Source organism: Momordica charantia (assembly GCF_013281855.1).
Source record: "Momordica charantia cultivar OHB3-1 chromosome 6 unlocalized genomic scaffold, Mcharantia_2.0 BLBB01000006.1, whole genome shotgun sequence".
NCBI lineage: Eukaryota > Viridiplantae > Streptophyta > Magnoliopsida > Cucurbitales > Cucurbitaceae > Momordica > Momordica charantia.
Window position 1 is genome coordinate 13,498,294 of NW_028275164.1, and position 72,089 is coordinate 13,570,382.

A 72,089-nucleotide genomic window follows, 5' to 3' on the forward strand; every position below is an offset into this window, starting at 1 on the left:
ATGCAAGAGAAGAATATTGTTCTCTTTTCTTTCTTGATTGAAATGCTTCAATTTGCTTCTTTCTTGCTTGATTACAAATGAGGGAAATGAACCCTTTATATAACATTCAAGAGACACATCTAAAAGACACAAAATAAATGGATACATGTATACATGTATACATACTATTCAAATATCTTAATACATTATCTTACATGAACCTAATAATTCATGTATCTAGGAATTCATGCATGTGTACAGAAATGAATTTATCTTAAATTCTAACATCCTCCCTTAAGCTAGATTTCCGTAACTCCAAGCTTCTCCTTCATTTTTAAGAACAAGTCTGTCTTCAATGCTTTTGTAAATATATCTACAACTTGATCTTGTGTTTTGCAATGCTTGATGCATACTTCCCCATCTTTGATCAATTCTCTGATGAAATGATATTTGATCTTTACATGTTTACTCCTTCCATGAAAAACTGGATTCTTCGAAAGAGCAATTGATGAGGTATTAGCACAAAACGTGATGGTCCCTTTTTCTTGAGGACACTTCAATTCATGTAGCACCTTTCTCAACCAAAGTGCTTGACAACTAGCTGTGGATAAAGAGATGTATTCAGCTTCAGTTATTGAGAACGCTACAACATCCTGCTTCTTTGATTCCCATGAAACTGCTCCAGAACCAATACTAAACACATATCCAGAAGTACTTTTATAATCATCAATATTTCCTCCCCAATCACTATCACTATATCCAACAAGAACATTATCAATGTTCTTCTTATAGTGAATTTCATGATTAATAGTTCCATGAACATATCGAAGAACTCTTTTTCCAGCTTCCCAATGACTTTTCTTTGGTGATGCCATAAATCTACTCAATAAACTGACTGAGAACATAAGATCAGGTCTAGTTGTAGTTAAATACATTAAACTTCCAACGAGACTTCTATAGATGGTGGCATCAAAATCTTCACTTTCATCATGCTTGCTCAATTTCAAACCTACTTCCACAGGAGTATTGGTAGGATAAGCATTCTCCATTTTGAACTTGAACAACAAATCCTTCGCATACTTCTTTTGGGAAATATTAATCCCAGTATCACTTTGCTTTACTTCGATACAAATAAAGTAATGAAGCAAGCCCATATCAGTCATCTCAAATTCTTTCTTCATGCTCTCTTTGAACTCTTCAAGCATCATTGTTGAAGTTCCTAAAAATATCAAATCAGCAACGTATAAACAAATGATCAAGAAATTACCATCGTTGTCCTCTTTGGTGTAGAGAGCATGTTCATATGGACATCTTTTGAAATTATTCTTCAGGAAGAAACTATCAATACGACTATACCAAGCTCTTGGTGCTTGCTTTAACCCATACAATGCTTTCTTCAATCGAGATACCTTGTCCTCGTCTCAATTCTTTACAAATCCAGGAGGTTGCTCAACATATATCTCTTCCTCTAAGTACCCATTTAGAAAAGCTGACTTGACATCCATTTGATGTACTTTCCAGTCATTTTGTGCTGCAAGAGCTAGAATCAATCGAACAGTCTCCAAGCGGGTCACACGTGCAAAAATTTCTTCATAATCCACACCATACTTTTGCTTGTACCCTTTAACGACAAGTCTTGCCTTGTATTTCTCAACTTCGCCATTTTGCTTTAGCTTCGTCTGGTAGACCCATTTGACTCCAGGAGCTTTTCTATTTTCCGGTAGATTGACTAACTCTCATGTCTCATTTCTTCTTATTGCATCGATCTCTTGATCCATTGCAACCTTCCATTTTTCATCTTGAATTGCCTCCTCAAAGTATATAGGATCAACATCTGCAAATAAAGCAAAATCAACATGTTCATCTTCAGGTATTCTTCTTGAAGCATTATAGATCTCTTGAATATTCCTTATCTTCCTTGGTGGAGTTGATTCATCACTTGTGGAAGGTAGAGATGAAGATGAAGCTGCTGGTTGAGTCTCTTCAAGCTCCATGTCTTGAACATCTCCTTTGTCATTCATGTCAACAAGTAATGGATTATGGTTTCCATTTGTTGCATCCCATCTCCAAAATTCTGCTTCACTGAATTTTACATCTCGGCTGATAATGATTTTCTTGCTTATAGGATTGAATAATCTATAAGCCTTGGAGTTCTCACTGTACCTGACAAAAATGCATTTTTCTGATTTATCATCGAGCTTGCCTCTTTTCTCATTTGAAACATGAGAATAATCAATGCAGCCAAATACTCTTAGGTGACTAACAGTTGGCTTTAATCCGCTCCATGCTTCATCAGGAGTAAGGTCTTGAACACTTTTGGTTGAAGCACGATTCAAGAGATAAACAACACGTGTCACCGCATCTCCCCAAAATTCATTTGGAAGATTATTGGCCTTCAACATACTTCTTACAAGCTCCATTATTGTTCTGTTCTTTCTCTCTGCAACACCGTTTTGTTGAGGAGTTCTTCGAACAGTCTTTTGATGCTTAATTCCATTTTTCTTCAAAAAATCTTCAAAAGCAATATATTCTCCTCCACGATTAGAACGCAACATCTTCAATTTTAAGTTGCTTTCATTTTCCACCATTGCCTTGAATGTTTTGAAATACTCGAAAGTAGAACTTTTTTCTTTTAACAAGTAAAGTCATGTCTTCCGACTATAGTCATCAATAAATGTGAGAAAATAACGATTACCTCCAAGCATAGTAGTTCGCATGGGTCCACATAAATCTGTATGGACTAGCTCGAGAGGTTTTGATGCTCTCCAAGAACCTCCTGTCGGAAATGGATTTCGATGATGCTTTCTCAAAATACATGCTTCACAAAGTTGATCTTCCCTTTTAATATTTGGCATTCCTCTTACCATATGTTGTTGACACATGTTAGACAAAGTGTCAAAACTCAGGTGCCCATACCGATAATGCCAAAGCCATGAAGAGTCTTTTACTAAAGTCTCAAAACAAAGAAGCTTCTCATAGTACATTTCGATTGGAAACATTTTGTTGTGAGTCATGTGTACCTTTATTATGAGACTTCCACTTTTGGCTCTGATCTCGCATATGCTATCTTTGAAGACAACATCATGTCCCTTCAATAGAAACTGTTCAACACTTAAAAGATTGTGTTTGAGTCTTGGAACGTAATACACATCAGTGATTCTTTTTGCTCCATTCCTTGTCTTCACGATAATATCACCTTTTCCATCGACTGTGAGCTTTTTGTTGTCACCTGTCTTCACTTTATTTTGAAGAGATTCATCCAAAGTTACGAAAATATCCTTTCTTCCTGTCATGTGGTTACTGCAACCACTATCAAGATACCATATATCTTCAGTACTTGTTTCTTGGACATTAAATGTGAGGAAAAGAAGGCTTTGATCATCATTTTGTTGTTCATGCATCAGAATGGTCTCTGCCTGATTAGAATTGGTTTTTTAGACCAACAGTCTGCTTGAAAGTGCCCGTAGCGTCCACAATTAAAGCATTGTATGTGAGAAAAATCTCCACGACCTCCACCTCTACTTATTCCTCTGCTGGAACTTCTTCCTGTTGGCTTTTTGGCCTTAATCTTAAATTAATTCATTTTAATTAATTAATTAATTAATGTTTTGATGATAACAAACTTAATTTTATTTATTGACATTTTTTGTATTTTAAAGTGTCCATAGTGTAGATCTCATTACAACGATTCCAACGACTGTTAGATCATCAAAATCGGAGCTCAAACGGAGAAGTTACGATCGAAACAAATTGGAAGAAAAAATACCAGAGAAGATGACGTGGACAGTTCGTAAGCTTACAAGTGACAAGCTTCTTTTTAAAATATATATATATTGAAAAAAAGAAAAGAAAAAGATTGAAAAATAAAAGTTACCAATGGTAACTTTGTTAGAAAAAATGTCACTTCACATTAAATGCTGTGTCACTATTTAAAAAAAATAAAATTGAAAACTTTACTGTTTTCTCACGTATATATATATATTTAAAAAAACTTGTCACATCTCTTTTTATATATATATATTTTATTTTATTTTATCATTATTATTATTATTATTATTATATATATATATATATATATTATTCTTAATTTTTTTTAAATTATCTCAACCCTTCATTTTTAATGATTAAAATCTAATGGTTCAAAATTAAACTTGATTTTTTTTACCATTTTCTTCCCTCAATTTAAACTAAACTTCTCGTTCAAAATTACACAACAATTCTCTTATTCTCAATCCTCCATAACTTCAAAATTCTCATTTTGCTAATCTCTCCAAGTTCTCAATTTTTCTTTCCATCTTATTTGTGAGAGAAATTTTATTGTTGTGAGGATTGAAATTTTTTGTGAGCTCAAATTTGTATATTTACTCTATTTGAGAGTTTTTAAGTGTGTGTTTCAAAATCTTCAACTCATTGTAACGGTGTGATCCTCACCGTGGAGAGGATCGTCTTTGCTCTTGTGAAGAGCAGTGTACCGGTTTGACTCCTACCGTGGAAAGAGTCAGAATTTCAATTTACAACCCAAGAGGTGCTTGGGAAGTGGAATAGGATAGTTGTGCCGAACCACTATAAAAATTCCCGGTGTCAAATTTCTCTAACCCTCTCTCTTATTTATTTTTGCAATTAATCTTAGAATTTGATTGTTTGCTTTAAATTTCTCTTGTTTGCCTTAGAATTTATTTTATCTTACTTTGTTAAAATTGCATATCTCAAAAAAGTGTATTATTTTTGTTTAAATTGGAGTCATTTATTAAAAAGTTTATATTTTGTTAATTAAACCGTATTCACCCCCCCCCCTCTAGGGTTGCCATACCGATCCAACACTTCCTCTTCCTTTATTTGAAGAATTTTGATTATCTCTTCTCTCTGACTCAAAACTTTTGAAGTCATTAGACCTTCCATTTCCTCGACCACTACGTCCACTTCTTCTTCCATTAAATCTCCCTCTAGAAGAAGTTTGCATATGAAAAGCTTCTTCTGAAGGAGTAGAATCAAATCGCTTCAATCTAAGCTCATGAGATTGGAGAGATCCCATCAAGCTATTTATGGAGACTGTTGACAAATCTTTGGACTCTTCAATTGCTACTACAATGTGCTCATATCTTCTGGTAATGCTTCTAAGGATCTTTTCTACCCTTTGATCTTCAATTGCATCTCCATTTGATCTCAATTGATTAACAATAGAGAGAACACGATTGAAAAATTCTTCAACAGTTTCAGCTTCTTTCATTCTAATGGTATCAAATTCAACTCGAAATGCTTGCAATCTTACCATTTTTACATTTTCCTCTCCTTCATACAAACTCTACAATTCATTCCATGCTACTTTAGCAGTTGAGACTCCTGAAATTCTTTCAAAGATATTTTCATCTACACCTTGGTAGATAAATTAAAACAACGCCTTTTTGTCTTTCTTTCTAGCGTCTCTCAACTCGTTGAGTTGTTGTTGTGAAAGATCATCTTTACTTTCAGGCTCCAAATATCCTCTATCAATAATATCTCAAAGCTCTTGAGATCCATAAAAAACCTTCATTTGTTGACTCCACCATCTATAGTTCTTTCCTTCAAAACGAGGAAGTTGAGGCTGCAACATGTTGTTGGATGACATCTTTTGAACTTTGCTCTGATACCACTTTGTTGGAAACGTTGATAAGCCCTCACTAGAATTGACTCTAAAACTCACCAACTTTAAAGAGAAGAAATTTGTTCTCTTATTAAACTCAAGAACATACAAAAGAAGAATATTGTTCTCTTTTCTTTCTTGATTGAAATGCTTCAATTTGCTTTTTTCTTTCTTGATTACAAATGAGGGAAACGATCCCTTCATATAACATCCAAGAGACACATCTAAAAGACACAAAATAAATGGATACATGTATACATACTATTCATGTATCTTAATACATTATCTTACATGAACCTAACAATTCATGTATCTAGGAATTCATGAATGTGTATAGAAATGAATCTAGCTTAAATTCTAACACTTAAAACTGTTGGTTGTTTGTGTTATCCCTCTTTGCCCCCCTTACAATCATCATAAAATTGAGACTCGATCTATTGCCTGTCTCTTTCTTGGCTATAGTTCATCACATCAGAGTTATAAATATCTTACTCCTTCGGGTCGTCTTTACATTTCTCGCCACTTTAATGAACTTTGCCTTCCTGTCTACTTCATCTTAATCTTCCTCTTAACCTCTTTCTTTCTCATTTTCCTTATCCTGTATCCCTACTATTTCACAATTTTCCTATGCTTTGTTACCTCCTGCTTCTTCTTGTCTTAATTATTTTTCTCCAACTCCGAGTTTGGACCAGTTTGATAATTTCTCTCCTGCATCAGTGTCTGAACTTTTTCAACGCCTCCTTCGATGATTTCAATGACAACTTCGACATTCTTTACAACATTTGTGGTTCTAACTTTGGTTCCTATACCATTACTTAATTCTCATACTATGGTCACACGTTCGAAGAATGGAATTTCTAAGCCTCGTTTATTTTTTGCTGAACATATTGATATTGAGCCACCTTCTATGAAGAGGCCTTAAAATGTGCACATTGGAAGTCTGCTTTGAAATTGATCAGGTTCTTCTTACCGATCATACTTGGTTCCTTGTTCCACCACCTAAGGATAAAAAAATTATTGGATGTATGTACGTTTTAAAATTAAGCGCAATTCTGACATGGATCCATTACTCGGTACAAGGTGCGTCTTGTTGCTAAAAAATTTCATTAAATGACAGATATTGACTATACTAATTCATTTAGTCCTGTTGTGAAAGATCTCACTATCTGCATCTTGTTTACTCTTGCATTGGCTAACAATTGGTATTTGAGGCAAGTGGATATTAACAATGCATTACTTCATGTTTTTCTTACCGAGGATGTTTTTGTGGCCCAGCCTCCTTGTTTTGCAAGTGTTAGTTCGTAGGCTCAAAGATACAGTCTTAAGCAAGTACCTCACGTTTGATTTAATCCTCTCAGGTGTTTTCTTCATACCTTTGGCTTTGTCAATTATAAAGTCGATTCTTCTCTTTAATGTGACATGGTTCTAATGGTTCTCTGCTTAATATTGATCTATGTGGATGATATCATCATTATAGAGAGTTCGTCTTTTTGGAAATTAATCAACTGGTTCGCACTTTAGATTGTACTTTTTCCCTTAAAGATCTTGGCAAACTCATTTACTTTTCACACTTGAGGTGTCTTATCCTTCTTCTGGGGGTTTATTTTTGTCTCAATCCAAATATATTTCAGACTTACGGTATAAGACTAAAATGCATAAGACTCATTCCATCTCTACTCCAATGGTGAGTGGTTCTATCATTTCTATGTATTGGGATGATCCTTTTTGAGACCTTCATTTATATCGGAGTATAGTAGGTGCTATTTCGTATGTGAATGTCACACGTGCTATTTCGGAGTATAGTAGGTGCTACTCTGTTAACAATGTCTTCAAATTTATGCATGCTTCTACTATGTTTCATCGGCAAGCTGTAAAGCGCATTTTGAGATACTTGGCTGATTCAGTTGATCATGGTTTATTTTTGCACAAACCGCCACACTAAACTTCTGAGATGACCATCGCTCGACTTTGTTTTATTGTGTTTTTTTTTTGTGGCAAAAAAAACATAGAGAGTTATTTTTCACTTAAGTATAGAGGTTGAGTGTCAGAAGTTTATCCCATGTTGCTGCTGAATTGGTTTGGATTCGTTCTCCTTTTATGGATTTATATCTTTATATTTTACCTGTTCTAACGTTATGGTGTGACAACATTAGTGCTGTTCATCTTGGTGCGAATCTAGTCTTTTATTCTAGGGCCAAGTATGTTTAAATAGATATATAATTTTTTCGTGATCTAGTTCTTCATCGGCTTGTTGATGTTCGACATCTTCGTGCAACTTGCTGATATATTGGCTAAACCTTGTTCTACTGGCAATTTCTTCGTTTAGAACCCAAACCCAATATGTGTTCTCTCCTATACACATTGGTTTGCCTGGGGTGTTCCAAGCTCATTGATATGTATTTTACTGTATTAATTTGGGAATTACCGTGTTTGCTGGGGTTTTAAATATTACTGAGTTGGCTAGTTAAGTAGTCGTGATTTGATGGTAATAATGTGATTATTTGATTAGGTATACTATTAAACAAATCTTATGTATTTAAGCAGTAGATTATAAAAGACCCCTGCCCCTTTTGACTGAAAATTAACAAGGAGAAAATCCTTCTTATGAGCATATATACTGTGATCATTTTCACAGAGCTCTGTGAGCACTAGAATAACCTCAAGAGTAGCCTCATGATCAAATACTCTTGTTCCCTAATTTCGCTGGTGTCGGCCCCGGTGCATTTTTTCCTCGAAATGTTGAGATTCTCTTGCCGAGCCTCCTTGATTTGCCCTCTCTTGCACTCAGCATTGTCACTCGGTTTTAAAACTATTTTCTAAAGGTCGGGACTAAAACTATCCGTTTTTAAATACTTATGGACCAAAAATATATTTAAAAGAAAAAAAACTACATTAGGAAGGTTACCCATTAAAATTTATACAATCCAATAAATGTTGATCTTGCAATTTTATTGTTTTTGTAATCTACAAATAATCAATATATTAGCTAAAATAATTCAATACAAAAAGGAAACATCGCGACCACCAACAAACTTGACAACTTTTTACACAAAATAAGCCATCAATTATGGAAAAAAACTAAATTAGAAACATATATTAGGAAATGAAATACTATCCTACCAAATTATATGATAATAGGAATTCATAAGTTAATGCACGAAAATTAGAGGGAAAAAAAAGAAACAAATAATATATTTTCCTGCCTTTATAAATACACTAAAAAGAAAACAAATGATTAATCTCACATATTCTCTCAGATTAAGAATTTGCAAAAGAAACTTTAATTATCAGAAGATGAAGTTGATGTCCATTTCAACCATTACCTTATGCATTTTTCTCATCTTCATTGGTAACTCTCTCTTCCCCCTACAGTGCATCTTCAAACTTAAGGGATTTTTTTTTTCCAAAATATTTCATTTAATTTTTTTTAAAAATAGATATAGCACGAGAGTTTAGAAAAAGAAACTTCAGTATTTTTTTTTTGAAGCATATACCAATTACCCCTAAGCTATGCTCGCTTCGACAAGTCATATATAATTAAAAAATAAACTTTTCAGTTTTTTTCAAATATAGAATTAAGTGTACATTTTTTATTGTGTTATTTTTTCTAATTATATTTGAATTTGAGCTTTAACTGGATTATGCCACCTTGGTAAATTACAAACTTTTGCTATAGTTAGAAAGATTATATTTATCTTATGCTATTCAGGTAAATGGTTCATCCGAAAGTTAAGGAAATTTTGTACTAAAAAAAATTAAGGAAAATTTATCTGGTAGTTTAATTTGCTACATTATTATTATTAGTTTTGTAGACTCGGACCTTTGTTTCATATACCAGAGGCACCTGCACCTGTCCTAACGTCCGGATCCAAACGTTCGGATCCACGAGATATTAAAGATTTTTAGTACAAGTCCTCAACAATTTTTTGTTTTTTCATTTGTTATTTGTTTTTTTGTTTTTTTCTTTTTTGAGAGACATGGTTTATTTAATATTTTATCTCACTCACGGTATTTGTCTTAACTTATGAGTCTGGGAATGAACCTAACATCCAACAAGTAGCTATCAATATTGAGGAAATGACAATATATATAGAACTTCGGGCATGATCTCACATGTTTTAATAACATGTTAAACTACTAGTTCCATTCAAAAGTTTGAGCTAATAAGTTACGATACATTTTAATCTTTTATACATACTACGCTGAATTGGTGAAGGCTTGATGGTGATAAGCGGGGAAGGTTTGATGATGATAAGCGTGGAAGAGCAATTATGTTTGAGTGCATTGCATGGTCGAGAATGCACTCTAGATGAATGCAATAGAGACTGCAGAGGCTTTTATGGAGAGGAAGCATTTGGATATTGCTTGCCCTATAATTCAAACAATGCTTGTATCTGTCGTTATCCTAATTGTTGAGACACTTTTCTGTTTATCCTATGTTAATATTTCAAGTGCTGTTAATTTTCCTTTCAATTTGATGGGAAACACACATCTTAATTACATATTGGAACTCTTGTTTGTGTTGCAAAAATGAGGGAGAGAATATATATGGCTATATATAGCTTCTTCTTTGGCTTTGTACGTAATCTCACACAACAAACGTCTGAACCTATTACATTTAATTATCAAAGAAATTGATAGGATATTAGCAAAGTAGATCGAGAGATATGAGTTTTATTCCTTACTCTTTTATCTTCTTAACGGGGCAAATTTTTTTCCCAACTGTGAAATATTCATGGTTGGATAGTGCATGATTCTCTTAAGATACAATGTTCTACTCAAAGAATAAGTCACACATCAAGTTATACTTTCCAAACTCTTGCTTGATTGATTATTCAATTTTTATATGGAGAATGGAAAATTAAGGAACTCGTAATAAGACTATGTGGAGAGGGTAGGGTTACGTTGTATTACATAAATATAGAGTTTATAACTATCGTCCGATATCGACATGATTAGTAACACTCTATTGATCAAGGGAATTAATTACTCCGTTCAAGGCGTTGGATTTTAAATTTTATTAAAAAAAAAATGGTTTGAGTTTTAAATCTACTAACTTTAAAAAAATAAAAATAAAAGAAAGACTCCATTGTATTACAACTTTTCTATAATGTCTATAAATTAAAACTAATTATGAACATGGTTTTAAATATCCGTCGATACGTCGACATTTCCATCGACATGTCCATGATTTCATGGGTTCAATATCGACATGAGGAGTAAATCGACATTTCCATCATAATATAAAAAAATCGACAAAATATGAAAAAATATCACTAATATATACATAAAATTAATATTAATTATTTTTAACTTATTTAGAAATAAGAAAATGTTTATTTGTTAATTTAAATATTTTTTACGATTTTTAAATTTCTCTAAGTTTTACAGAAACACCTATCGATATCAACATTTTATCAATATTTTCATGAAATTGAGACCTCGACATTTCCATGGACATCAACATTTAAAACCTTGATTAGAAGTTGAAATCAAAAGTTTTTTTTTATTCATGCAAATATTCAATATTAAAAATTAGGTCATTGTTGTCCTTGGCTGATAATTATGTGAGAATATATATGAAGTGATTCAAGAGCCTATTTATTTTAGTTTAATATGTTAGGAAAAAATCTGCTATTATGCACCCAACAAAATAACTAACAGTCCTAGTTCTCAATAACAGCATCTCAATCAAGAGTCTAACTTGGAACCTTTTTCCCCTTCCATAGTTATTCAGCGAATCCAAAATTCAAACAACACAATAAATGAATAAGAGAAAGAATAGTAAACGACACAAGAATTTATATTGGTTCAACCAACTATGTCTGCATCTAGTTTTCCACGATATGCGAGTCTACTGTGATGGAAATATTAGAATATGCCTCACAAATGCTCATAAATGCTTCAATAATGACCACCTAGCTTTTAAGTACCACAGCAATAGGTACTTAAGAATACAAAGAATGAAAAACCTCATCGAGACACAAGAATAGGTTGTTGACAACACTCCACATCCCGACAGACTTGTTCTCCTTCTTCTCTTCTAAAAACCGACGCTACCCAACAATATCTCCACTTAAATAAAAAAAAATTAAAATCGAAAACTGCAGTATTTAAATAATCGAGAAAGCGCCATGGTGCTACAAGAACGTAGAGTTGCACTTCGTGCATCTGTGTAGTGTTGCGGCACTGCCTCCTCAGCCAAGACAGCCCTAGAACCCGCTTCTTCTATTTCTCTTCATTCTTGCCTCGTCTCGATCCGTTTTGACATCGTTTTGGCTCCATATTCCCAGCAATCTCCCACTTTGAGACAATACAACTATCTTGCCTCCCATTGCAACAACACTGTCGCTCACCTTGGCAAACCACCAAGACTCAGTTCTGACTACATCGACAGACTGATCAACATCTTCTTGGCACCAACCAAGGCTCTACTCGCACTGTAGCGATAGTGTACAATCATCTTCTTGGCAACAACCAATGTTCCATCTGTAATTTCGTTGAGACTGGACAATCCTACGTGGTTTTTTCTCCTTGACGTAAGAGACACAGCCATGTGCTCCCACTCATACTAACTGGTCATCGACGCTTCCTTCTTCGATTGTGCCCAACAACTTTTGAATAAAGGCTTATTTACTAATTACTTGGCCAACCCACCCAAGTATGTTGCTAAGCTAGAGACTTCACCCTCGACTCCCATGACAATTGTAATCATTCTCTTCGATACACTATTTTGCCTATGTAACTTCATCAACTCACTAAACTATCTAACGACTAGGATTATAAACTGACAGTCTACTAAACAACTACTCTTCTTTTTATTTTCTTAACCTTCAAACTGTTGAACCTAAACTGATGGCAGATTATCCTCATTTGTCCTAACTATCATTGCTACAAGTTCTATCATGCCTCCCCCTAAACCATCAGCAGCTTTATGCATAATCCATCTCTCTGATCTTTTGGCAATGCCAAATCTCGATACATACACTGAAGCTTCTCTAGGGCCAACAACCACTACCTCATATCCTCTCATGAATTTCCACATGTTCTTTGCAAACTCACTTATGTAGCCTTCATCATCCAGCTTCCTCCAGATATCAAATACATTCTGAAACAAGGTATATATTTGACAACACGTAGAACTAGCTTGGTTCCATTGTCGATCTTCATTATTGGGTTTCATTCCCTAAACTCGTGGTTTGTAAATGCAAAACAAATATTAAATAAAGTTGTTATTTCAGTTCCTTTTAGAATTGAATTAACCCAAATCCCATAAACTAACATCCGAAGTTATGTCATGTAACTAGAACAATATATAACTGATATACAATATATAATTGATATACAAGGTATATATTTAATATACAGTATATATTCGATATACAATTGGATAATGTTCCGGTAATAACCTAAAAGGTCTATAGTATATGGGTAAGGTTGGATACCATATCCTGGTAACATTATGAATACGGCCCACTTTGTAAGAGTTACAAACGACTTAATCCAGATTGTTCATGTGGAAACATGCGAGTGGAGGTATCCTATTCAATAAGTTTGTATAAGATCGGACCGCAAAATAATTAATCTTTAGTTGTAACACCGTTAATTAATGGATTATTATTTCATAGGAAGACTAGGTAACTCAATATCAATCCTGAGTGAGTTATAGACTCCTACCTATCAGAGATTGTCCTTTAATTTGTATGAGTGAGAGTGGCCCGAGTCGCTGACTCAATATTCTTACCATTTTGGGGACGAGACCGAGTGGCAGCTGGAAACATAACTATACAAGATGAAATTCATTCATTCCCGACTTAAGGGCAAGTAGATGAGTGTTCTCCTAAGTGCCGACTCCAGAACTTGAACAAGAGGCCCCACCCTCTCACTTGCTCGAGAGGGACTTCTGTTTAATGGTTGGACCATAAACGGGTTGTTTATTACAAGATCGGTAGTACTTAAGGTGAAAGAGGTAACTCATGGGTAAAACGATAATTTGACCCAACTGTAATTACGAACACTCGTGAAGGATTGACTTACTGTTAATGGTGTTGGGTTTTATGCCCTAAACTCGTGGCTTGTAAACATAAAACAAATATTCATTCAATAAAGTTGCTATTGATAGAATTACATTAACCCAAATCCAATAAACTAACATCCTAGGTTATGTAATGTAACTAGAACAGTATATAACAGATATACAATATATATTTAATATACAGCGTATAGATTTGATATACAGTGTATATATATATAGTATATATACGATATACACGTGGATAATGTTCCAGTAGTAACCTAAAGGGTCTATAGTATATGGATAAGGTTGGGTACCTTATCCTGGTAACACTATGGATACGACCCACTTTGTAATAGTTATAAAGGACTTGATCCAGGTCGTTCATGTGGAGAAATACGAATGAGGGTATCCTGGACAGTGAGTTTGTATAAGACCGGACGGCGAAATAATTAATCTTTAGCTGTAACAACAGTTTAGGATTTTGGATTCAAAATAAATGAGAGCGCAAGTGTACACTCATCACAAGTAGTTTTACGGAACGAGTATTCCGAGTATCGATCCTCAGGGACAAATGAAGTCTTTTTATAGGAAATGTTAATGATCGGTGACTTTGTAATTGAATTTGGGGTGACAAATAATAAGAATAATGTTGGTTTTGATATTTAAAAACTCAATGCAATAAACTCAACTCGGTTACTTTAAATTAGCTAAAAATACACAAACTTTAGGCGCCAGACGTCCACTACAATAAATAAGTTTTTTCCCGATGAACTTTTTGCGTCGGCAAAAGAGTCGGGAGAGGCGCGTCGGGAGAGGTGACTCCCGACGCTTATGACAAAATGTCTGGAAAAATTGACCTTTTCCGATGAAATACGATAGCGGGAAAAAATGACTTTTCCCGACGAAGTACAAAAAGTTGGGAAAATATGATTTTTCCCGACGGAGTACAAAACGTCTGGAAAAGTTGACTTTTTCCCCACATTTTTTGAAAAACGTCGGGAATTTTTTTTTTCATCCTAATTTGAATTGTATCCCTATTTTAGCAACCTAATTTATGATATCTCAATTCACATTATCAAAATATCAATTAATATGATTTTATATTAAATAAAATAATCTTCTTACAAATTTAGAGAGTTTAGGATGTACGTTACAAAATTTGTATCCCTAATTTATGTAGGTTACAAACATTGAGGATATAATAATACAATATTACATCACAACAAAAGTTGCACTTGTATGCAAAGACTCCATTTCTACAAAAGTTGCACCCGTCTACAAAAGTTGCACCTATCCAAAAAAGTTTCACCTATCTAATCTTCTAACACGTGAAGCCTTGCAGAATAGTAATTCCGAAAAGTACCTAAAAAAACAAAACAAAACCATTATGAATGTTTAGTAATTCGAACTAGGTAAAGAATGAAAAGTAAAATTTGATTCTATCACAGGTCTTTAATACAATACAAAGAATCTTAAAGAGATATCAAACACAAAAAATTCCTCTCTTTTCATAATAGGAAACAAACAATGAGAAGTCAAAACATTTCTCAACAACTCCACGATCTACTAGACAAATGAAGCATAAATTCAATCAAAGGACTACTTAAGTAAAGAAATGGAGTCTTGAATCTAAAAACTCAATTCAATGAAAATGTTGCAGTTGTGCAATTCCTATTTTAGCAACTCTATGTTGTGCAATTCAATCAACCTGTATGCAAAGACTCCATTTGTACAAAATGTTGGAGTTGTGCAATTCCTTAAAACTAAACTCAATCTATTCAATACTACCATTATCATTTACAAGACAAATGAAGTGTAAATTCAATAAAAGCAAACTCCATCACATTGCAAATTCCATAAAGAAACAAATCAAAGTAAAGAACGAATCCATTACTGATCAAAATAAGTATCCATCCTCAACTCATCAACTCACAATAAGATCGAATCTCATATGTCTGTGATTATTCCAAGTTTCCAACATCAAAACCTCCCATCCTAATAGTTCACTATCACTAACTTCGACCCCCTGACTACATGGTTTTTCTTCTTCCCATGTCTCTCTCTTCATTTTCATGAGCAAAACTATGATTACCAAAATCACACGGACAACATAAACAACATAACTATCGCAAACTATGATTAATTTCATTTCAAATAATTAACATAAATCATGCGAACAACATAAACACGACAAGGATTGTCTTAAACTGACTACCATAACTGCAGGAATAAATTGATACATTAAAAGATAAAATAATTGAAAAATCACATCATAAACTCTAGCTAAAAGTAAAATATCAACAACAAGTTTTCCAACACACTTAGCAGACAAAATAACGTTAGCAACTGTTAAGGAAACTAAAGAATGTCTTTCTAATAAGCAAATAATGATCTGAAAACAATGAACTACTCAACTACTATGAAGTATGATGCTCATAAGCAACCTCCCTTTGACCTCTAATTTTAATAACAAAAAGGCGACGAGAACTAACGTTAACTAAAAAAGGCAAATTAGAAACTACCATCAACTCAAAACTCACAAAACATTAACATTATACAGAATTAGATACTTCTAGTAGGTTAATGTTATTGTCTAAGGCAGAGGGATATAATATAGAATTTGATTGGATTTTCTAATCAAGAAATTTGGCATATTTCTACCCATGTCCTCCTCCTTTCCTTTGTCTACCCACTCCCAAATTTGTGTCCATGACACCCCATATGTCACATATATTGCGTCAATCAAATAATTTCTACCAAAACAAGCAACCCCCTAATTTCTTACCACCCTCTTCAAATTGCCCAAATGATATCATGAAGTTACACTATGTTGTTTCTTATATTGTTTTCCCATTACCCAAATACCAAATAATCCTTCCTGTTAAATCATTGCCCTCTCCATCTCGCCCTCTAATGTTGTTTCGACTTGGAAATTTTCATTCAAGTGCAAAAGGAACGAAACAATTAAGAGGTTTAAAGAAGAAGGAGGAGGTCGAATAAACAATAATTACCTTACCACCGGAGACGAGAAGTCAGTGGCGAAGGGCGAGGGAGACCGGCGGGAGGGAGCAACGGCAAACGGCAGCAATGACAACAGCTACGGTAGCAACGAACGAACGCAAGGTGTAGGGATGGGTTTATTGCAAATGAAGGGGAAATAGGGCTTTTTTTTTTTTTTTTTTTTGAACAGTTAAATAGGACTTTTTAAAATATAGTACCCGGCGGTATATTTAAAAGCGTTGGGAAAATTTACTTTCTCTCGACTATAAGAAAAAAAAAGTCGGAAAAATTATTATTAAAAAAAATTAATATCAAAATAGTCAGGTAATTTCTATCTCTCGACTATTTTCAAAATCAGTCGGGATAATTATTATTTAAAAAATTATATGAAAATATATGCAGATTTATTTAATTCATTCACCTAAAAATTATAATTCCCCACTATTATTAAAAATAGTCGGAACACTTAATATTTAAGGCAAAATTAAAAGATGAACTATGGTTTACTCAAACATTTGTCTAAAACTAAATTTCACGAATATATTTAAACAGATTAGGTAGAAGTAATATTTAAAAAATTAAAAAAAATTATGTCCGACAATAAATTGAAATAGTCGCATAAAGTAAACTTTTACCGACCATTATTAAAAATCGTCGGGCATATTAACAATTGCCGACTATTTTTAGAATAGTCCGGAGTAGTAAAAAAAATTGAAAAACAATATAGAAGGCACTTTACCAAAATAATCCAACTTACCCCGACTATAATTTAAAACCATCAGGAATAACAATCTTTCTCGACCATATTTTAAAATAGTCGGGAGTTATTTTATCTAAAAAAATTAAAAAACAATATCTCCCGATGCTTTCTTAAAAGAGTCGGGACAACATCTACATCTCTCGATGATTTATATATACCGTCGGGAGAATTAGATCTTTCCCGACTATTTTTACAAATCGTCGGTAATAATGCCGACTATTTAGTTTTCGTCGGGTAAGAGGTCGTTGGCCGACGACTATTTATACGTCGGGAAGGAAAAAGTCTGCAAAGCTTTTAATTCTTGTAGTGGTCTCTCATAAATTTTACTCGGTTTTAGTTCGCCATCTTCTTATGTCTAACTGATTTTGAAGGTTTAAGTCCATTCCTAATATGTCTATTAGAAAAAAGAACTTAATTTAATAAAAATCAACTGTAACCTTAAGTCGAGGTCCTATGTCTAGGCTATCCGAGCGAAATCTTTATGTCTAAAGTATTTCTCTCTAAAGTTAAATGAGTAAAGTTGTGAAAACGTATCAACCCTTTCAGTATTGATGCTTGGTTAAAAAATTTATTGGTCAAATCAAGTTTTAACTTATGGAAACAACTTTAAGTGATAAAAGAGGAGAAAATGCCTTTTGCCTTGTTGGATTTTAAAAACTTTAACTAACTATCCATAACCGGACTTGGGAAAAATAAATTTAGCTCATGCTAATAAAGGAAAAACATAATTGAATGTTAATGGAAGTAAAAGACATGATTAAAAGATGAGTAGAATTAAAACAAGCTAAAAATGGTATAGTTGTAACCCGAATGACCCTAACTCGTTCTCTTTCAAGATTGGGGAACAGTACTCAGTTGATTCCTCAAGGTTGAGTGATTACAACTTCGTAATGAGAACGAGGGAGAGATGAGTAACAAAGAACTTGCTGGAATTTTAATTAAACAAGATTAAAGCTTACAATTCAAGACTAACAAGCTAGAAATAAAGGGTGAACTAGAAATAAGCAAGATTTAAAACAATAACAACTTAAAGACTAAAAGAGAAAACGTAAATAAGCTGAGGAAGGAATGTCTAAAGCTAAAATGATCACTCCGGGATGATCAATGAAGAGAATGGGCTGCTGAATTTATAGGGACTTCAAGGTGATTAGGAGGTTGAGAGCTTTGTGGAAAGCCATCCATTTCAAACACCTTTTGGTTAGTTAGTTGTTGAATTGGCAATCTTTAATGCGTGGAAGACACGTAGCAGAGCTTGGGAAGGGTTCAAATCACATCAAAACGTGTGTTTTACATTAAGGGCAATCTCGGGATTAGGGAAGGCGCCAGACACCTAGCTCGGAATTTTTTTGCACAAAAGTGTAATTTCCGTTAGAAATCAACTCTAAATGATGTAAAAACGTCCGATGTGAATGTATAACCTAAGATAACTTAAAATGAAAGGTTTTGGATACTATAATAAGCTTAAAATACGGTTTCCGAGTTTAAAACGTTTGAAAACAGCACACATTTAGCTTCTTTTTATCCTTATGAACAAGGGAAATCACACCCCCAAACTTGGCTTTTTGCTTGTCCCCAAGTAAACTTAACAATTTATATCTCTTAAATCACATGCAACAATCATAAGCAACATCGAACATAAGGATAGACTAGACTTGCTTTTCATACGGTGTCTTAGGAAAGATCATCAAAACCTCATCGTCTTCCTATCTTCAAAAGTCAAATTACCATAAGCCAACAAAGTTCAAAACAATAAAAAGTTTCTTAAAATCCTTTCCTTTTTCAAAACATGAAAACTTTTTGACAACGCTCTAGAATTTGCATGCTTCCTTTTTCACTTAATTTTTAACACTGAAGGAATGGCTACTAGCCTCTGTGGGGATTTCCTCCACAGCTTTGTAGAGGCCTTTCAAGTAACAACCGGTCATAACATATCTACGGTGAGTTGCACGATGTTACACTAGACCCAATTGCTACCCTCGAAGCTGCTTATGCCACTCGACCTAAGCTACAACGAGTGTCTATAGTGATAAAAAATAAAGACATTTTCTTGCCACTCTTTTTTCTTACCTCTCTTCTTTTTCTCTCCCAATTTTAAATCTTTTCCCCCACTCTTATTTTCTCACAAGCAAAGATGACTCTTTTATTTGCAAACTTTTTTTTTGTTTCTTTTTCGACTCTTTTCTACTTTTTTTTCTTTTTCTTGCAAAGACTCTTTTTATATGCATTTTCTTTTAAGTGACTCTTTTTCTCAAAATAATAGCATGTTCTTTCATGAATGAAAAAAGCAACATTTTTTTTCTAAAAGCAAAAGACTGTCCCCCCAAACTTAAGAGAGACAGTGTCCTCACTGGGAAAATATTTTTGAAGAGGCAATGCAAAAATCAAAATGAAAGAGGACAAGGACTTTATAAAACATTGAAAAAGTTTAAGTTTCAAAAAAAAGAAAAGCAAAGAAAACATGTTATTGAAAAGAACTAGGTCACAAATGGCTCATGGTTTTTTAGGACAAAAAGAAAACAAAGTTCATCTAATCCTTAAGAATCATCATCGACATGAAAAATAAGAAAAGGCACATCAATATGCTAAATGAGATTAAATTGGCAACATGCTTTGTTTAAGAAAGATACGTCACGAAGGCCAAGAACGAGATCATGATCGAAACAAGAAGAAACTAAATGGTCATATTTTCATAATGAAACTCAGAAACAACTAGAAAAGCTCACGATATTATCCTACCAAAACCTAAACATGCAACTAAATTCAAAAATAATATAACAAGCATAAGAACAAGAATAAAACTTCCCTCAAATGAAGAATCGGCCTCATGGATCAAACGACCATGTCTCAAGGTAGATGATGTGTCTCATCTCTTTTTTTTTCTTTTTTGAAAAAAATTAGGGTTTAAGACTTTAGATTAATTAAACAAAAACTCATTTGGAAAAACAGACCAACAAAGATTCAAACAACTCAAAATCCCACCTTTTTTTATCTTTTAAGAAAGCCCGAAACACATATACTCTCTATTTTCTTTTAAAACCTCCTAAATTTGATTAAAAATGAAAAATGATCGCACCCTTCTTTATTCCAAGTCAAAACTAACTCCCAAAATTAAAATCACAATTTTTCGAATTTTTGGATCGAGCCGAGGCGTCAGGCGCCTAGCCTAAAAAAAATTCTGATGTTTCTAAAATTTCGCCCAAGTAATTTGTTAACACCTTAATCTCAACCTAAATAGCCTAACTACAATTAAAAACAAGTGAAATTCGAAAAGAAAATAAGGAAAACTACTCCTAACTAATTTACACAAAACCCTTCAAAAGAAATTTTCAATTAAACAAGAGAAATTTTTTTTTCAAACTCTTAACTTCGTGAAAGTTGGATAGAGGCCTTCCCTCTATCTATTTCTTCTCCAAAATATTTTTTAACACATTGGCCATTAACTTTAAAAATGTTACCTTTAAAATCTTCGAGTTCAATGGCACCGTGAGGGAAAATTTTTGAAATTTTAAATGGTTCAGACCACCTGGACTTTAGTTTTCCCGGAAATAATTTTAAACGAGAGTTGAAAAGTAAAACTAAGTCTCCTACTTGAAAAGATTTAGGCCTAAGCCTCTTATCATGCCATTGCTTAGTTTTTTCTTTAAAAATCTTTGCATTTGCATAAGAAAAATTTCTATGCTCCTAAAGTTCCATCAGTTGGAGCTTCCTTGATTCTCCTGCAGAAAATAAATCAAAGTTTAGTCTTTTTGTCGCCCAAAAAGCTTTATATTCTAACTCTAACGGTAATTGGCAAGCTTTACCAAAAATCAACCTATATGGGGACATGCCGAGAGGAGTCTTGTATGCTGTCCTATATGCCCATAGAGAATCGTCTAGTTTTAATGACCAATCTTTTCTATTTAAATTGACAGTTTTTTCCAAAATAGATTTGATTTCTCTATTAGGCACCTCAGCTAACCCATTGGATTAGGGATGATAAGTTGTGGCTATCCTGTGATGGACATTGTACTTAGACAACAAACTTCTTACCGCTCTATTCCAAAAATGAGTCCCCTCATCACTTATCAAACATCGAGGGGTTCCATAACGAGTGAAGATATGCTTTTGTAAAAATCGAACAACTACCCTAGCATCATTCGTGGGGGTAGCAACAGCTTCTATCCACTTGGACACATAATCAACAGCTAGTAAAATATAATTCTTACCATACGAAGGAGGGAACGAGCCCATGAAATCAATACCCCATACATCAAAAATTTCAACTTCCAGAATAAGGTTCAGAGGCATCTCATTAAGTTTAGAAATATTACCTGTCCTCTGACACTTATCACAAACCTGAGTGAAACTATGTGCATCACGGAATAGAGTGGGCCAGAAGAACCCGCTTTGGAATACCTTCGCTGCAATCTTTTGTCCAGCGAAATGCCCTCCATATGGAGACATATGACAAGCCTCCAAAATTGTTTTTTGCTCTTCCTCCGCTACACACCTGCGAAGGATTCCGTCAAGACCAAGTTTATACAAAAAAGGCTCATCCCACCTATAATATCTCACATCATGAAGAAACTTTTTTACCTGCTGCCGACTGAATTCATGAGGAATAATACGACTTACCAAGTAATTTGCAATGTCGCATACCAAGGGACATTTTCAATGCGAAGTAATACCTCATCAACGAATTGTTCTCGAATCTCTACTTGACCTTCTTGAAGTGGGGACTCGAGCTTAGACAAGTGGTTGGCTACTTGGTTCTCTGTTCCTTTACGGTCCCTTACTTCTATATCAAAATCTTGAAGTGGCAAAATCCATCATATCAAACGTGGTTTTGCATCCTTCTTTGCAAACAAATACTTTAGAGCAGAATGATCAGTATAAACAATTACTTTTGTCCCTATCAAGTAAGACCTAAACTTATCAAAAGCAAACACAACTGCTAACCATTCTTTTTCAGTAGTGGTGTAGTTTAGTTATGCCCATGTTAAAGTCTTACTTGCATAATATACTGGATGTAAAAACTTATTCCTTCTTTGACCTAACATGACCCCTAAAGCATAATCACTAGCATCGCACATAAGTTCAAAAGGTAACTCCCAGTTAGGTTCTATAATTATTGGAGCCGAGCTCAAAGCAGTTTTTAAAGTTTCAAAAGCTGTCATGCAAGCATTATCAAATACGAATGGTCTATCATTTTCCAAAAGTCAGCAAAGGGGTTTTTAAATCTTTGCAAAATCTTTTATAAAACGCCTATAGAAACCCCCATGGCCTAAAAAACTTCTTATTCCTTTAACATTTGTTGGAGGTGGTAATTTTGAAATAACATCAATTTTAGCACGTTCCACCTCAATCTCATTTTTCGAAATCTTATGGCCTAGAACTATCCCTTCTCAAACCATAAAATGACACTTTTCCCAGTTTAAAACAAGATTTGTTTGCTTGCATCGTTGTAAAACATTTTCTAAATTCAATAGGCAATCATCAAAAGAATTCTCAAAAACTGAAAAGTCATCCATAAAAACCTCAAGAATATTTTCTACCATATCCGAAAAAATGGTCATAATACACCTTTGAAATGTCGCCGGTGCATTGCATAGACCAAACGACATAGGCCTAAAGGCAAATGTCCCATACGGACAAGTGAACGTCGTCTTCTCCTGATCCTCCGGAGCGATGGTAATCTGGTTATATCCTGAATATCCGTCTAGGAAGCAGTAAAAGTCCTTACCTGCAAGACGATCCAACATTTGATCAACAAACGGGAGTGGAAAATGATTCTTTTTCATTACCTTGTTTAGTTTGCGATAGTCGATGCAAACTCTCCACCCACTCACAGTCCGAGTTGATATAAGTTCATTATCCTCATTTACCACCACCGTCATCCCGCCCTTCTTTGGTACACATTGTACTGAACTCACCCAACTGCTATCAGATATAGGGTAGATGACTCCTGCGTCTAACCATTTCAAGATCTCTTTTCGAACAAACTCTTTCATTTTTGGATTCAAACGTCTCTGATTCTCTATTGAGTTGCTGGCACCTTCTTCCAATAGGATCTTATGCATGCAGAATGCAGGGCTTATCCCTCGAATGTCTGCAATGGTCCAACCAATGGCCTTCTTGTATTTTGCCAATATCTGTAACAATGAAAAAGCTCATTTTCAGTAGTTAAACTGGAAGAAATAATAACAGGCAAAGTTTCATTAAGTCCAAGATAAGCGTATTTCAAGTGAGAAGGTAAAGGCTTTTGTTCCAAAGTGGGTGATTCCACAATGGATGGTTGCAATGTTTTGCACACTTCTTACTTTATATCCTTTTTTTCCTCTGGTGGATGCATCTCTTCAACTACTTCTGGACAATCAGTTTCTGCAGCCTCTAGTTCTTCCTCAATTCCTGTAACTAAAAGATCACAAAACTCATCAAACGAAGCAGGATTTGAAGTACTAATAGCTAAACATTCTTCTAAATCTCCTGGAAGTTTCATTGCATCCAACACATTAAATTTCACTTCCTCATTATTAAACTTCATTGTTATTTCTCCTTTTCGAACATTAAACACTGTATGTCCTGTAGCTAGGAAGGGTCTACCTAAGATGATAGGTACATCCAAATCGGCCTCACAGTCTAAGATGATGAAGTCTGCAGGGAAGATAAACTTATCTACCTGAACTAGAACATCTTCTATTTTTCCTTGAGGCTTCTTAATGGATCTATTTGCTAATTGAAGGATAACTGTAGTGGGTCTAGCTTCTCCTATGCCTAATTCTTTGAAAATAGACAGGGGCATTAGGTTAATACTAGCACCTAGATCGCATAAAGCTCTACCTAAATTCTTTCCTCCAATAGAACAAGGGATGGTGAAACTTTCGGGATTTTTACATTTTATGGGCAAAGGGCTACCTACAGCTTCACTACTACACTTAGTCATAGCTACCATCTCATGTTCACCTAACTTCATTTTTTCTACACACAATATCCTTCAAGAACTTCGCATAATTTGGCATTTGTTCTTAGGCATCAACTAAAGGAATGTTTATGTGGAGTTGTTTGAGGATGTCTAAAAACTTTCTAAACTGAGTTTCTTGGTTTTTCTTGGCTAATCTTTGAGGGAAATGAGGAATCGGGGCAAAAGATGAATTTTTTTTGTGGAGAGGTGCCCACCCGAGGTGGTTTTTTCTTTCTCTGCTTCACTAGGAGCATTTTGAGTTGATGTGGAAGGTTTCTCTACCTCAACCGGCATCTTTGGTCCTTCGTAAGACAACCCACTTCTCAAAGTTACCGCCTTGCATTGCTCTTTTCCATCTCTTTTTGGAACTTCAGTATGCCCAGGAAAAGAGCCTTGCGGTCTCGTCTTCAAATCATTGGCAAGTTGTCCTATTTGAACTTCTAGATTTCTCATTGCCGCTGCTTGAGTTTGAATTGTGGCATTCTGGAATTGCATCATTGCACGCCATGTACTCCTTAAACATGTTCTCAAGACTAGTATTGTTATTATGAGCTGGCTGCGATGAGGTTCTTTGGTTTTGATTATACTGTTGTGGTGGTGGTGGCATCTGTTTATTGCTTGAAAAAATAGGAGGGACGTAGGGCTGCTTATACTGCTGATTCTGCCCTTGGGTTGCTCCACTAGAACTTCCTTGACCTCCCCATGAAAAGTTGGGATGATGTCTCCACCCCGGATTGTACGTGTTTGAATAGAGGTCGAAGTTCCGATTGTTCCTGTGACCTACATAATAAACAGAAGTTGGATTATGCGAACAATTCTCATAAACACGGTTATCACTACATTAAGAACAAACAATTTCATTAATTTGGCAAACAGGAGAAGCATATTCTGGTTGCATGGGTGCAGTTGGTGCACTCCTCCTTTCTAGGGTCAACTCTTTGAGCATTTGATTCGTCGTCACCATTTCCTTCTGCATTAAAGTTGCGATGTTCAATGTCAAGACTCCTGCTGTGTCTTGCTTCTTAGGTACATGTTTCAACCTTTGAGAACACCATAGCTCATTGTGGGATGTCAGGTCCTCCAAAATATCAACTATTTCGTTGAAGGTCTTTTTCGTGAAAGCTCCATTTGCAGCATTGTTAAGCATCATCTTAGTGGGGTGGTCCAAACCTCTGAAGAAATGCTCAATCTGGATACATGCTGGTAATCCATGGTTTGGACACTTTCGCAGCAACTCTTTGAATCCCTCTCATGCCTCGTGTACTGGTTCACGATCATATTGTCTAAAGGTGACAATCTCTTCCCTTATGTCAGCATGGCAAGTAGGAGGGAAATACTTTGTAAGGAACTACTCTACTAGCGAATCCCACGTTATAATTGATCGTGGCGAGAACGAGTTGAGTCATGTTCTTGCCTGATCCTTAAGAGAAAATGGGAAAAGAGTTAACCTTAATGCATCATCAGTTATATTTGGAAATCTAAATGAACCAGCTATTTGAAGAAAAGTTTTGAGATGATCATGACGATCTTCGTGTTCACGCCCCCCGAACTATCCTACTGTCTGAAGCATTTGAAACATAAGCGGCTTCAGTTCGAAGTTGGCGACTTCTGGAATGGGATTTAGGATGACAGAATCCAAATTCTTGAATGCTGTGGCAACATATTCTCACATGGCCACGTCTCTATTATCTGCCATTAGGATATGATTGAACTCATTGTTTTGTTGTTGACCTGTCATATTTCCGTTAACAACTGGTGGATCTGTAGGATTTTGCGGTGTAATCTCGTCCATAAAAGTGATGGTACTTTCACTCTCGCTTTCGAAATCTCTTTCTTTTTCTTTCCTTTTTTGTTTTTCTCTCTGTTTTCTGAGTCTCTATTCTTTTCTCAACCTACGACAGGTTCTTTCAATTTCTGGATCAAATGGCAACAGAAATGAATCCGTGCTCATGCACTAATCAATGACCTTCGTGGTTGGATGTAAATCAAAATGTTTGAGAACAGAAATGACAATCACAAAAATCGATCACAAAAATTAATAAAAGACTAAAACAAATGGTTCCCCGGCAACGACGCCAAAAACTTGTTTGGGATTTTGGATTCAAAATAAATGAGAGCGCAAGTGTACACCCGTCACAAGTAGTAAAATGGAACTAATATTCCGAGTATCGATCCTCAGGGACAAATGAAGTCTTTTTATAGGAAATATTAATGATCGGTGACTTTGTAATTGAATTTGGGGTGACAAATAATAAGGAAAATGTTGGTTTTGACATTTAAAAACTCAATGCAATAAACCCAGCCCAATTACTTCAAATTAGCTAAAAATACACAAACTTTTTTCAACTAGGCGCTAGATGTCTCTCATAAATTTTATTCGGTTTTTCACCATCTTCTTATGTCTAAGTGATTTTGAAGGTTTAAGTCCATTCCTAATATTTCTATTAGACAAAAAAAAACTTAATTTAATAAAAACAAACCGTAACCTTAGGTCGTGGTCCTATGTCTAGGCTACCCGAGCGAAATCTTTATGTCTAAAGTATTTATCTCTAAAGTTAAATCAGTAAAGTTGTCAAAGCGTATCAACCATTTCAGTATTGATGCTTGGTTAAAAAATTCATTGGTCAAATCAAGTTTTAACTTATGGAAACAACTTTAAGTGATAAAAAAGGAGAAAAACGCCTTTTGCCTTGTTGGATTTTAAAAACTTTAACTAACTATCCATAACCGGGCTTGGAAAAATAAATTTAGCTCATTCTAATAAAGGAAAAACAGAATTGAATGTTAATGGAAGTAAAAGATATGATTAAAAGATGAGTAGAATTAAAACAAGCTAAAAATGGTATAGTTGTAACCCGAATGACCCTAACCCGTTCTCTTTCAAGATTGGGGAGCAGTACTTGGTCGATTCCTCAAGGTTGAGTGATTACAACTTCGTAATGAGAACGAGGGAGAGATGAGTAACAAAGAACTTTTTGGAATTTTAATTAAACAAGATTAAAGCTTACAATTCAAGACTAATAAGCTAGAAATAAAGGGTGAACTAGAAATAAGCAAGATTTAAAACAATAACAACTTAAAGACTAAAAGAGAAAACGTAAATAAGCTGAAAAGGAATGTCTAAAACTAAAATGATCACTCTGGGATGATCAATGAAGAGAATGGGCTGCTGAATTTATAGGGACTTCAAGGTGATTAGGAGGTTGAGAGCTTTGTGGAGAGCCATCCATTTCAAACACCTTCTGGTTGGTTAGTTGTTGAATTGACAACCTTTAATGCATGGAAGACACGTGGCAGAGCTTAGGAAGGGTTCAAATCACATCAAAACGTGCGTTTTACATTAAGGGCAATCTCAGGATTGGGGAAGGCGTCAGGCGCCTAGCTCGGAATTTTTTTGCACAAAAGTGTAATTTCCGTTAGAAATTAACTCTAAATGATGTAAAAACATCCTATGTGCATGTATAACCTAAGATAACTTAAAACGAAAGGTTTTGGATACTATAAGAAGCTTAAAATACGGTTTCCGAGTTTAAAACGTTAGAAAACAGCACACATTTAGCTTCTTTTTACCCTTATGAACAAGGGAAATCAACAACATTAGCTAATAGATTAATATTTCAATAGGATAACCAGGTAACTCGATCTCAATCTTGAGTGAGTTTTGGACTCCTGCCTGTTAAGGCTCATCCTTTGATTTGTATAGGTGAGAGTGGCCGGAGTCGCCGACTCAATATTCCTACCATTTTGGGAACGAGACCGAGTGGGGAGCTGGGAACATAACTACACAAGATGAAATTCACTCCTTCCCGACTTTAGGGTAAGTAGATGAGTGTTCTCTTAAGTGCTGATTCCGGGACTTGAACAAGGGGCCCCACCCTCTCACTGGCCCGTGAGGAACTTCCAGTTATTCGTTGGACCATAACCGGGTTGTTTATTAGAAGATCAGCGGTACTTAAGGTACAGGATGTAACACAGGGTAAAACGGTAATTTGACCAAGCTGTGGTTACGAATACTCGTGAATGATTGACTTTCCGTTAATGGTCAAAATTCATGGACGCAAAATATTCTACAGTGAGAAGAGTGCAACTGTGAGTCTTTAGTGAAGTGACCGACAGTTAATGAATGTTGATTAATATGGTTAATGAGTTTAATCAATTAATCTCGTATTGTTGGAGTTTCTGATTTGTAGGTCCATTAGGTCCCCTTGCTAGCTCATAAAGGGTAGTTAAAAACAGTTAGTCTTGAAAACAATTTGAATTGTTCAAATTAGTTAAAGAAAATAAAGGTTAATTTTATAACATGCAATTAATATAATGTATGTTGATACATTATAATATAAAATTAATTTTGTATTGGATTCAAAATTATGAGAGAGATAAATATTAGAATTTGATTCTAATATAATTGATTAATTTAAGATTAATTTAATTAAATGTGATTTAATTAAAATTAATTAAATTAATGTGATATATTAATTTGGTTAAATTAAATTAGATTTAATTTAATTAAATTAACAATTCTTTTTTGTAATTAATTAAATTATATTTAAATAATTATTATTTTAATTAAAATAAAAGAAATAAAATGGGAGAAAACCTCCCACTTTCCACGAAATGGTGGAAAGTGGGGATGTTCCTCATTCCCACCTTTAATGGTGGGAAGTGGAGAAGTGGTGACTTCCCCCTCACTCCTCCTTCCCTTTAAAATGAAGGTTCTCCCAATTCTTTTCGATCGCCCAAACGTCGATTGGTTGAGTTTCTGAAACTCCAACGAGAAAATCTCTCTCTTGATTTCTCAGTTTCCGTTTCAATTATAAGACGGTTCCCACAAACCGAGTTCTTAATATCCAGACGATAGCAAGGAAGACTTTGTGGTGGCGTTGGTGTCTACATTGAAGAGGTGTCTTCAAAGGTATGTATCGCTAACTTCCCTTTATTCATGCTTATATGTCTTTTCTTTGTTGTGATTCTAAGACAAGATCGAAGCACATGCGTTTGCGCACTTCCGCTGTGGGATCCGATCCCTTCAAATGGTCAAAATCTGTGGACAACAGTGAGAAGAGTGCAATTGTGTGTCTTTAGTGGAGTGACCAACAGTTTACGATGTTGATTAATATGGTTAATCAGTTTAATCATTTAATCTTGTATCATTGGAGTTTCTAATTTGTAGGTTCATTAGGTTTCCCGCTAGTTCACAACTGGTAAAACAAGGATCAAGTCTTGTGGAAGAATTTAAGTGATTCAACTTATTTAAGGGAATGTAGGTTAATTGTATAAGATACAATTAATATAATATATACCTACATACATACATGCATACATTATAATATAAATTTAATTATGAATGACATTTATAATTAAACTAGATATTATGAGAGTTATATTTGAATAAGATTCAAATAATGATTAATATTAATTGGATTCATATTAAAACTATAGGTTAAAATTAATATTAATGAGATTCACATTAAAACTATAGATTATGAGAAACTTTAATTAAATATATGATATTTAATTATTATTAACTAATTAATTAATTATATTAATTTTAATTAATTTAATTAACAACTCACTTCGTTGCTGGAAGATGGTGGGTGGGGAGGTTGCTTCCTCCCCACATCTAGTCTTTTCTTAGGGTTTTGAAAAACAGTAAGTACTTGTCAGGGGACTTAGAGACGAACCTGTTCAAAGCATACTAGCTAGCATTTGCTGATGCCAAAATAAACCAATTTTAAAATTGGATAACATGTGCGATAAGGCAGGCGATCTTCCCATTCAAGTTTTGAAGTTGCTTCAAGTTGCCCAGGGACTTCATATCAAGAACAACTTGGATTTTCTCGGGGTTTGCATTGATCTCTCATTAATGAACTATGAAACCGAGTAATGTACCGGATGTGACCCCAAAGGTGCACTTTGCAGGGTTAAGTTTCATGCTATGACGTCTCATGACCTGGAAAGCTTTGGAAAGTCCTCCTTGTGTTGCTCTGCAGTCCGGCTCTTGACAAGTATGTCGTCAATGTAGACCTTCATGTTCCTCCCGATTTGTAAGGTGAACATTTTGGTCACCATCCTCTTGTAGGTGGCCTCGACATTCTTCAATCCGAACGACATGACATTGTAGCAGAACAAGCCTTATTCAGTGTTGAACGAGGTGCATTCCTGGTCAATTAGGTGTATTTTGATATGGTCATACTCCGAGTAAGCGTCCATGAATGTTAGCAGCTCGTGTCTGGCGGTAGCGTCTACTAGCTTATCAATCCGTGGAAGAGGGAGGATATCCTTAGGGCAGGCTTTGTTCAAGTTGGTGAAGTTAACACACATTCGCCACTTCCTGTTGGCCTTCCTAACCAGGACCATTGACTGGCGTTTTGCTGAACGCACGCACTAAGCGTGGTAACAATTATATAGATGCAAGCGCACACCTGACAGAGTAATATAAAATGGATGGAGTATCCAAGTATCGATCCTCAAGGACTTCTAAATACTTTCCAAACTCTAAAGTTTTAAAGAATAGTGAATGTTGAAATGAGTGATTCTTGTAAAATGGGAAGTGGTCACAAATAATGGTTTTGGATTTGGGATTTGGACTTATAATGATAAAACCTAGCCCAATTACTTCAAGTTAGCCAACAAAAAATCAAGGACATGCTAAGGACAATATGAATTTTACTTTAGAAACCAACGACTACGCTTCTCACTTGACTTATGTCTAAGCAAGTTCAAAGTCCTAAGACATTCCCTAATATGTCTATTACGAGAGATATCTTAGTTTTAGGATGGAAATAGTCGCAACCTCGGGTTAAGGTCCTATGTCTAGGCTACTTAAACGGAACCCTTATGTCTAAGGCGCTCCTCTCCTCGGTTTAACCACTCAACAATGCAAATAAGCAACCTTTTCAGTATTGACTTGTTAAGACTTACAGTGGCCTTCTCTAAATCCTAACTTTTTGAGAAAACATGTTGAGCAATGAATGGAAAGCAAAAACACTACTTCTTAGCAACCCTTTTTAGAAATAAAAGGCTAACTATCCATAACCGGGCTAGAGACGGAAATTTAGAAAGACATATTGAAGAAAATACAGCAAGTAGAGTGGTTGAAATTGAAATGCATGTGTGAAAAACAAAAGTTAACTAACGGAGAGGTTTGCTCGGGATTGAGAGCTTCGCCCTTCTCTTTCAAGCAAAGGGGAGTGTCACGTGCTCTTTCCTCCAAAAACACAACTCTCTTAACTAAAAATAAAGTAAAGGCAAAGAGAAGAGAAGCAAAGTGCTGGATTTTTATATATTTGAATAAGTAGAAAATAACTAAGTACAAATGGAAACAAAACAAAGCTCAATAAAGGAATGTAAAGTGCTCAGGATTTAAAAACCAAAAGCAACTAATGAAAGCAACTCAAAAGTACTTAGAAAGCAACAAAGAAACACTAAAAATGATCAAGAGAAGGAAGGAAGGCTTGATGCATTTGGTGGAGAAGCTGCTGGAATTTATAGCTGTGCAGAATTGGTTAGGTAGGTCCTAAAACGATGGTGAATCACCCATTTCCAACTCTTTTGACTGACCAAATCGTGCTCAAAATGATAGTGGAACACTTCTTCTACACGTATGCATCGGTTGGAACCACCAAAACGCATTGGAAGACGCGTTTCATTAAGGGCAAAGTTGGAAGAAAAACTGTTTTTCTGCAGGCTTCCCAGGCGCCTGGCGCCTCCCATGTAGGTATTTCCGACTTTTTGCTTCTTTTGATTAATTTGCACTCCTAAATGGTCCTAAAATGTCATAAATACAATATAAGCCAACCACAAACCATAATATATGAATTTTGCATGAATTAGAACTCAAACGACCGAGAAAAATCCGAAACAAAGCTGAAACATAGTAAAAACAGCATCTAAAACCTTCTTTTTACGCATGTAAACAAGCGTAATCAACCATATTGGATAGCCGGTCTGGGTATTAGACTTCTCGGATGAAGCCAACCTTGAGCAGCTTGTCGACTTCTTTCGCCATGGTAGCGTTTCGTGCAGCATCCATGGTCTTTTTCTTTTATCTGATCAGCTTAGCTTTCGCGTCATCATTCAGCTGCTGGACAGCGACAGAAGGGTCAATCCCACGCATGTCCTCGTGAGACCAGGCAAAGACATTGGCATTCTTGCGGAGGAACTCGGTTAAATGCTCCTTTTTTTCAACCATCAGTCCTGTGATAACCGTTGTATTTCTTAGGCCGACGATTGTGAAGGGATCGAATCCCGCAGCGGAACTGCACGAACGCGTGTCCTTCGATCTCGTTTTAGAATTACAAAGAAGAAAAGACAAAAGCATGAATAAAAGGAAGTTAGTGAAACATACTTTTAAAAACACCTCTTCAAATTAGACACCAACGCCACCAAAATGTCTTCCTTCGCTATCCTCTGGATGTTAAGAACTCAGTTTGTGGGAACCGTCTTATAATTGAGAGGGAAATCAAGAGATCAAGAAAGAGATTTTCTCGTTGAAGTTTTGGAAACTCAATCAACCGACGATCGGGGAACCAAAAGGAAAGGGATAACCTCCGTTTTTATAATGGAGGAAGAGTGGTGGGGAAGTCACAACTTTCCCACTCACCACATCTTCATTTCTCACCATTAATGGTTGGGAGTGGGAGGTTATCCTTTTTTTTTTCTTCTTCTTCTTTTATTTTAATTAAAAAAATTTTAATTAAATCTAATTTAATTAATTACAAAAAGAATTATTAATTTTATTTTATTTTATTTAACCAAATTAATATATCACATTAATTTAATTCAATTAATCAGCTATATTAGAATCAAATTCTAATATCAATCTCTCTCATAATTTTGAATCCAATTCAAAATTAACTTTATATTATAATGTATAAACATACATTATATTAATTGCATCTCATACAATTAACCTTAATTCCCTTTAACTAATTTGAACAATTCAAATTCTTTCAACACTAAATGTTCTTAACTATCCTTTACGAGCTAGCAAGGGGACGTAATTGACGTACAGATCAGAAGCTCCAACGATACGAGATTAATTGATTAAACTCATTAACCATATTAATCAACATTCGTTAAATGTAGGTCACTCCACTAAAGACCCACAGATGCACTATTCTCAGTGTAGAAAATTTTGCGTCCATGGATATTGACCATTAACGACAAGTCAATCTTTCACGAGTGTTCATAACCACAATTGGGTCAAATTACCGTTTTACCCCTATATTACATTTTGAAGCTTAAGTACCACTGATTCTCTAATGAACAACTCGGTTATGGTTCGACCAATAACTGGAAGTCCTTCTCAGGCCAGTGAGAGGGTGGGACTCTTTGTTCAAATCCCGAAGTCAGCACTTAAGAGAACACTAATCTAATTACCCTAAAGTTGGGAATGAGTGAATTTCATCTTGTGTAGTTATGTTCCTAGCTCCTCACTCGGTCTCGTCCCCAAAATGGTAGGAATATTGAGTTGGCGACTCGGGCCACTCTCACTCAAGATTGAGATCGAGTTACCTGGTTATCCTATTGAAATATTAATCTATTAGCTAACGTTGTTACAGCTAAAGATTAATTATTTCGCGGTCCGGTCTTATATAAACTCATTGTACAGGATACCCTCATTCGTATGTCTCCACATGAACGATCTGGATCAAGTCCTTTATAACTATTACAAAGTGGGTCGTATCCATAGTGTTACCAGGATATGGTACCAACCTTATCCATATACTATAGACCCTTTAGGTTACTACTGGAACATTATCCACTTGTACATCGAATATATATTGTATATATACACTGTATATTAAATATATACGTTGTATATTAAATATATACGTTGTATATTAAATATATACTTTATATCTGTTATATACTGTTCCAGTTACATGACATAATCTTGGATGTTAGTTTATTGGATTTGGGTTAATGCAATTATAAGAGAAACATCAATAACAACTTTATTGTATAAATATTTGTTTTATGTTTACAAACCACGAGTTTAGGGCATAAAACCCAATAAGTTGGACGCAGAGCTTTCCCCCACGAACTCTTTTAGATATCTTCACTGGACCAAGGACTCGACCTGGTCTTTGAGATCGCGGTAGTCTACCATGTAGTGTATGTGGTCGCAATGGAACTTGCAGTACTGGCTTTTATCCTTCTTGACAGAGTCGCTTTTAGTTTGTGTCGGCCACTGAAGTAAGTTGTCGACGAGCGTTTCGTCGATCCGTGCAAGTATCTCGTGGACTGGAATACACGTCAGGTGTATTTTTCGAACCTGGGAGGTTGATCTGCTTTGGAGTCAGATTGGGACGGGTCGGATTCCTTCTTTGTGGATACAGATCGGTCAGACGACTTGCCTTTGTCCCTCCAAGACGACTCGTTGCGTTTTTGCTCAAGGATTGAGTTTCGAGCAACACTTCTCCAACTATATGTCACTGAATCCAGGCCATAAGATCGGTCATGGTCTCGGCTGGGAACTCTTCTAAAGAAAGAACAAGCCTCCTATCTTTGATTCCGTTGGAGAGTGCCCACAGTTAGGCACCCGCAGTCTTTCTATGGTGAAACGAGCCACATACGACTTTAAGTCTTTGTGGGTTTCTGCCTTACGGACATGAGGTGGTTCTCTGTCCGTCGATTGACGTAGGAGTAATAGAAGTGGTAGACAAATTTGCGGGTGAGATCTTGATAACTCGAGATGGAGTACTGAGGGAAGTTCTGAAACCATTGCCTAACAGGGCTTACGAGCGTTCCTGAGAAGCCTCAACACTGCTCGAAATTGTTGTACCTAGCCTGCCTCATGGCGTCATGGTAGGAGCTGGCATGATCCATGGGGTCTGTAGATCTATCATATTTGTTGATCTGTGTGCCCTTGTATCCTTTCGGTAGCTTCATGGCTAGGACGCTGGCCGTGAATGGTTCCTGAGCGATCTTCAAAGGTTGTAGTAGGCCCTGACCCCCAGTTCCGAGTTCAGTCTTTACTCGGTTGAAGATTTTTTCCTTCATGCGGTTCAACTCTTCCGGGCCGATCTCAGTGTAGGATCCGCTCAGGTGACTGGATGTCTCGGTGCTAGTCTGGAATTCCATGTTTGAGCTGGTCGCTCCGCGTCGAGCTCGGCTCTTGTTAATCTTGCCTCAAAAATCCTTTGAGTCTTTAGGGAGCCCAAGCACCGCAAGGGGGTTCTCATCAGCAATTCCCTCCCTCGGTAGGGCTCGAAGTTCTCCCTCGGCTATTTCTCCTTTGCTTGCGCTTCCATTTGGAGGGTACGGAGCTCCGTGGGTCCGGTCAGTTAAGATGACGTCGACGAGTCTTCCAATTTGGGCAGACATGTGGACATTGGCCAATGGGGCAAAAGGGGTTGACACTGTCCCGGACTCCCCTGGCCTTTCAAGAGGCGGGAGTAGTCGAGATGGCTTTGTCACCTAGCTTGTCGTGCCAACGCTTATCGTTAACAGATTGTTCGTAGAACGATTCTTTATTAGAAGTCATTTTGGTAGTGTCTTAGTGCGGAGAACTAGTTTTTGTTTGGCTTAAAAATGTCGTTCCACAGATGGTGCAACTATTGTCGGTGAATTTTGGACAGGTCCACATGTCCGTCAAATGAGTAGCACCACTAAGGATTAGATGAACCTGCAACTAGAAAACTTGACGCCAGTACGGTGTCCCGCCTAATACACTCCAATACTCAAGTTAGAAATCAGAATAGAAAATAGGAAATGACACCTTTAGTGTTAATGACAAGTTATTCATTTACTTGGTGAAGGTGAGGGTCCTTCCCTTTATAGGTTCAGATTGCCGACCAGAAAGGACAACGGTTGGGATGACAGGGACACGCTAAGCCGTACGGCGCCTGATGGGAGTATACGCTCCTGACAATTAGTGGATGGTGCTCCACCGATAGACTTGTAGCTTGTCGCCTGCCGCTGGCAAGTCGTAGACCTCAGCGTGCTCCCCATAATAATTTCTATTCTAAAAAAAAAATCTATTAATATTGATTAATATAAATTTATAATATTATATAATAAAATCACATCAACTAATAAAAATTGAAGTATAAATGGATAAGAAATTATGAAACTATAAAAAATAGTAAATAAAAATTGTATGGGTCTAATTAATAGATGAGAGTATGGTAAAAGTTGTAAATTAATTATAATATAAATATGGGGTCAATTAGAATAAGGAATGAGAATGGGATTGATGGGGTTGTAGAACTGTAATGAGATTACAACCTTTTAAGGTATGAGATTACAAAATTGAAGGTGTGTCCCACCATATGATTTCATTCCTACAATTTGATAAACACTATCAAGAACAAAAGTTTTAATCACGATTCCTTTATTACGATGGCGGGTAAGTAAATAGGGTCTAAGGCTATGTTTACTTAAAGGGAATGAGAATCAAGGAATGAGAATGAATTATTCCATTCCGTTTGATGGTATTTACCAAGTCATAGGAATTTAATTAAATTATGGGACCCACCTCAAATTTGGAAATCTCATTCTCTAAAAAGGGGCAATGTCATTCCTGTCTTACACCCTCACCAATCTCATTCGCGTTCCTTATTTCGTGGGTCTCACAAATTTATTAGAATTATTTATTAGATCTTGATATTGTTATAACTACTTGATATTGCTATAACTACTTGATTAGTTAGTAACTACTTGTATCTTGTATATAAGTGAAATGTTCATGAAGCGATTCAATGAGATTCTGGAGATGTTCATTTTCCACTGTATTTCCTTTATTATGGTATCAGAGCAACTCTGATTTTTTACCGCTTTTCCCCATGAGTTATGCAGATCCCCCAGTTGATCCAACTGATCTTGTTGCTCTAGATTCTTCTTCTTCAATTTTCTGTTATAGTCTCGAATGAATCCTCGCAAAGTCGTTACTATCTCCATCATACAGATTCATCTAATCTTGTTATTGTAACTAAACCGCTCATAGATAACAATTATATGTCTTGGAGCAGATCAATGATCATCGCCCTCTCCATCAAGAACAAGTTAGGGTTTGTTGATGGCTCAATTCCTCAGCCCACCGGTGATCTTCTTCCGACTTGGGTGCGTAATAATCATGTAGTCATCGCTTGGATTCTCAATTCCTCATAAAGCCTATTTCTGCAAGTTTGATTTTTTCCAATTCAGCCAGAGAAATTTGACTCGATCTAAAATAGTGGTTTTAGAAGAAGAATGGTCCACGTATTTTTCAGTTGAAGCATAATCTTGCTACTCTGACTTAAGATCAATGTTCTGTTACTATATATTACACCAAATTCAAGAGTATTTGGGCTGGATACGAAACTTATCGACCATCATGTACTTGCGATAAGTGTTCTTGTGAAGGAAATCGGAAAATTATAGAGTTCTTCCAATTTGAGTACCTCATGAGCTTCTCATGGGCCTGAATGAATCTTACTCTTCTTCTCGAGCACAAATTTTACTTATGGATCCAGTTCCTTCTGTTGCCAAGGCATTTTCCTTTATTGTGTAAGAGGAATAGCAGCGATCCATACCGATCCTCTCTTCTGCTCTAGCAATTAGGCTGGCTGTACAACATAATGCTCGATCTCCTTCTATCGTTCCTTCCTCAAATGCTTCTGCCAATACTTCACGGCAACGTAGAGACCGCTCCATGTGTACTCATTGTGGCTTGCTTGGTCACATCGTGGATTGATGTTACAAACTCCACGGTATCCTCCTGGTTATCGATAGAAATCTTCATTTCGAAAACAAACCCCTACGCAGAGTGTTGTGTCACTGACAAAAAACCATTCACCTGGATCTGCCTTCCGGTCATCTTCTCAGGCTGATTCGAATTCACTAATTTCTTCTGATAATTCAATGATGTCTGCTACTAATTCTGATACTCTTCTGGAGTGTCAGAAACTCCTCGATATGCTACAATCACAAATCACTGCTGCAAAGAACAGTACTACAGCCGATATAACTCCTTCTCCTTCATATGTCACTTGTCCGAATATCTCATTTTCTTTTAAATACTATAATAGTTGGATAATGGATTCTGGCACTTCAACAATATTTGTTTCAATAAGGACCTCTTTACTTCTCTTCAATCGATATCTACGGTGGTTATTTTGCCCAATAAATCTTGTCTCTCTATTTAGTATGTTAGTACTGTGGTTATCCTTGGATCTGTCACTCTACATAATGTTCTATTTGTACCTTAATTTCAGTATAACTTGTTATCCATCATTGCTCTTATCATGGATGGATCTTTTATGGTTAAAATCGTGGCTGATTCTTGTGAAATTCAGGACAAATCCACTTTGAAGACGATTGGTAAGGGTAGAGTACATGAGGGACTTTACATTTTGGAGGACCTACCTGCTGTTTCTTTCTCATCCAACTTTTTGTGTGCAACAGCCATGACTCCCACCTTCACTTTATGGCATGACAGGCTCGAACATCCTTCCCCTAATCGCTTTTACATGCTTTAAAAGACAATCTATCTCTCTTGATTCTTTGAAGCAAAAAACATACTAGTCATTGTGTTGTTTGTCCTCTTGCTAAACAAAAGCATTTATCTTTTCATAGCCGTAATAAAAATGTCTGAGTCTGTTTTTGATCTCATACATGCTGACGTTTGGGGTCCTTTTGCCACTCCTTATATTGGACATAAATATTGCACACGTTATACATGGGTCTATATGCTACGTAGGAAGTTTGATGTATTATCTATTGTTCCTTGATTTTTTCAACCTATTGAGACCCAATATCAGAAATGCACTAAGTCATTTCGGTTTGATAATGCACCAGAGTTATCTTTTGAGGATTTTTTAAAACCAAAGCCGTTATCCACCAATTTTCTTGTGTTGAAAGGCGTGAACAAAATTCAGTAGTAGAAAAGAAACATCAACATATTCTAAATGTTGTTAGGGCTCTCTATTTTCAGTCTCGTGTACCCTTACATTTTTGGAGTGATTGCATACTCACTGCTGTTTTCCTGATAAACCGGACTCCTTCTCCTCTACTGAAATGGTGTACTCCTTTTGCTTTACTCAATAATGAGTACCAGATTATAATACATTAAGAGTATTTGGTTGCTTATGTTTTGCATCAACTCTTGCCTCCAAACGCATAAAATTTTCCCCACGAGCCATACTTGCAGTTTTTTTTTTCTTTTTTTTTTTTTTTTGCTATCCCCTTAGAATGAAAGCCTTTAAACTTTTTAGTATTACAAACCGACGAAATTTTCATCTCCAGGGATGTTATTTTTCATAAAAATATTTTTCCCTTCCACAATATTACCTTTGAAAACACCATTCCAGACTTCTTTAATGACTTTGTCCTTTTCAAGCCTTTTGACATTGACTTGTCCAATCCTATGCCTACTTCCTTACCAAATCCACCTGCCACATCCATTTCATCAACAACCCTAACTTCTATTATCTTGCCCGTTATACCAAATCAACCTAGTGTCCAGCCCACTGCACCAAATCAGTCTTTACAGTCTTCTAATAATAACCATCTTGACCACACATTGCCAGTTCCTCCGAATAATAACAATTCCCATGACAACCCAACTCATAACCCTTCTTTTAACCCTCCGGATATTAGTCATTCTCCTACCAAAATTACTTCCTTGGATCCCTCAAACCATATTTCTTTGCGAAGATCTACCAGACCATCCAAACTTCCCATTTATCTCCGTTAATATTATTGTAACCTTTTATCACCCTCTCCAAGTAACCTTTTGCCTTCACACACTCGATATCCTTTATCTCATTTCATTTCATATCATCGTTTATCCCCTTCTTTTCAGACCTACACCCTTCAAGTTTCTTCCCATTTTGAACCTCAATTCTACCACCAAGCAGTCTCATTTCCTCATCGGCAAGAGACTATGCGTGATGAACTTAATGCTATGGAGTCTAATCACACTTGGTCTGTGGTTCCTTTGCCCGCTGACAAACACACCATTGGATGTAAGTGGATATACAAGGTTAAACATAATTCTGATGGCACCATTGAGCGTTACAAGACTCGTTTAGTTGCTAAGAGGTACACTCAACAAGCGGGTTGGATTTTATTGTGACTTTTTGTCCAGTTGCGAAACTTATCACAGTCTAAATTTTGCTTACTGTCGCCATCTCTCTTCATTGGCCTTTGGTTCAGCTAGATGTTAGCAATGCTTTCCTTAATGGATATTTCTTTGAGGAAGTATATATGGATCTTCCATTGGGATATCGATCAAATTCTTCCCCTCCTCCGGGCACACGAATGGTTTGTAAACTGCACAAATCGATTTTATAGTTTACGACAAGCATCCCAACAATGTTTCACTAAGTTTTCTGAATTTCTTCTTTCCCTCGATTTTGTTCAGTCTACAGCAGACTATTCCTTGTTCATTAGAGGTTCTGGGACTGATTTTGTGGTGTTGTTAGTATATGTGGATGACATTATTATTACTGGTGCTTCTCTTACTAATATTGAGAATCTCAAAGTTCTTCTCCATGATCGGTTTCGTCTTAAAGACTTGGGTTCTCTCAAATTCTTTCTTGGTCTAGAGATTGCTAGGTCTTCTTCTGGTATTTGCGTGTCTCAGCGACGTTACACACTTCAATTACTTGAAGATCATGGTCTTCTTGGCCGCAATCTGCTTCTCTTCCAATGGATCCTCTTCTAAAACTTCAAGTTTCTAATTCTCATTTGCTTTCAGATCCTTCAGAATATAGCCAGTTGATTGGTTGTTTGCTTTATTTAACTATTTCTCGACCTGGTATTACATTTGCTGTTCACAAACTTAGTCAATATGTTGTTAAGCCTTGTAGGTTACATATGACTGCTGCCTTACACTTGTTGAAATATTTGAAGCTGTCGCCTGGTTCTTGCCATCGTCATCATCTTTTCAACTTCGTGCTTTTGCTGATTTTGATTGGGCTTCATGTCTAGACACTCGCCGATCTACCACTGGCTTTTGTGTTTTCCTTGGTGATGCTTTGGTGTCTTGGAAGTTTAAAAAGCAGACAACTATTTCTCGTTCTTCTGCAGAAGCTGAATATCGAACCTTAGCTGTTACTGCATGTGAACTTGTTTAGTTGTCTCATTTACTTTTAGACTTACAAGTTCCATTTACTCCTCCAGCTCTCCTCTTTTGTGATAATCAAGCATGTAAGGACTATTTAACGTTTTGGAAAAAAAAAAGAAAAAAAAAAGTGAATTTGGAATTTTAGCTTAGAAGGGTATTTTGGTCTTTTTGCATCAAAATAAAAAAAATAAAAATAAAAGATTTGAGAATTTTTGTGAGAGGCGCATGGTTTAGGGTGGACGTGTGGCTAATTAAGGATGGGGAGAAGAAGAGTTTAGCCAAAGAAAGAAAAAGAAAAAGAAAAGAAAAGAAAAGAAGAAAATGAAGAAGAAAGAGGCACGAAAGGAAAGAAAAAGAGGGTTTGAAGGAAAAAAAAAACAGAGAAGAAGGAAAGAACAGAGGAGAAGGAGAGCAAGGATTTGACAAAATTTCTAAGGATTAGAGGGCGGGAATCCTTTGAAGGTAAAATTGAATATTTCAACTATTGGAATGAGCAAAACTTGGTAACTAAACTTGTTTTTTCTTGGATGATTTTGGAAGAATAGAAAGTGAATAAGGGTTTATGGGTTGTTCTATTTTATGTTCAAGAAGTTTCTCGGAGATGGTAGATTTTAACTTCCATAGAAGTTTGAGTTAAGCTTTTACTTATGAGCTTGTTAAGGTTATTTGGAGGGGAATAATGGCCGTAAAATGGAGAAATTAAATGTAGCATAAGGGTGGTAGAAATTAATCATGGAAATGGTAGAAAGAAAATTGAATAGAGAGAGACCGAGAAGAACATGGGTTGAGTTTTGAAGAAAGAAGAAGAGGTTGTTGATTGGAAGAGAGAGGAGAATTATGGTTTAAAAAGAAATGAGAAGGAAAATGAAATTGTTGAAAATTGGGGGCTTTCACATGTAAAGTTGAAAGGAAAAGAAATTGAATTGTGTTTGTGGATCCCACATGTGTAAGGTGATAAGAAAAAGAAGTTGACCATGGACTTTGTAGTTGTCGGGGTCTGTGGTCGGCACGACTCGTTATAAGATCAGTAGATGTTTGGGACGGGTCGTGTCAAAGCAGCTATACATCTTGCTCCTAATCCCATCTTTCATGAATGGATGAAGCACATTGAGCTTGATTGTCACTTTGTACGTGATATAGTTGTCGAGGGTCTCATCAAGCTTCTGCCCATTCGTTCTAATTCCCAGCTCCCTGATATTTTCACTAAGGCACTCCCGTCTCCTGCTTTTTTCTCTTTATTGTCCAAGATGGTGTTCTTGACATATACGGTCCATCTTGAGGGGGAATGTTATAACAACTCGATATTGTTATAACTACTTGATTAGTTAGCAACTAATTATATCTTGTATATAAGTGAAATGTTGGTAAGATTCTGGAGATATTCATTTTCCGCTATATTTCCTTTATTTTACTACTTATACCTTTCTCTCTTTATTAATGGAAATCATAACTTTTTCACTTAATTATTTATAAAATATTTCTTTTTCATTTCTACAAATAATATTTTTTCTTCTAATAAAAATGTATACAACTTTTATTGGTTGCTATGATTTTATTATAAAATATTTTAAATTATATTTAATTAATATTTTTTTACTTTGTAATTATTAATTAATATCAGTAGATTTTTTAAAATATAATTTATTGTTATTAAATATTAGAATAATAAAATTTAATAATAATTTATATTAAATAATAGTTGTTCTAATAAAAAAATTATTTTAGTGGTGTAATTTTATTTTAATTATTCATTATTATTAATATTAAATAAATTGTTATAATAAAAATATTTACTATCAATCATATAGTAATAAAATAAAATAAATTTTATTATTATTGTAATTAAAAAAATATTAGAACAATAATGTATTTATAATTAGTTAGAAAGAAGATATGAGTATACTAGTAATTGTTATATATCCGATTCCGATTTCAAGATGGTTTTAGTAGACACCATCAAATGAACTCTGATTCTAACTCTAGAAAATTTCTGGTAAACAACATCAAATGAATAGCATTCTCATTCCAATTGATTTCATTCTGATTGGTTTTTATTCCGATTCATTCTCATTCCGATTCTTTGTAAGTAAACAGGGCCTTAAGGTAATTCATATCAATTTAGATATTTGAATTGAATCAAATTGACCCGTTAGGTATTACTGCCAGAGGGGTTCGTAAAACCAAAGGATTTCTAAACCAGTTCACTAAGGTTTTCATATCATATTTTTAAAAAAATGTGATAAACATATAAATAAAATTGTATTTAAAATTTGAGTTTGAACTCAAGTGTGTTCCTAAAAAATGTAAAAAACAAATCAAAGAAATTATGAAAAAAAAAATCAAATATATATAATTTTATTAATAAAACAAAAAACGAAATGATTATCAAAATAGGGACTTACGGAGTAAATTTGTAATTTAACCTGTTATGGGAAGATAAAAGAAGAGCTGACCAAGCGGCAGAAGGGGAGATCAAGCCGGAAGCTCAAACACACGAACCATGTAAGTCCGAACCCAGCTGCCCAGGTCGACCATGGCTGACTCGAGGTAACGTCGAGACCTTCTCGGTGCCAAGGATTTCTCGGCCACCGGCTGAGAACCCTAGCGATTCTCCCCCGACCTCTGTGCAGCCCGACCCGAACCTACATTGTCTCGACCCTCGATTGAATATTAGACGTACGACGAAACGCACGAGCCCAAGAGTTCAGATCTCCTAAGCACACTAGGATTTGACTTCTGTAAATCCTAAAAAGATTAGAATTCGACTTCTATAAATAAGAGGGTGAACCACACCTAGAGGTATGCCAAAAATACCCTACTCTCCATACTTGACTACTTCAATTCTGACTTAAGGATCGGAGCCTATGTGACAAGAGCCACACTGATCTTTAGTGCTCTTCTGTTTTGCAGGTGATCTCGTCGATCCCTTTTATTCTAGAAGATTGGTGCGAATTTGACGGAATCTCAGGAAAGCAAAATTTCTGCATCAACATAGTTAACTACAAAAATTTCTAAGTCTTTCTTTTTTTCATTTTTTTTTTTTTTTGGTTCAATAAATTAGGCGGAGGGACTTGAATCTTCATGTAAGGTCTCAAGTAGTTGAGTATTCAAACTAGGATTAGGAATTTTGATTCACCATCTGGTGGTCCCATAACTCTCCTCCATGCACTAACCTGACATGGGTTGCATGGAAGAGTGTGAATGGATATTTTTTTTCTCCCTCACATGCTTCTCAAAGAATTTTTTCAGGATAAATTGGTCCAAACTAAGTATTGCTGTACTTATTCCCAAAATAAGTAACATCAGATAACCACACTAGCAACAAATTAATAGAGATTGAAACAATTAATCTATTCAATCTACCAATTGCCAAGTGATTAAAAGAAAAATAATAGATTCTCTATTCAATCTACCAATTGCTAAGTGATTAAAAGAGAAAACATAGATTAGAGAGACTAAGAATAATGGACATAGAGAAATTATAGTGGTTGGATCAAAATTGATCTCATCCACTAAATCAATCAGGAGAAAATTACAAGAATAGGGCAAATTGATCAACCCTTTGGAAGCAGTAAAGAGTACACTAACATTAACTCCAGTAATCTCTAATGTACTCAATGTATAAGTAGCTTAATTTTCCTGAACCTGCTTCTCTGTGCCTTTTGAAATCACCCATTCAAGAAGAAAGATGAAGATGAACCCCCAATTCTGTCCTCTCTACCATACTCGCTCAATTTCGGACTTTTGCACCTCCTCTAACCAACCTTCCAGCCATAAAATAACGACTTCACACGTGTAAGACCCAGATTCTGACCCGAAACCACTCATGATCCGAAGCTTCTAGATGGGTTGTCACAGACCTGCTCAAAATACACCGTCATTAAATTAACACTGAGAAGTAAAGTCGAGTTATACAGATTTTACTATCCTTAATTGACTATCAAAATATAATACTTAATTATAGAGAGTTTTTATGATTGAACCCTCGAAAAACAACGTACACAACACATAATTATCATTTTATAATATCGATTTATTTATGTACCTCTCCTCTATCCTAACGTCGTAAGGTCGCGACAATTTTCTAAGGTGTCGAGATTGTGATTACAGCAATCTCAAAACAGTCAATGCATTCTCTTTTCTTTTCATGATATGTTTTATGTTTAATTGGACAAATGGGAGAAGACGTGGGTTAGAAGGCAAGTGTTTAGGAAACCCAAAGGGAAAGAGGCGGTGGAATAGGAAACCGCCACGTGTAAGCTGCTGGAAGCTAGGCCTCTGCATGCACTTGCACACACTTCCCAAATCTTCACCCTTTCTCTTTTGCTTTTTCACGACAATTAATCCGACACCGTTTTCCCCATTTCTTCTCGAAACCCCCATCTCCCTCTCTGCCATGCGATTCTTCTGCAGCCGTTTGATTTCATCAGGTTTGATTTTCTTTCTTCATCTCACTTCTAGTGTTTTCTTTCGTTTTGCACCAACTTTTTTATTCATCCAATTTTCTTGAGTTGAACAATATGGGAGTTTTGGAGTAAGTTGAGGGCTTTACTCGTTGAGTTGAATGATTCGTATCTATTAACATCTGTGTCGATTGTAAAATGTAAAAAATTAAAAATTAGGCTAAATTATATACAGTTTGTTGTTGAACTATAGAGTTGATTTTAATTGTATTTTTATGGTTTCTTAAAGTTTTATTTTAACCATTAGTTGTCTAGAAAAGAAAAAAAAAAAAAATATATATATATATATTCGTTAGCTTTGGTTCAAATCCAAAACCGAAAACCAACCAGCTGAGCTGCAGCTTGGATTTGTAGGTTTTGAGAGAATAATAAGAATAATAATAATAATAAAACTTTTATTTTATTCAGACGACTAGGTTTTGGTTACATGTTTTAACCATGTTTAAAAAAAAAAATGAGAGCTTGAAAAGAGTATAGGTAGTTATTGTTTTTATTTCCTTCTCATTTTTCATGGAAAAAAATTGGAGTCTTCTCCTCAATGGCCCGAAATGGAGAAAATACCAATCCTCCTGAGAAAACAAGAAATTGGTTAATGCTCATTTACTTTCAAACTAAGACGAAAGTTTTATCGATTGATAAACAGAACTTCAACAACAGCTACAGGGAAGTTATGAGCATTACATTCATGCATAACTTCCATACCAAGATTAAGATTAGCAAGATTAAGATTAGCAGGTTAATAATATCAACTCAGGTATAATTGAAAATTTGGAGTCTTCTCCTCACGGCTTGGAATGGAGAAAATGCCAATCCTCTTGAAAAAACAAGAAATTGGTTATTGCTCCTGTACTTTCAAGAATTCGTATACACTAATTAAGACCAAAGTCTTATCTGTCGATGGATGGAACTTCAACGGCAGCTAGGTTTGGTGGGAAGTTGTGAGCATTATGTTCATGCATAACTTCCATACCAAGATCAGCACGGTTAATAATATCAGCACATGCATTATTATTCACACGACCTTAACTACGGTTGAAATTTTAACCTAGGGTTTGAAAAACGTGGAGAAATAGGGGCAACTCACCCTCTGCATATATCACCAAGAAGATGATAATTGTGTTTGAACGAATGAGAGTAAGTCCTCTGCATATATCACCAAGAAGATGATAATTGTGTTTGAACGAATGAGAGTAAGTAATTTTTTCCAGATGACGGGTTAAAATGGAACTTTTGAAACTAACTTTTTGGAGGGAATTTTGCTTACTGTAGCTTGAAAAATATAATTTCTCTCTTTTGATTATCAATAAGCTTGATTGAAATTTCAAAAGCTAAGGCTGCAACTTTCATTTCACTGCACACAGATTCAAAATATTTGATTGTTCAAATATGTCATTTGGTCAGGATGGAGAACGACGGCGGCGTAGACTGGAACATGGAAGAAGAACAGTCCTCCGGCTATGGCGAGAGCGGCGAAAATATCCGTCCCACCATGCAAAAGGGCTACTGCACCAATGTGGGGAAGAAGCTTCTCATCACTAGCTTGGCCATATCTTCAGCTCCCTTAGTTCTTCCTCCTTTGGCGATCATCTCATCCTTCGGATTCGCCGCCTCAATCACCTATGGAGTCTTCTTGGCCTCCTACGTTTGCACTGAGAAGATCATGAGCGTTTGGCTTCCGATTCCCCAACCACCAATCGAAGAAATAGTGGAGGACAACGGCTACCAAGAAGATCAAGGAGAAGATGGAGAAAATGAGATGGAAATTACCATCAAAAGAGATGAGGTAATTTCAGATGATCTGGAAATCAATGTGGTCGTTGTTCGAGAGGATGAACCCGACACAGGGGGCGGAGAGGCGGCAACCATTGAAGTGACAAGTGTGGAACTTGGAGGAAATGGAGAGGGTGATATTGGGGATCATGAGGAAGAAGAGTTGAAAGAAACAAGGGGTTTGCTTGAAAGAATGAGGGATGAGGGAAGAAGAGGTGATGATAATGTTGGGGATCAGATGGAAATGAGTGAAGCCAACAAGGTTGCTCTTCATCCTCATGATGTAGAGTATGAAACTTCTAAAGGTAATCGATTCATATCCACTAATTCTGCAATGATATATATATTCTTTAATTTTATATTGGTCGAGATATTTGGTTCAAAGATTAAGTTTGCATATAATTTAGCGTTAGAAGGTAAAGGGTATGTTTAGCGAATGGGTTTTTGTTCATTCCCGGTCAGAGGTTTGCTAATCAAACACGGACTATCTAAGCCTAGGTTAGGTTACATAAATTCAGATTCATGAAATTCATAATTTATATTGCTTAGTAATTTTTACTAACCATAAGGTCATGTCTCAAAATAATATGTATAGATAGTACTTCCCTACTGACTGGGCAGTGAGCAGCAAGATTCTTTTGTTGTTTCGTTGGTAATAAAGTATTGTAAAGTAAAATTAATATTTAAACTTATAAGTGGATCAGGAGAGTGTCGAGAATATATAACTGAGATAAAAAGTGTCGAAAGTGATGATACGATATGATATTGACAAATGGTTGGATTCTGGTGAAGCTGCAGCCTCAAGCAAGCCTGCCAAGTCTGAAGAAGCTGAACCAATTTCTTTAGTGACAATAATTGATGTGGTTGAATCTGGGGAGGATTTGGCTGTATCAGCTGTGACAGTTGAATCCAAACTACTTGAGCCAAATGTTCCACATAATAAAGATTACAAGCTATCTTCCAATGAGGTAACGATCTCGTTTCTTTTTGTAGATTGTTTTTCGATTTACCATCGAGCTGTTAGACTGAGTTTGATATAACTTTTAGAATAGTAAAACGTACTTAATTAAAAACATCTTTTGTTTTAGAAAAAAACATAAACGTACTTCTGCGACCTTATTTACCTTTGCCATAAACTTTGGCATATGATTGCCTTGGTAAGTTACTTCATAAACCGATTGAATGTTTGAATTCTGAGTTTCTTTTTTCGACAAGGAAATATCCAGCGAGTTAAAGATAAGAGAGAAGATTGATTCGATGAAGAAGATCGTAGGATACAAAGCCACCCCCCTTGGAACGTACATAGATGAAGTGAATGCCCTTTACACCTTTGTCGGAGTCGAGCCACCGTCCCCCATGAAAGATTCTAACGATGATGATCTCAATCAGCTTAACCAGAAGTTGCAGTTTCTCATGGCCATTGTGGGGGTCAAGTAGAGGTCTTAAGGTTGGGATTGAATAAATTGCATTGTGCATTTTTTTTTGCCAATGTCACAATATTTCCTTATGTTAATCACACAGTTGGGTTTTGTAAATTATGTGTGTCAATATTTAGGATCTTTTTCTTTTTTCTTTGTAGTCAATGGTTTTTTTTTTTTTTTTCATTTTTCATGAACAAGTTGGTTGGATACCAATATTTCTGTTTCTTTTATTGCAGCTTTGAAATCTTTGAAATATAATCTAAATACTATTTTAGTCCTTGCATCTTTTTCAAAAATATCTTTTTCTTGTCCTAGTCTTTTTTATGAAAATATCTTTTTTTTGTCCTAGTCTTTTTTTAAAAATGACTAATTTAGCTCTTGTTTATAAAATAATTTTATACACAATAAAAATCTTTTAATACAAAATTCTTGACCAAAAATTTAATGGTAGGTCGACTTCAGTCAAAAAATTTGAGCCTTGTAGCCAGGTTGAAATGTAGTTCGATTAACCAAAACGAATGATAGAGTTGAGAAATCACGATGAGAAAGAAGCATAAACAAAATTACTTTAACATTCAACGACTGAAATGAGATCCAAAATTCCATTCCAGAGTAGGGAAAAAGAATACAAAACTTCAATTTTCCTTGGTAAAAAAATCAATGTTATGAGATGCACCTCAGTCTAGAAAATGTTAGATAACCAGTGTGACCTCTGGCCTCACTACACGGCTTAACCATGACTGTTGTACTCGGATCCTCGGACATGTCGTTTGCTTGGTTTGATCTCAGCCGCCTCTTGCATGGAGGAAGACCAACAGAACCACCTCCATCAACCTGGCTACACTCCATTTTATCTTCCCGAACTTCGTATGTCCGAAGCAATACCTCAAACGTCCTTATATCTACACAAAAGAGACAACCAAAGAGTGAACAATACTTACCAACATATCTCTAGCAATGAAGGTAAAAATGGCATAGGGGCATTTAGGACCTGTAAAGCTAGATCGAAGAGCTTCTGCCGACCTCTGAACTTGCTCGATACACGGCGAGAAGGAGCATAATACCCCATCTGGTTTCAGCATCCTCTCAGCTGAAGGAATGGCCAACCATGGTTGAGGTAGGTCCAAGAAAACCGAATCGGCCAGCCCAACGAACTCTTCAGGAAACCCCTGACCTTGAATATCTCTAACTCCCACAGTGACCAAGTTAGTCAAGCCTGTCTTCTCAAAATCCTCCCTGAAAGAAGGGGGAGACAAGGAATAAGTACTACTTCTTAAACTGGCTCAAGATCTGACAAGAAAACCATCAATAGATATCCATTCCTACCTGGCCGAGGCAGCCCTCTGTTCATGAAAATCGAACGTATGTACGTGTCCAGTAGGAGCTACAGCTCTAGCTAGCGACGTTGTCAAAGATCCACTTCCCGTCCCTGATTCTAGAACTAAACACCCAGGAACTATTTCTAAGAACATAATTATGAAGCTAATGTCCGCAATGTATAGAATCTGTGTCCTGTGGCTTAGTACCAAAGTCCATAATTCAGGAGTTGGAGCTAACAGGTAAACAAATCCACCTTTGTGACTCAACACCTTGGATCCAAATGGCTTCCCAATCCAATCTGAGTGTTTAAACACACCAAACCTATTCTGAAGTGTTGAACCTTCACATACTTTAACAGCCTTCATGATGTCATGTCTCTCATAGACAATGACTAAATCTCCGTCACTTATGGAACGGGTAAACGATATCTTTTTCGAGTCATCAGTTGGCAACATCCTTGGTCCTCAAATGTTCATAAAGAACGATCAAGATAGAATAGCAATTTCTGTCAAAATTCAGAGAAGAAAAATAACAAGAATGGACAATAAGCAGTGAAGATCAAAACAATTATCTGGAATGAATGTCTCAGAAAAAGTTTCATGTTCTCTATCTCCCTCCACACACTAATTTCTGTCTCACAGGATCATATAACAACTTTTCCATTGCAAAAATAGCAGGGGAAGTTGAAGACAAAATCCTATCAGAACTTCCAGAAACTATTAGTTGAAAACCAAATGGAATCGATGCAGATAGTACCTTCAGGATATTAGGTGAACAACACAGTACAAGCAATACAAGGGTTTCATATGTCAGTGAAATTAAGAAGTTAGTCAAGCAGAACCATACAATACACAAGAAAACAGAGTGAATCACGAGTAGCAGATTCCAACGCCATCAGTCAGCAGATATAGGCAGAAAAATTAAGCACGGAATCAGTACCAATCAAGCGAGCGGTTCGTTGCCAATTGGTTCTTACCGAAACAGCTTGGGTTCTTGCTTCTGCGGGTTTGCGAGCGCCGACGGGTCAGGGTGTCGCCGCCGTAGAAGGGAGAACAGTGGGTGCTGCAAGAATGACGCCGCCGCGGGTCTGGTTCGCCGGAGGGAGGTCGTTCGTGGCGCGTTGCTGCAGATATGCTCGGGCTCGGCTGCGACTGGTGATAGTTTAGGGCTTGTGTGACTACAATAATATTATAACAAGGGTTTTAAGGTCTCTTTCCCAAATTATTCTCTTTAGCTCTGGATTGGAATTTTTTTTTTCTTTTCTTTTTTCTAGCTAAATTTTTAAGTCCGTTGAATCGAAATGATAGTTAATCGTAATAAAAATTAGTCAATAATAGATTTTTTTTTCTTTAACCCGGACAAGAAATCGAAACAGAGATTTTATTTCTTTGATATTGATGTTGGTTACTAAAATTGTTTGAAATGAATATAGAAATCACATATACAACAAATAATTATAATACCACTTTCTTATTTCAATCTAATTACACGTCAATGTTTGCATGTAGGTCATGTTTCAATCTTTCTTATTTCGTATTTTTCAGTTTCTTTCTTGCTTGCACTATTTCAATAAAAAGAATATATTGACGTTTGATAATTGTTTTTTACTTTTTATTTTTTATGGAAGAAGATATAAAAACACGTTTAACAACTCTTTCTTGATTTTTGTTGTAAAAAAATTAGATTAAAAAAAGGTAAAAGTTTTATATGAGATTTAATTTTTAAAATTAAATAATTAAATTTTTATGTTATATTTTTTTGCATTTTTTATCTCTGTGCTGAAAAAAAAATGAAAATAGGAATAAGAAATAAAAAACTTGATTTTTTTATTTCAAAAATTTCTAAACAATTTTTGGAAACATATCCTAAAAATGAGCAAGGGATAACATTAACTGTGTTAGCTACGTTTAGGTTTTCTCAATAAATAATAGGGGTAAAGATATAGTCATTTCAAAAAATGATCAAACAACTCTCAGTTTTGAAAAATGGCGGAACAAAATTACCCACCCATAATTTTTAAATGAATATATTATTTATCCTTTTTTTATAGAAGAATCATACCTATATTTTTTTCTAATCAATTATTCAAATATTTTGAGAATCTTACGCGTATCTTTTAATTCAAATATTTTCCAAGAGAATTTACTAACACACCTAAAAGGAAAAATAATAATTAAATTAAAATATAAAACCAAAAATTAAATTAAAAAATCATTTTAGAAATAGAAATACCAAAATTTAAGCACAAAATCATTTTATAAATGGAAATACCAATATCGAAGATTTAACAAATATAGTAACAAACATGATGAATAAATATGAATAAATACAGTAACAAGCATGATGAATAAATACGAATAAATATAGTAACAAAAATGATGAACAAATACGGTGAACAAATGAACAAATATGATGAGTAGATGAACAAATACCTGAACATTAAAATGAACATATACTGTGAACCGTAGAAACTCATAACCTCTTTCTTCTTTATCCTCCGCTACTCCACACCCCACTTACAGTTTTGTCACATGCATTGTTGCTCCACTGTTGTATCCCTTGCTCCCTTCCTCCCTTGCTCCCTTGCTCAATTCCATACACTCACCGCCCCACTTACAACTATATCACCTACCTTGTTGCTTCACCGTTGTCTCCCTTGCTAAATTTCGTTCATTCCCCACGATTGGCTTTTTGACCCTTAATCTAAAGTTAATTAATTTTAATTAATTAATTAATTAATGTTTTGATGTTAACAAATCTAATTTTATTTATTGATAATTTAATATTTTTGAAGTGTTCATATCATAAAACTCGATACAAGAATTCCAGCATCTTTTGAATCACCTAAGTCATGGCTCAAATAAAGAAGTTAGGGTCGAATGAAGTTAAAATAAAGAAATGGCGACTGAATCCTACTCGAACCAATAGAAAAGAACATGTTGCGTGCTGAAGTTTTTAGTTTACAAAAGAAATGAGAAAAAAAGAAAAGAATCAAAAAGAAAAGAGAAAGAAAAGGAAAACAAAACAAAAAGAAAAGAAATAGAAAAGAAAGAAAAGAAAAGAAGAGAGAGAAAAGAAATTAAAAAAATTAAAATTAAAAAATCTTACCGTTGGAAATGAAAAAAAAAAAGTGTCACGGAGCAGGTAGCAGAAATAAAAAGAGATATATATATATATATATATATATATATATATATATATATATAACAGAGGATTATTATTATTATTTTATTCAATTAAATAACAGCCTTTGATTTTTCATCATTTGAAATTCAATAGTCCAAATTTAATTTGGATTTCAAATTTCTTCCGAACATTTCCTGCTCTATTTAAATCCCTCATCCTCTCAACTTTTAACAATTTTCTCCCTAATTTTCTCTCCAAATTCTACATCGTTAATCCCTCTTTAAAGCTACAATTTTTGTTATATATTCTTAAGGGAGATTTTATTTGATAGATATTTGTGCTTCTAATTTTATTCTTACAAATTTGTGAGCAAAAAATTGTAAATCCACTATTTGAGAAAGTTTGTAAGTTTGTTATCAAATTTCCATATTTTTTGTAAGGGTTGCTCTTGAGCTTGAAAAAGAGTATCTGTAACGGTTTGATCCTGAACTGTGGAAAGAATCGAGTTTGTTCTTGCTCCCAGAAAAAAAAAACATTGTACCGGTTGGACTCTAAGCCATGGAGAAAGTCAAGTTCTTGTATCAAACACCCAAGAGGAATTTGAAAAGTGGAGTAGGCCGATTGTTGCCAAACCACTATAAATTTTCGGTGTCATTTTCTCTAATCCTTCTCTATTTAATTTTTCCAATTAATTTTCTTTATTATAAATTGTATGAAATTAATTGTTCGAATTTGTTATTCATGTTTATGGTCAATATTTATATTTGAATTATTTGGATGGTGAAATTAATTAGGGTGTTTGTATTTTTAATTTGTTGTTTAATTTTGTGTTAAAATCATTTGTTCATAAAAAATTTATTTATTTGTTTAAATTGGACTCACCATGTTAAAATGTTTATAAAGTTTAATTAAACCCTATTCACCCCATTTAGGGTTGTCATACTGATCCAACACCCACCTTGTTGTTTCTCTTGCTCAATTTCATCCATTCCCCACACCTTGTTGCCACCATTACTCAATTTCGTCTATTCCCCGTCTTGTTGTCACCCTTGCTCAATTCTCGTCCGTTCCCGTTATCTCCCTCGTGATACTCCTTGATCGTGTCTCACTTTGTGTGTTGTCCTATGTTATGTTATATTCAAATATATATTTAAAAAGTGAGATAGATGGTTTCTAAAATCTGATGAAATGTAGGAAAAGAGAGGTAATATAACCAGAAATAAATTTGAGAATTTAAGAGAGAGAGTATTATTTTGATTTTGAAAATAATACTAAATAGAAATGGTAAGATGATCAAAATTAAATTGGTAAAATAGTAGGAAAAATGGGAATTGACATTTTTTATTACAAAAATCATCTGACCATTTTCAAAACAAGTGACAAATAGGAACATCTACTATAAATTCTCGGGATTGTTACCAAATCGGCCCTAAATTTCAAAATTTCAACTTAGGATTCAAATAAAATTCTATTTTCTAAAATCAAAATGTAATTGATTCAAACCAAAGAATTCTAAATTTAAAACTAAATAATTAGGATCGTAAATAAGAAAATTCAACTTTCAAATTTACCCGATAAGGAAAAATATCAAGGCACAAATTAAATTAGTTGATAAATTAGTTGTCGTAACCTTTTAAAGTGAGAAAATTAAGGTATGTGTTGGTAGTAGGCAGCAAAAATACGTATTGGTTCCACAATAAAACCTCTTTTCGAAAAGAGAAGAATGAGATAAAAGTTCTGGAGGATGCAAGCGGTCATGACCAGTAACCATGTGGTCGATAATAGCTGGAACCAAAGGCTCACTCGAGAGTTTAGTGATGAGGTTATTGTTGCATCATCAAATGTATTGAACCTAACCAAGGCTCCATGGCTGGATGGTTTTTCATGAGCTCTCCACCAGAACTATTGACGATAGTTGGGACTAATGGGGTAAGTTGCTGCCTAACGGTTCTTAATGGTTCTTAATAACTGGGCCTCGCTTGCTCTGATTAATGAGACTATAATAGTTTTAATTATGTGGCCGAGCACACCTGAACATCCCATGCAGAAGACAGCTAATAGGTAGGGTGTTGACCCTCGGAACCCTGACCATAATACACCTTAGAAAATCACCCAGGGTGCCGTCACGCTCCTTATTTAAAAGACAAGGAGGGAAAAAGAGTTGTTGGTGCTCTCAATTGCCATTGGCACAACATGCCACCTTCCTATCTTCACCATTCATAATTAAACTCACTAGCCCTGTCTCTATATGTAAGAAAAGAACAACCCCAATCAAGGTAAATCGTCTTCGTTCACTCAACTCCGTGTGAGAATTTGACACACACTCTTAAGTAGATTCTCACCCTTGAGATTACTACCCTCCTACTCTATGTGCTCCATACTCGTTTGCCCCTAACTTGAGTTCTAATTTAAGCATAAGAGTGCATTTTGTAGAGCACAAAACTGATGTTATTTCTATTGATAAATATACGATGTATATATAAACTGTGTAATATTGGCAAACGTATTACAATGTTACAGATTCTAACAATTGATGAACACCAAAACTTGATAAATATAGTCGAGGCACACTTCAATAGTGCTGATTTAAAGACAATTATTCACTCTACACAAGTTGCTAAGCAAACTAATCGAACTATTTGGATTTGGTAGAACTTTTAGATACTTACTCTCAACACAAACAAGAACAACAAGAAAAAAGAAAGATAGAATTCTTGTGTGAGGAGGAGAATACAAAATTATGGTATGTTTGGATATGAACAAAACAACAACTATTTATAGTTGTAGAAACATAAAACTCCTCACACATGAATTAACTTCAACTTTAACAAAATGAAGAAAAACTCCTCATTTGAAATATAACTTCAACTTTAAAGTCATAGGATAGCCCTATAACCCGTTCAATATAGCGTGGAAGTGGCCTACCAATACGCAAGTCAATAGAAAACTGGATATGGTGTGGAGGTGGTGGCATACACATGCAACTGCTCAATATAGTGTGAAGGTGGCTGCACACAAACTATATTCCGCCCCAACCACCCTATATGGGACGGAGGTGGTTGTGCAACCTTAAGTAGCTCAATATAATACCTACAGGCCACTCAATAGAACATCCATAGGCCGCTCAATAGTACACTTATTGGTCGCTCAATATGAGACAGAGGTGGTTATGCACTTATAAGCCACCCAACATGGAGTGTAAGTGGTTGCGCTTGATGGGATGTGAATCCCGCAGCGGAAGCGATGATCATCGTTCATCAATCTTGAGAAACAAAACCAAATGTGCAAAAAAGAAATACAAGGAAAAAGTGAAGGGATGTGAATCCCGGAGCGGAAGCGGACCGTTGTTCGTGAAATTTGGGAAACAAAATAAAAAATTCAAGATGAAAATACAGAGGGAAAATTATACCTTTGAAGAACGTTTCTTCAACTTTTTCCCAACGAACACCACCAAACGATCTTCCTTACTATCCTCTTGGGTTTCGAGATCGTGCTTGTGGACATCTCGTTTGGAATGAGAGGGAGTATTGAGTGAGAGCGCTTGATCGAGAGAGAAAATGGGAGAGCTATCTTTTGTTCTGTTCCTCTGTGTCACTTAACTGCCCACAATTGCAGGGGAGTTAATTATTAATATATATATTAATATTATTAATTAATAATAATAATTAATATATATATATATATATATATAATTTATTAATTAATCATATTAATTAATAAATATAATTAATTATTAATCCAATTATTAATTAATTAATAAATATATATATAAATCAAATAAATAATTAACAATTAATTATTTATTATAAAATTAGAATTATATTCTAAAACATTTCTCTCGCATAACCTATAGTTGTAATGTATATCTTATGCACATTATTTTTAACCTATAGTTTTAATATGAATCATATTCATATTAATTTTATTTGAATCTCATTCAAATAATTTCTCTCATAATATATAGTTTTAATTTAGAATTAACTATATATTATAACGTATCAATATACATATAATCCCTTAAGAAATTTGAACAATTCAAATTTTTCCAAAAACTTGATCCTCGTTTTACCCGTTATGAGCTAGCAAGGGGACCTAATGGACCTACAGATCCGAAGCTCCAACGATACGAGATTAATCGATCAAACTCATTGAACGAGTTAATCAACATTCGTTAACTATAGGTCATTCCACTAAAGACCTGCAGTTGCACTATTTTCATTGCAGAATGTTTTCGTGTCCATGGATATACGACCATTAATGACGAGTCAATCCTTCACGAGTGCTCGTAACTCAAGTTGGGTCAAATTACCTTTTTACCCCTGAGTTACATCTTACTCCTTAAATACCATTGCTCATCTAATGAACAACCCAGTTATGGTTCGACCAATAACCTGAAGTCCCTCTCGGGCCAATGAGAGGGTGGGGTCCCTTGTTTAAGTCCTGGAGTCAGAATTTAAGGGAATACTCGTCTACTCCCCTAAAGTCGGGGAGGAGTGAATTCCATCTTGTGAAGTTATGTTCCCAGCTCCCCACTCGGTCTCGTCCCCAAAATGGTAGGAATATTGAGTTAGCAACTCGGGTCACTCTCACCCATACAGATCAAAGGACGAGCCCTCACGGGCAGGAGTCCATAACTCACTCAGGATTGAGAATGAATTGTCTGGTCATCCTAAGAAATAGCAATCTATTAGTTAACGGTGTTACATCTAAAGATTGGCTATTTCGTGGTCCGGTCTTATACAAACTCATTGTATAGGATACCCCCATTCGCATGTCTCCACACGAACGACTTGGATCGAGTCGTCTGTAACCTTTACAGAGTGGACCGTATCCATAGTGTTGCCAGAATAAGGTACCCAGCCTTATCCATATACTGTAGACCCTTTAGGTTATTCACGGGACATTATCCACTTGTATATCAGGGTATATCAAACATATACCTCGTATATCAGGGGTATATCAATTATATACCCAGTATATCAAATATATACCCAGTACATATACTGTGCCGGTTACACTAAAATAATCTCAGATGTTTAGTTTATTGGATTTTGGACAATGCAATGCTATGAATTCAACAACAAATTTATTGTATAAAACTTTATTGAATATACATTTGTTTTTACACAAAATACAAACTAAGAGTTTAGGGCAACATACCCAACAAAAAGAATGTTTTCCTTACCTTTAAAGAATTGTTCTTCACCCAATCACCCAAACACCACCATCGATCTTCCCGCCATCCTCTGGGAGCGACGATCTTGCTTGTGGAAGCAACGAGAGGGAATTTTCGAGAGAAATGTTGTGTTTCATTCAAGAGAATAATTGCCCAAAGGAAGAGTGCAACTATATTTTGCAAAAACAAAAACACAACTTACATGACGTGGGGAGTTACCCCACGTCATGTAACTTCCCGCTCCCCTGCATTTTTGCAGGGGATTTTTATTTTAAATTAATATTATTATTAATAAAATTAATATTAATAATCATTAATATATATAATTAATTAATTATTAATCTAATTAACAATTAATTAATTAATTAATTATATATATTAATAAATAATTAACATTTAATTATTTATTTCTAAATATAGAATCATATTATAAGGCATTTTTCTTTTATAACACCTTAGGTACATTAATTTTAACATATAGTTATAATATGAATCTTATTCATACTAATTTTTATTTGAACCTCATTCAAATAATTTCTCTCATAATTAATTTTGAATCTTTATCCAAAATTAGTATTTATATATAACGTATCAATATACATTATCTACATTCCCTTCTATAATTTGAACACTTCAAATTATTTCGTAATCTTGATCTTCGTTTTACCCGTTGTGAGCTAACAAGGGGACCTAATGGACCTACAAATCAGAAGCTCCAACGATACGAGATTAATCGGTCAAACTCATTGACCAAGTTAATCAACATTCATTAACTATGAGTCACTCCACTAAAGACCCGTAGCTGCACTCTTCCTACGGCAGAATATTTTCGTATCCACGGATATACAACCATTAATGGCAAGTCAATCCTTCACGAGTGCTCATAACTCAAGTTGGGTCAAATTACCGTTTTACCCCTGAGTTACATCTTGCTCTTTAAATATCACTGCTCATCTAATGAACAACCCGGTTATAGTCCGACGAATAACCGGAAATCTCTCTCGGGCCAATGAGAGGGTGGATCCCCTTGTTCAAGTTCCGGAGTCAGCATTTAAGAGAACACTCATTTACTCCCTAATGTTAGGGAGGAGTGAATTCCATCTTGTGAAGTTATGTTCCCAGCTCGCCACTCGGTCTCATCTCCATAATGGTAGTAATGTTGAGTCGGCGACTCGGGCCATTCTCACCCATACAGATCAAAGGACGAGCCCTCACGGGCAAGAGTCCATAACTCACTCAGGATTGAGAATGAGTTTCCTGGTCATCGTAAGAAATAGCAACCTGATAGTTAATAGTGTTACGTCTAAAGATTGACTATTTTGCAGTCCTTGTCTTATACAAACTCATTGTATAGGATACCCTCACTCGCATGTCTCCACACGAACGACCTGGATCAAGTCGTTTGTAACATTTACAAAGTGGGTCGTATCCATAGTGTTGCAAGGATAAGGTACCCAACCTTATTCATATACTATAGACTCTTTAGGTTATTCCCGGAACATTATCCACTCGTATATCAGAGGTATATCAAATATATACCCAGTATATCAAATATACGCCTAATAGATATACTGCCCGGTTACATGATAATAACCTTAGATGTTTAGTTTATTGGATTTTGGACAATGCAATGCTATGAATTCAACAACAAATTTATTGAATAAAACTTTATTGAATATACATTTGTTTTTACATAAATACAAACTACGAGTTTAGAGCAACACACCCAACAAACTCCCACTTGAACTAAACTCTAGTGGGGTGTACATAATTATAAAGCTAAGGGAAAATACTATAAACTAGGGCATACACTATACCCGTTATATTTCTCCCACTTGCCCAACGCTTCATTTAAATTAAAAGAAATGGAATACAAATGTTCTATCAAACAAGAAACTGAAATTAAGTTCCTTTTAATTTTAGGAACTACGTACACATTATCTAATAATATATACATATTCTTGTTTGTAAACAACTTGAGCTCTCCTACCGCCACAGCTGAGACGACCTCTCTCGTTCCGACCTTGAGAGTCATCTCTCCGACGTCAAGCTGCCTCTAGGAACTAATTCTCTAAAACGAAGAACAAACGTGATTAATGGCTCTTGAATCTAATATCCAGGCAGAGTCATCGTTCTCCACTAAACATGTTTCCAAAACAAGTAAATCATATTTACCTTTGTTGGCTTTCTTCTTTTTGGCCAGGTATTTTGGGCAGTTGCGCTTCCAATACCCGTCTATGTTGCAGTGGAAACATTTTTCTTTTTCTGCAACCTTGGCCTTGCCTTTCTTGGCAGTGGTAGCAGTGGGGTCAGGTCTAGGCCCCTTACTAGTGACCTTCTTCTTCTTGAAAGTCTTACTTCCAAAAGAAGATGGCACAGACTTGGCTCCAAAGGTCGAACCTCGGTGGAACTTTTTCGAGGTGGCAACGTTTGCCTCCCCTTCCTATCCCTTATTTTTCATAAGAGACTGGTAAGTCTATAGCTCATTTAAGAGTGTGGTAAGAGTGTATTCCAACTTATTCATAACTGCATTGCTGCGGAACTGCAGGAAACTCTTCGGAAGAGATTCTAGAATAAAGCTGACCTAAGTCTGCTCGTCTATGACGGCCTCGTTCGACTCCACCACATTGTAGTAGACCATCAGGTTGAGAACTTGTTATTGCACTAATGAGTCCTCCTTCATGCTGGAGTTGTAAATAAACTTAAGGGTTTCATGTCGAGCCTATGAGGACGATTGTCCAAACATGCTCTACAGCGAGTCCATGATCTCCTGAGCGGTGGTCGTGTCCTCGTGCTTCTTAGCAAGCACATCAGATATGCTCGCCAATATGTAGACCTTAGCCTTGTCATTGGCTTTGATCCATCTGTCATAGACGTTGCGCACCGCCATAGCGGCGTTAGGCGCAGGAACTTGAGAACAATCCTCTTGCAAGACGAACCTAAGATCATCTATCACGAGTATAGTGTTTAGATTCGATTTTCATTGTTTGTAATTCTCGCCATTAAGTTTTTCCGCTGCTAGGATTGCGATAATAGAAGTAAACATGTTAAAAGTAAAAGCAAACCTATATTAGTTTCATGCATTATCCTTTAAACCTAATCATATTTTAGCGAAAGTAATTAAGAACCCTAACAAAATTGTTTTGTAACAACGCTTCAGTGATTTAGAGCAACAGTCACTGTAGGGCAGACAGTTACTCCTTCACTGAATTCAGACATTCTCAACTAAATCTTACACCAGAATAACTCTTATTCCTATAAACTTTAGTCATCGTTTTTTTGGTTAGGGAATCGCTAACTAGCTTAACAACTCCCCGTAAGTGTGACCCACCATTTTCAAACCTTAGAAGTCCGACCCAATAATCCTGTTGTAAGGAAGGAAAATATTGGAGCAAAACTTAAGAGGCCCTTATCCATTTCTGGAGTTTGTCTTGGTTTTGATTCCATACAATGAACCCTCCGTAGGGATGGTCGCTCCAGGACGACACACAGGTTATGTATGAAATCTCACGGTGCAAACCAATGGTGGAGACTGGAAGATGTGTTGTCACACGTCCTTCTCCCACTTACTATGAATACTATCTCCATTCACCTCGATATTGAACCATGCAAACACCTTTCGTAAGGAGGCCGCGCCTAGGGCGACACCAAGCCAAGCATGGAACTCACAGTGTGAATATAAAGGAGAGCGTGAAAGAGAGAGAAAAATATGTTATATATACCTTGTATATCAAACATATACGTAGTATATTACATATTCTCTTTTGCTCCCACTTAGTATTCTAAGACTAGGGTATATTACTTAGATAAATTCCGGTTAAGTGAAATTAACTAAGTGAAATTTTTTAGTCGGCCTAATATAACTATTATATTGGTAGTTGTACATTAATGTTTTAGTTTATTAAACATTTTAATAAACTAATGACATTATTGGATGCATATAAAATATTGACTAATTCAACCCTCAGGTCGGTTCCCAGGTAGAGGAGTTCCTTTACGGTCAGCTTAAGTATCTCAACCTTAGACAGAACCTTACTTAGACAGGGTTCCCTTATAGGCAATATTTTATATTTAGTCTTTTATTATTTCATTTTAAACCTAGTTAAAACAAAATAAAAACTACTCCTAATCATATTAGAAGATATAACCTAAGGTCTAATTAATTTTAAACCCCTTTAAAATTAATTAACTTAGACCCTATGTTTGCATGCAACTCTTTATCATAGATTTTAATTTCTATCTACCAAATTTTATAACTCTTATAAAATTTAAGAAATTACAACTATAAACATGCACTGACGACATACATTAATATAACGATTATATTAACTAAAGTAATGTCATGCTCAATGCACTTGTATCTTCACCTAATTAATATAACAGTTATATTAATCATGAAAATAAAACATGCATTCATACATTATAACATTTATAACTATATGATGCATGATTATACATACATACTATATATCAAACATACAAATTATGCATGTAACCTATGGTGGGATTTTAAAACTATATGACATACAATATGCAATATACATTTAATTAAAATACACATTCATAATGCATAAAATAATTAAATAGCAAAGTTGGATCAGATTTTGGCACCTTAAGAAAGCAAAATAAAACAAAAAAAGAAGAAAACGCCAGCAACCGCCCTCGAACCGTGAATCGGAGCAACGAAATCATGTCGAAAAACACCTGGGACAGTGTCTCGGCACTTAAGGGCAGCGCCACGACGCCATGGCACTGCACGACGCGGCGATGCTATAATGCAGCATCGTGAGGCTGTGTGCTGTCTGTCCCTGCAGCGCCATGACGCTGTCTGTGCAGCCTGCTTCGTCTTCTTCGCTTTTTTCTGCAACTTTTTGCCCAATCCGACGCCACGAACAGCTTTCGAGCGACCTGGACTTACAGACTCAATACAGAAACTCAATGCTCAAAACACTGGGCCCTTACATGATCAAATCAACAAGGAAATTGCTATCTACATGCCAAAAACCAGAAAATTTCCAACCTGCAAACCCATATTTCGAAAATAAGAAAACACCCACCAAGAACACCGATTTTGCTCCAAAAAAATCAGAACATCAATGCTGCTCTAATACCAATTGATGGGATGTAAATCCCGTAGCGGAAGCGATGATCATCATTCATCAATCTTGAGAAACAAAACCAAATGTGCAAGAATGAAATACAGGGGAAAAAAACGTTTTCCTTACCTTTGAAAAACTGTTCTTCACCTAATCACCCGAACACCACCTCCGATCTTCCTGCTATCCTCTAGGAACGACGATCTTGCTTGTGGAAGGAACCAGAGGGAATTTTCGAGAGAAAGGTTGTGTTTCATTCAAGAGAATAATTGCTCAAAGGAAAAGTGCAACTATATTTTTGTTTTTGCAGAACCTTTGTGTAAAAACCAAAACACAACTAACATGAGTTATCCCTATCATGTAACTTCCACTCCCTTGCATTTTGGCAAGAGAGTTTTATTTTAAATTAATATTATTATTAACAAAATTAATATTAATAAGTAATAATAATTAATTAATTATTAATTAATTAATTATTAATCTAATTAACAAATTAACTAACTAATTAGTTATATATATATATTAATAAATAATTAACATTTAATTATTTATTTCAAAAATAGAATCATATTTTAAGACATTTCTCTTTTATAACATATGGTTGTGATGTACATAGTTTTAATATGAATCTTATTCATATTAATTTTTGTTTGAATCTCACTCAAATAATTTCTCTCATAATTAATTTTGAATCTTTATCCAAAATTAGTATTTATATATAACGTATCAATATACATTATATACATTCCCTTCTATAATTTGAACACTTCAAATTATTTCGTAATTCTTGATCTTCATTTTACCCGTTGTGAGCTAGCAAGAGGACCTAATGGACCTACAGATCAGAAGTTCCAACGATACGAGATTAATCGGTCAAATTCATTGACCGAGTTAATCAACATTCGTTAACTACGGGTCACTCCACTAAAGATCCGCAACTGCACTTTTCTCACTCATAATATTTTCGTGTCCACGGATATACAACCATTAATGGCAAGTCAATCATTCACGAGTGCTCATAACTCAAGTTGGGTCAAATTACCGTTTTACCCTTAAGTTACATCTTGCTCCTTAAATACCACTACTCATCTCATGAACAACCCGGTTATAGTCCGACCAATAACTGGAAGTTCCTCTTGGGCCAATCAGAGGGTGGGGCCCCTTGTTCAGGTCCTGGAGTCAGCATTTAAAAGAACACTCATCTACTCCCCTAATGTCGGGGAGGAGTGAATTTCATCTTGTGAAGTTATGTTCCCAGATCCCCACTCGGTCTCGTCCCAAAAATGGTTGGTATGTTGAATCGGCGACTCGGGCCACTTTCACCCATACAGATCAAAGGACGAGCCCTCATGAGCAGGAGTTCATAACTCACTCAAGATTGAGAATGAGTTGCCTGGTCATCCTAATAAATAGCAATCTGATAGTTAAAGGTGTTACATCTAAAGATTGACTATTTCACAGTCCTGTCTTATACAAACTCATTGTATAGGATACCCCCACTCGCATGTCTCCACACGAACAACCTGGATCAAGTCGTCTGTAACATTTACAAAGTGGGTCGTATCCATAGTGTTGCTAGGATAAGGTACCCAGGCTTATCCATATACTAAAGACCCTTTAAGTTATTCCCGGAACATTATCCATTTGTATATCAAGGGTATATCAAATATACACCCAATAGATATACTGTCCTGATTACATGATAATAACCTTAGATGTTTAGTTTATTGGATTTTGGACAATGCATTGCTATGAATTCAATAACAAATTGATTGAATAAAACTTTATTGAATATACATTTGTTCTTACCTAAATACAAACTACGAGTTTAGGGCAACACACCCAACAACGCCCACCTTTAGGCCCCTCAATACGACACGGAGGCAGCATCAGCACCCACCTATAGGCCATTCAATACAGCACGAAGGCGGTTGTGCACCTATAAGTCGCCCAATAGAGTATGGAGGGAATGCTACTCTTTAATCTTCTCAAGCCCAAGCTATGCAAACCTGTAGGCCGCTCAATCCCTTGTGCTCTTTCTCGTTTGGTGGTTATTTTGTGATTTCAATGCGGTCTGAAAGCGGAGTCAGTGGATTCCTCGACACATCCTACACACATCCCTCAGCGCATCATTTATACATCCTTCAAGGAAATACCTCTGAAGGATGACTTTGTGAGGGGAGACATCATAGCTTAAGCTCTTTTGATAAATTCAACCCCAACACAATTCTTAAAAAACAAAACAAAACCAATAGATTTCCAAGTTTGCCGAAGAACCTTTATCGCACCAAATAATAAATGACATATATGGTATTTAATAAAAAATAAAAAAATAATTTTGTCCAAAAAAAGCTTCTTCCACATCCACAATTTTATATATTTTATAGGTAGTTATATTTTTTTTATAAAGTATATATCATTTCATATAAGGTTGTGTCCTTCGCAAAAGATACACATCCTCTTGAAAAAATATATATATATATATATTATAATTATTCAATAAATTCCAACCAATTTGGACATATATTCCATACCCATGTTTGAATTCTACTTAACTGACATTTTTGGGTTATTTATGGTACAACTCACTTACCATTTGCAATTAAAATTTTCCAATTTGAAATTCACAACTGATTGTCCAAAATTGGACCGTTTCTTTGTTGTTTCCATCAAAAGCTTGCTGTGTGTGTTTACTCATGTAGAGAGAGAGAGGGAGATGGATAAATAAAAGACCTTCCAATTTTTGTAAGATTCTTAGTACATGGCATATCTCACTTTTCTGAGCTTTCCTTTCTTGACCCTTGACCATTATAAAATAGTTATTCACCCAAATCATATGAAAAAAATATATTCTGCTTCCACAAAATAATTTAAAAAAAAATACTAGTTTCTGTACTCTTTTGCTGTGAAAAGGTAAGTTTTTAAACGATTTGCAAAACTGTGGTAGCTTTTGTCCATGTGTGAAACTGTTCGTTTAAAAGATACGATTTCGCTATTGAAGTTCTCTTTTGGAAAGACGATTTCAAGTATGACCCAAAAAAATATCATGTTTTTTGTCCAATAAGACACCATTTGAGTTAATCCACCTGAAGATTATAAAGCCAATGCACTAAATGTTACCTCACTAAAATTACCATATTTTTTCAAATAGTTTAAAAAAATAATCTTCTTCTTTAATTACTTTCAAAAAGAGAATATTCTTTCAAATATTATTAAATTATACAATATTGATAAATAAATAAAAAATCGAATCATGAAAATAGTTCATGTCTTCTTTTTCTTTAGGATATATTATAAGTAGGGAAAAAAAATTCAATCTTTATTACCATGAAATTTGCTAACGTGAGTCCATTTTTACCTTCAACATATAAGTTTTTCAAATTTCATTTTATATTTACATAAATGTTGCAATTTTTACCTTCAGTTAAATTTTTCTCTAATGTTTACCCATTAAATTCATCAACAAAAATTAAGGTAAAATCTCTCCAACCCCACTCATTTCAACGAAATTAAGCCTAACAAATCAATGGACCAAATTGATCTTTCAAAAATCAATGCAGCAGATCGACCATTCAAATAAATCTCCAAAAACTCATCAATTTCAACAAATTTTGCCTTAGAGTTATGTTTCTGTGAGGCCCCATAGATTTTGTATCAAGTCTCTCTTTCTGTAATCGTATGTAACAATATTTTTCAACAATTCTTCAAATAGAAGCGTCATAAGAAATAATAATTACAACACTTATACGTCCAATTTAATGAATTGAGAGTTCATGGTAAAAATTGACTTAAGTTACTAACGGGAAATTCAGATTTTTCCTTTAAAATATAGGGTAACGATTCAACCATTTTACCGTACCTATAAGAGAGTCTATTAATATGTTAACTTAGTTTTTTTTTAATATTTCAATATTTGTGGGGTGAACGAGTGAACCATCGATCTTCAAAATGGTAATAGTTGTCTTATCCATTCAGTCCTGCTCGGATTAACAATACGTTAACTAGTTAAGATTTTGGTTAAGTTGACAAGATTATTCATGTTATTATTCCATTAATTAACCTTTTTTATTTATTAATTAGAGATTGCTGCTCTTGTTCCAACACAATGTTTTTTCAAAAACATATATAGATACTACTAAAAGAAAAAGTAGGATCTATATGTTTTTTTGGATTAAGAAAAAAAAAAGTATATATATGAAAAGTGATTTTTTAAAATATAGCATTAATAAGTGATTATTATAATACTAGTAAGGTTTTAGTATAGTTATGTCTGTTTTTTGAACTTTTAGACTTTTTAATGGACGGTGTAAATTGCCAGAGCGAGTATAGCTCAGCGGTAATTGACATATATCTCCAACGAAGAGATCGTGAGTTCGATCTACCACTCCTATACTAAAAAGAATAGACGGTGTAACTTAATACATGCATAAAATAAAAATGCAATGCATTGATATTATTAAAGTCAGTACTGATTAATTAAGTTTTTTTTTATAATAAAAATGTTATAATTGCAGTTATCTTTTTTAAATGCTATAATTAATCATTTTAATAAAAAAAATTATTTATTTTTCCGTCAAAAAAATCCATAAGAAATTTAGATGGTAGAACTATTATGCTTTTTTTTTCTTTCGAAAAAATCCTATTGTGTTATGGCCCAAATAAAATAAATTTGTGGTTAGATATTTCGATAAATTAAATTACATAAAATTAACTATCCTACAAGATTTTTGTTTTTTTTTTAATTCGTAAAAAAAGAAGAGATTCAAAATATCAAAAGTAAATAAGACAATTTTGATAAATAGTCTCTAAAAAACAATTTACCAATGGACAATTTATTTAAAAGATATGGTTTAGTCTAGATTTAGAATTATTTAAGAACTCCTCCCTTTTAGGAATTTTTGTTTTTCAAGAACTTCCTTAACAATTGCAAGAAAAAAAAACCAGTAAGTTACAAACAAATATTTAACGAAAATATTTAAGTTTATAATAATATTGAAGTAAATACACTGTATTATTGGTGAAACTCAAAACTAATTATTTCCATCCACATTTATTAAAAAACACATATCCATGAAAAAAAAATACACTGTCTTCCTCTCCCAACCCAACAACATTCTTTGCTGGAAATTTCATTCATTATTTTTCTCAAAAACAAAAAAAACACACACACACATACACAAATGGGTTTTTCTTGTGAAGAGAGAGAAAATTAACTCTTCATTTTTTTTGGTAAAATATTTTTCTTATTTATTCTCATTTGCACTTCATAGTACTAGAAAGCAACTCAAAAGAATAGTTGGAGAAAAGAGACTTCAGAGACTAAACTGGTATGAACTTCTCTTCTTGTTCTTGTTCTTGTTCTTTCTTTCTTTTTTTTTCCCCTTTTTTAAAGTTTAGATTATTTTGGTTTGAGATTTGATATCACTTTTCTCTCAAGTTTGATTCGAATAGAAGTAATTTAGTTAGATATATATAGTTAATAATCCATAAAGTTATTACAAATCTATTGATAGATTATGCGATAAAAGTTCTATTCTTATTTTCTTTTCAGTTGGGTTAATGTACTAAGACTTTCAAATGACCGTTGTTCGTAAATGATATCTAAAAATTCAATGAAGTGGTGGTGACGTGGTTTTTTATATCGAATCTCAATGTGCGCCTATTACGTACGTAGTACGATATTGTTGACTTTAACCCCTAACACGTAAAGTGAACATTTTTGTATTTTTAATGAAAGTCGTGTAGTTTATCATTTTACTAACAAGGTTCTCTTTTATTTGTTCTTATTTTACTTTTTAAATTTTGTCTATTTGATTTATATATCCTTTTCCCCCTTCTTTTCAAATTTTATTTTAAAAATAGTTTGAGTAGTACAACTTTTTAAATAGTGCATATGCATAATCCATTTCTTGCTGTTTCTTTGTTCATTGTATATTTAATCATTCATAAACTTATTATAGTAATTCATAAAGTCTGTTAATTATTACAATTTTTTTTAACTATTTTTATAAATATTATGTATCAACTAATACTAGTTAATAAGGGTCGGTTCAATATCCTTTTAATTTCTTGTTTATCAGTTCTTGTAAATTGTATTGTATTATGTTTTTAAAGGAAAGAAAAACAAAAGTGCATTCGGTTTTGTTTTTTTTCTTTATATTTAAAAGAAAATAATAACACGTCTAGTAATCATTAATTTTCTATTCCTTATTCTTTTATATTTAAAGTTACAAATAGTTAAATTTTTGCATGAAAAATAAAGTATTCAAACATTATTTTTTTTTCTATAGAAATTTTAAGCATCTCAATATAGGTGAAATGAATAAAATCATACATTTTATTTATATTTTCGAACGATAGAAGTAAGAATAAGAAGGTAAAAAAAATTACATATATAGATAAAAGAAAGCAATTGCCCCTCTTACTTCTCTTATTTTTATTGTTATTTAAAAAGTGTATATAAAATATTACTTAAGATTTAAAGTTTTTCTCTATTTTTCCTCTCATTAGATTTTTGGAATTGAAAATAACTTATGTGAAGTGGAAGATCGAACTCACAACCTCTTAATTTGAGATATGTGTCAATTACCGCTGAACTATACTTGTTTTGACAAATATTATGAATGTGAGATGTTGAATCATTGATTTTTTTTTTTTTTTCAAATAGTGTAATGTGGCTTTTCTATATGTTTTCTATTACATGGTAAGCTTTAGTTGGATCTGAATTTTTTTTCTTTTTTCTTTTTTGTAAAATTTCAACCTTTCTACTATGTTTGATGTGTTATTTATATAAATACTTCTAAATAATTTAGTATATAGCAAGCTTTTAACTATTCATATCAACAAAAATATTAAAATCTCACTTTTATGCAACGCATATCATTTCTAAAAATAAAATCCTAGAATTCACGAATTTAATGAAAAATATTGAAATTAATAATCGAGTGTTTCATACCTTTTACTAATCTTATGTTATGTTTACCTTTGTGATATATTTTTGGTAGATATCTTTTACATTTCATTTTGTAGGTATTTTTTTTACATTTCATTGATATTTTTGCAATCTATAGTAGCCAATTAATCTAGTGTCTATCTAGTGTAGATGAAAATATTGACACCATGGATATTTAAATACCCCTGATATATAGAATCTATACAGATTACAAATTGAAAAAATATATATATAAATTTTCTTATTTTTAATATTATTTTTAAAAAATTACTGAGAATCTACTCCAAATTTATAGAGCTCATATGGCTATTGAAGAAGGTGATCCAATTGTGACATTCTCTGGGGAGACAATGGAACATGAAGGGGTAATTTATCTGTACACACCCTTTGTTTTTCTACAAATTCATTCAATGCATTACATTAAAAATGAGGGGTAAAAATGGATTATATTATCTCACATTGATATTCTTCTCTCATTCATTTTTTAAAACAAAATTCTCGCTAACATGAACATAACTCAGCGGAAGATCGGAAGTTCAACCTCTAATCTCCACATTTACTTTGTTGTACTAAAAAAAATATATATGTGGAATGAGACCAATGCTATGGTATGAGATGCATATATATATAAAATTTGAATAAATTGAACTTTAAATTTGGTATAAATAAAATTGAATTCTTTTTTTCTTACGAGTTCAATAGGTAGAAATCGATTTTTGAGATGGTAATATATGTATTGTACATTAAGCTATGTCCAGATAGGTTATGATAATGAGTTTCAGGTAGTGAAATGTATGATATAGAAAAAAGCTTCAATGAGTTCGTCAACAATTTTTTACTTGGGATTAATCTATCTTAATTTTTTTTTCTTTTTTCATTTTTAAATTATATTCAAGACTTTTTTACCTTTTAAAGAAATCCAATTAATACTTCGTACAAATTTATAAAATCCAAAATTTTTCTTTATTTTTAAGCACAATATATATAAAAGTGAGGATTCGAACTCATGACCTTCTAGTCGGAAATAGGTATCTTAGCTAGATGAGCTATGTTAAAAAAACAATCAAGAGCTCTATGATATCAACATTAGTTTGTTATTAAAAATAAAATAAGATTTTAGATTCAAAGTTTCATAAAAGCGGTTGAAAAATACTTTTGATCATCGTATTTTCATTGAAGTAACAATCTAGTCTCTGTATTTTAATGTTGTAATGATTAGTCTTTATCGTGAAAATTTTTGTTAAAATTTAATAAGATTTCTTATATATGTAGATCACGAACAAAACGTTTTATAAATTATAAAGACTGAATTATTATATGTAAAAAATAAACCCTTAATTTTAATGAGTTTCTTCATGATAGGACTAAATTATTACGAACGTTAAACTATAGG

General features: G+C 34.7%; 2 protein-coding genes, 2 long non-coding RNA genes and 1 pseudogene across 7 annotated transcripts; 2 read left to right on the top strand and 3 right to left on the bottom strand.

Moving 5' to 3' along the window:
* Nucleotides 1–14,688: 14,688 nt before the first annotated feature.
* Nucleotides 14,689–16,794, bottom strand: LOC148210721 (uncharacterized). Its single transcript, XR_015791750.1, has 2 exons — nt 16,628–16,794; nt 14,689–14,979 (listed from the first exon to the last, which is right to left on the bottom strand). It is a non-coding gene; the product is annotated as an uncharacterized LOC148210721 (long non-coding RNA).
* A 4,548-nt stretch (nt 16,795–21,342) lies between these two features.
* Nucleotides 21,343–24,307, bottom strand: LOC148210722 (uncharacterized; annotated as a pseudogene).
* Nucleotides 24,308–37,045: 12,738 nt separating this feature from the next.
* On the top strand, nt 37,046–41,516 carry LOC111024668 (uncharacterized). The gene is made up of 2 exons (XR_015791350.1): nt 37,046–40,345; nt 41,116–41,516. It is a non-coding gene; the product is annotated as an uncharacterized LOC111024668 (long non-coding RNA).
* A 4,132-nt stretch (nt 41,517–45,648) lies between these two features.
* Nucleotides 45,649–49,309, top strand: LOC111024669 (uncharacterized). 2 transcript variants are annotated; one of them, XM_022302418.2, is made up of 4 exons: nt 45,649–45,802; nt 47,237–47,910; nt 48,404–48,573; nt 48,821–49,309. In XM_022302418.2, the coding sequence occupies exons 2-4, from the start codon at nt 47,238–47,240 to the stop codon at nt 49,040–49,042; spliced, it is 1,065 nt and encodes a 354-aa protein (XP_022158110.1). In that variant the 5' UTR covers nt 45,649–45,802; nt 47,237; the 3' UTR covers nt 49,043–49,309. The 2 variants fall into 2 exon arrangements, with proteins under 2 accessions (XP_022158110.1, XP_087981991.1); XM_088125865.1 differs by having other exon boundaries at nt 48,832–49,089.
* Nucleotides 49,310–49,580: 271 nt separating this feature from the next.
* On the bottom strand, nt 49,581–51,536 carry LOC111024670 (S-adenosyl-L-methionine-dependent methyltransferases superfamily protein). Of its 3 annotated transcripts, none has more exons than XM_088125866.1 (4): nt 51,323–51,536; nt 50,353–50,802; nt 50,018–50,262; nt 49,581–49,928 (listed from the first exon to the last, which is right to left on the bottom strand). In XM_088125866.1, exons 2-4 carry the CDS (start codon nt 50,799–50,801, stop codon nt 49,690–49,692), a joined length of 933 nt encoding a protein of 310 aa, XP_087981992.1. In that variant the 5' UTR covers nt 50,802; nt 51,323–51,536; the 3' UTR covers nt 49,581–49,689. The 3 variants fall into 3 exon arrangements, with proteins under 3 accessions (XP_087981992.1, XP_022158112.1, XP_022158113.1); XM_022302420.2 differs by having other exon boundaries at nt 50,353–50,851; nt 51,323–51,535; XM_022302421.2 differs by having other exon boundaries at nt 50,353–51,535.
* Nucleotides 51,537–72,089: the final 20,553 nt, after the last annotated feature.

Coding starts and splice junctions, on each gene's coding strand:
- LOC111024670 (XM_088125866.1), bottom strand. CDS start 50,801: ATGTTGCCAACTGATGACTCGAAAAAGATATCGTTTACCCGTTCCATA. Junction 50,263..50,352: donor CAGAGGGCTGCCTCGGCCAG/GTAGGAATGGAT, acceptor CCCTTCTTTCAG/GGAGGATTTTGAGAAGACAG. Junction 49,929..50,017: donor TCTTCGATCTAGCTTTACAG/GTCCTAAATGCC, acceptor TCTTTTGTGTAG/ATATAAGGACGTTTGAGGTA.
- LOC111024669 (XM_022302418.2), top strand. CDS start 47,238: ATGGAGAACGACGGCGGCGTAGACTGGAACATGGAAGAAGAACAGTCC. Junction 47,911..48,403: donor AGAGTATGAAACTTCTAAAG/GTAATCGATTCA, acceptor GTGAAGCTGCAG/CCTCAAGCAAGCCTGCCAAG. Junction 48,574..48,820: donor ACAAGCTATCTTCCAATGAG/GTAACGATCTCG, acceptor TTTTTCGACAAG/GAAATATCCAGCGAGTTAAA.